This window comes from Bos javanicus, chromosome 29, assembly GCF_032452875.1.
Source record: "Bos javanicus breed banteng chromosome 29, ARS-OSU_banteng_1.0, whole genome shotgun sequence".
Taxonomy (NCBI): Eukaryota; Metazoa; Chordata; class Mammalia; order Artiodactyla; family Bovidae; genus Bos; species Bos javanicus.
In genome coordinates, this window is record NC_083896.1 from 41862400 (window position 1) to 41932521 (window position 70122).

The 70122-nt window shown below is 39.7% G+C and overlaps 2 protein-coding genes across 3 annotated transcripts; both read right to left on the bottom strand.

Annotated features, from left to right (window-relative positions):
• Positions 1 to 6301: 6301 nt before the first annotated feature.
• On the bottom strand, positions 6302 to 10792 carry LOC133241725 (solute carrier family 22 member 10-like). Its single transcript, XM_061407648.1, has 4 exons — positions 10675 to 10792; positions 7823 to 7916; positions 7263 to 7620; positions 6302 to 6409 (listed from the first exon to the last, which is right to left on the bottom strand). The coding sequence occupies exons 1-4, from the start codon at positions 10790 to 10792 to the stop codon at positions 6302 to 6304; spliced, it is 678 nt and encodes a 225-aa protein (XP_061263632.1).
• A 13532-nt stretch (positions 10793 to 24324) lies between these two features.
• Positions 24325 to 60688, bottom strand: LOC133241351 (solute carrier family 22 member 10-like). Of its 2 annotated transcripts, XM_061406722.1 has the most exons (10): positions 60124 to 60688; positions 41079 to 41182; positions 35119 to 35273; positions 34849 to 35017; positions 33033 to 33156; positions 32349 to 32464; positions 30076 to 30290; positions 27759 to 27867; positions 27096 to 27299; positions 24325 to 25664 (listed from the first exon to the last, which is right to left on the bottom strand). In XM_061406722.1, the coding sequence occupies exons 1-10, from the start codon at positions 60523 to 60525 to the stop codon at positions 25604 to 25606; spliced, it is 1659 nt and encodes a 552-aa protein (XP_061262706.1). In that variant the 5' UTR covers positions 60526 to 60688; the 3' UTR covers positions 24325 to 25603. The 2 variants fall into 2 exon arrangements, with proteins under 2 accessions (XP_061262706.1, XP_061262705.1); XM_061406721.1 differs by lacking the exons at positions 34849 to 35017; positions 35119 to 35273 and having other exon boundaries at positions 24326 to 25664.
• Positions 60689 to 70122: the final 9434 nt, after the last annotated feature.

A 70122-nucleotide genomic window follows, 5' to 3' on the forward strand; every position in this document is an offset into this window, starting at 1 on the left:
TGTCTTATAGAACAGCAGATAAGGGAACAATGGCTCACAAACCCCTTTGCTTGTAACCTGCCCTTACTGATTAAACCTACTTAAGCCTGGTGGGCTGCAGTCCATGGGGTCGCGACTGAGTGACTTCACTTTCACTTTTCACTTTCATGCATTGGAGAAGGAAATGGCAACCCACTCCAGTGTTCTTGCCTGGAGAATCCCAGGGACGGGGGAGCCTGGTGGGCTGCTGTCTATGGGGTCGCACAGAGTCAGACACGACTGAAGCGTCTTAGCAGCAGCAGCAGCAGCATGAAGTTTGGAGAATATGAATTAGAGAAAAGGGGAAAAAATCAGCAGCCGGTGCTGCTGCTGCTAAGTTGCTTCAGTTGTGTCTGACTCCTAGCGACCTCATGGACTGCAGCCAGCAGGCTCCTCCATCCATGGGATTTTCCAGGCAAGAGTACTGGAGTGGGGTGCCATTGCCTTCTCCAAACTACATGAACCCTAGGTAATTTATCATCAGATTTCTAACCACCCCTATAGACCATGCTTCTGATGCATGAGTCACTGTAGTAATGGGGGCTTAAGTTGTTTTCCAAAAGTTTGGAGTCAACTCTTGCCCAATACACCTGGCTAAAACTAACTGAGTCCACTAACCCTAAACCTGGGCCTGCAGAGAAATGAATGACTTCACCTCACCTCCAATCTCCTCTCCAAATGCCTGTGACCACCCTGCTTCTTTATATCATAAATATCTCAAGCCTTTGGCCTTTGGGGATGCAGTTCTGAGATCTGTTCTGTGTTCTCAGTTGACTGCCTCATGAAAAAATCTTTCTCTGTTGCAAACCTCAGTGTTTGTCTTGCTGTGATAACAAGCAAACAAGCCTGGTTTGTTTACAGACTTGGTCAACAAGCTAGGAGATAAGTCCAGATTGGCCTGTGGTTCCTTAACCCCTTGCCAGTATTGACAGCCTGTTAGTGAGTCCAAACGGCTGCCTTATATGCAGTCTCCTGGACTTTCTGAGACCCCAAAAAATCAGTGTTTCCAAGTATCTTAGGTGTATCTCAAAGAAATTTTCAGGAGTAGAAAAATATTTAGCACCCAAGAAATTGAAAGTCACAATGCTTGGCTTCTGTCAAAAATTACCAAGTAAAGAAAATGGAATCTATGATGAGGAGAGAAACTATTCATAAAGACATAAACTAAATAGTCTATATCTATTCCCAGTGGCTCAGTGCTAAAGAATCCTGCCTGCCAATGCAGGAGACACAACAGACACAGTTTCGATCCCTGGATCTGAAAGATCCCTTAGAGAAGGAAACGGCAACTGGCTCCAGTATTCTTGCCTGGAAAATTCTGTGGACAGAGGAGCCTGGCAGGCTACAGTCCATAGGGTCTCAAAGAGTTGGACTTGATTGAGTGACTAAGCACACACACATGGCAAAAAATTGTTTAAATTTATAGTTAAACGTTCTCCCACAAGGGAAACTACAAGCATCTTCACTGAAAATTTCCACCAAATACTTGAGGAAGACAATTCTAATTTCGCATACTCCTTCAGGAACAGAGGAGGAGAAAATGTTTCTTAACTTTCTATGTGGGTAACGTTACTGGGATAAAGATAAACTGAGAAGTAATCTAGAGAACAGTAACTCTCATTAACATAGATTCAAAGCTTCTCACTAAAATTTTTAGCAAATCAAATCAAATAATGTGTTAAAAAAGGTTACTATATCTTGAACGTGTAGGCTTACCATAGTGGCAAATCAGTTTAACCCTGTAAAATATATTAATGTAATTCACCATTTCAACAGAGTAAACAAGAAAAACTATCCATTAATCTCAATATATTAGACAAAATCTATTGGGAGAAGCAAAGAATTGTAGAGCTGCAAAGTGGATAGGAACGAAGGATGCTCTTCAGGAGACCTAGTAATCTTTTTGAGCAGAAAAATGAAAGCCCCTTCTTTTATATCTCACCTCTAACTCTGGCTTTGTATAAAGAATTTTGATACCTCAGATGGAGAGATTTTGAGATATATGCACTCAAAATAATTCTGGAATCCTGCCAACTTAGAGAGACTTGAGCTTCTATGTTAAAATCACAGACTTGAAGAAAATCATAACGTCACACCTTAACTGCATTTGTGAACTCTCTGATAGTCTGATTTTATGCTTTTTGTCTCATCAAACCTATCCACAGGAACAAGCCAAGTTCTTTGTATGTTATATATGTGCAACAAGGGCTTGCTGAACAAAAAGTGAAATAAAACTCTTAATATAATGTCAGCTGTTTTAGGCAGCTTCACAGCATGTTTGATTTTTTAAATTATACCATGTTTTCATGTATATGAATGCCCATTGCAGTGTACCCTCACCCACAATGAGAATTATTAGTACTTTTGAACCTGTTGTTTTTAAAATGAAAACTTAACGTTTCAAACTGGGTTTGTCTTAAATTATTATTATTTATTTATTTATTTATTAAAATTTAAATTTATTTATTTTAATTGGAGGCTAATTACTTTACAATATTGTATTGGTTTTGCCACTTATTCTGTTTGAATTAGCTATGACACTTGGAATATAGTTTTTTCCCCCACTGAATCATAGTTTATTATTAAAATTTTTTTATTGGAGTATGGTTGATTTACAACGTTGTGTTACTTTCTGCTGCACAGCAACGTGAATCAGATATATGGAAAAATATATTCACTCTTTTTTTGAATCTTTTCCTATCTAGTTCATTACAGAGTAATGAGTAGATTTCGCTGTGCTGCTATACAATAGGTCTTTGTTAGTTATCTATTTATACATAGTATATATATATGAACTTATTTACAAAACAGAAATTGAGTCAAAGATGTAGAAAATAATTTTATGGTTACTAGGCAGGAAAAGGGAGAAGGAATATATTGGGAGCTTGGGAGTACAGTTTTTGATTTGTAGTGATTTTACAAAATGTACACACATTTTGAAGTTGTGTATCTTTTAATTCTGACATCTTAAAAATGTTAAAGTTATATATGGTAATTGTTGAAAATATGAAAAGAGAAAATTGCAAAGTAACAATCACTTAAAAACACACCATTAAAAGGTCACCATTGCTATCATTTCAATGAATGTGTTTCCAAAGATTATATAATCTTTGTATTTGCATATGATGTATGATGTCAAGAACTTCCCAGTTGGCTTGGTGGGAAAGAATCTGCCTGACAAAGCAGAAGCTACAGGAGATGTGGATTCTATCCCTGGGTCGGAGGGTCCCCTGGAGTAGGAAATGGTAGCCCACTGCAGTGTTCTTGCTTGAAAAATTCCATAGGCAGAGGAACCTGATGGGCTACAGTCCATGGGGTCGCAAAGAGTCAGACAGGACTGACTGCGCCCATGCACGGGGGTATGGTGTCAAAAGTATCATGTTCAGTTCAGTTCAGTCTCTCAGTCATGTCGGACTTTTTGCGACCCCATGCACTGCAGCACGCCAGGTTTCTCTGTCCAACATCAACTCCCAAAGCGTGCTCAAACTCATGTCCATTGAGTTGGTGATGCCATCTAACCATCTCATCCTCTGTCCTCCGTCTCCTCCTGCCTTCAATCTTTCCCAGCATCAGGGTCTTTTTGAAGGAGTCAGTTTTTACATTAGGTGGCCAAAGTATTAAAGTTTCAGCTTCAACATCAGTCCTTGTATCTAAGCATATACATATTGGGCTTTTGCTTCCGGATTTCTTTCAACGTCCAGTTGATATGCTATGCTGTTAAACTTCTTTTCATGTGTTTGTTAGCCATCTGTATGTCTTCTTACATACAGAGAAATATATGTTTAGGTCTATTGCCCACTTTTTGATTGGGTTGTTAATTTTTCTGGAATTGAGCTGCATGAGCTGCTTGTATATTTTGGAGATTAATTCTTTGTCAATTGTCTCATGTACTATTGTTTTCTCCCATTCTGAGGGTTGTCGTTTCACCTGGCTTATAGTTTCCTGTGTTGTACAAAAGCTTTTAAGTTTACTTAGGTCCCATTTGTTTATTTGTGTTTTTATTTCCATTACTCTGGGAGGTGGGTCCTAGAAGATCTTGCTGTTATTTATGTTAGAGATGCGATTAACTTTCTGTTACTGCAGTTTTCATTTCCCAGGCAGTGGGACTGTATTTTTCCTTGCTTCTTCTGTCTGCCCTCTGGTGGATGAGGCTAAGAGGCTTCCTTTTTATTCTGTTGATTATTTTATTTGCTGTGCAGAAGACTTTTGGTTTTACATAGTCCCCTTTGCCTATTTTTGCTTTTGATGTCAATTCTCATAAGCTTTTGGCCTATTTTTAGTTTAAAATACTTAGCTTAGCTTCAAGGTTCTCTCTTTATCGAATTTTCCACCCTCATCTCCTATCCTAACTCACATGGACACACAGACACACACATCTGTTACCCTATGCTCATCTAAACTCATCAATTAGCATTTTATTGTGAATCATCATAAAGGGCTCAGATTGGTCAATACGAGCACTCTGAGCATGAAATCTTTTATGAATTACCTTCAGGTGATATATTCAGAGTTCATAATTTTCAACTTAATGTTAAATGATATTAGACTTATAGATGACAAGGAATATTTTTAAGCTTCTCATTTCCCCTGTGAGAGACTTGAGTGTGTGGCTATCTTGTTTGTTCTCTTACTTTGAGGATTACCACTGCCAGGCACAGGACAACCCAAACTTCTCACAACACAAATTAAAACCCATGAGGCCTATAGATTAATTACCGTATATGGTTGCAAGTATTACCCCTAATTAGGTGTTTTTTTTTTTTTTTAAGACAAAACCAGAGACCAGATTATAGGTGCAATTATTTCTTAAACTGAACTTCAGTACCATCTTACAAATCACACAGGTTTCATAGAAATGAATACTGCAGTGAGGTTAACCATGACGTGAGGACCAAGGTGGGAACCTGAAACTATTTAGCTAGCTGAATCTGTGAGGGACTTAACATAGAATTTATGACAAAGGGCTATAGTGCTGTTTCTTCAAACAGGCTGAATCGCCTATCTTGAGGCACTTTTTTCTTATTCAGATCAGATCAGATCAGTCGCTCAGTCATGTCCGACTCTTTGCGACCCCATGAATCGCAGCACGCCAGACCTCCCTGTCCATCACCAACTCCCGGAGTTCACTCAGACTCACGTCCATCGAGTCAGTGATGCCATTCAGCCATCTCATCCTCTGTCGTCCCCTTCTCCTCCTGCCCCCAGTCCCTCCCAGCATCAGAGTCTTTTCCAATGAGTCAACTCTTCGAATCAGGTGGCCAAAGTACTGGAGTTTCAGCTTTAGCATCATTCCTTCCAAAGAAATCCCAGGGCTGATCTCCTTCAGAATGGACTGGTTGGATCTCCTTGCAGTCCAAGGGACTCTCAAGAGTCTTCTCCAACACCACAGTTCAAAAGCATCAATTCTTCAGTGCTCAGCCTTCTTCACAGTTCAACTCTCACATCCATACATGACCACAGGAAAAACCATAGCCTTGACTAGACGAATCTTTGTTGGCAAAGTAATGTCTCTGCTTTTGAACATGCTATCTAGGTTGGTCATAACTTTCCTTCCAAGGAGTAAGCGTCTTTTAATTTCATGGCTGCAGTCACCATCTGCAGTGATTTTGGAGCCCAGAAAAATAAAGTCTGACACTGTTTCCACTGTTTCCCCATCTATTTCCCATGAAGTGGTGGGACCGGATGCCATGATCTTCGTTTTCTGAATGTTGAGCTTTAAGCCAACTTTTTCACTCTCCACTTTCACTTTCATCAAGAGGTTTTGAGTTTCTCTTCACTTTCTGCCATAAGGGTGGTGTCATCTGCATATCTGAGGTTATTGATATTTCTCCCAGCAATCTTGATTCCAGCTTGTGTTTCTTGCAGTCCAGGGTTTCTCATGATGTACTCTGCATATAAGTTAAATAAGCAGGGTGACAAAATACAGCTTTGATGAACTCCTTTTCCTATTTGGAACCAGTCTGTTGTTCCATGTCCAATTACCCAATGGCAACTCTCAACTTTATAAATTATTTTTTCTGGTAACTTGCCTCTAAAAACTTCTCTGCAATACCCCCAGATCTAAGGTCATTTCTATAACCAGTACAGAGAACTCTGTGGAAACAAAATCACATTCATCAAAATGAGTCTAATTCTGCATTTCCATCTATAGCTCCCTGGGAATCAAGGCAACCCCCAACAGTATAAATTACATACTGGAACTCAGTAAAGACTTCTTCATGAAATAATTAAGTACAAACTGTGAAAATACTACAGAAGAAGGGTAACAGTGATGTGGAGACACTCACCTGTCTGAGAGATGGCTATATATGAGGCCTCCCACCAGCATTCCAGCTATGAATAGGGACTGAAACACTGATTTCTGTAATTGATAATGACATACAAGGTCCCACTGGAAGAGAAGGAAGTCAGAACAGAGCAGCTTCACAGCATCTGATAGCCCTCAGTGTTCACTCACTTCAATAGCCCTCAGTGAGCACACTCTCTGGTTTTCTTTACCACATTTACTCATCTATATCATTCAAGTCTCAGCTTAAATAGCTTTCTCTAGAAGCCCTCAGCTAACTCCTTTAGGTTATATCAGGGCCAATCTTCATATTCACTTAGCACTGCATTCCTTGGTGGTTCTAAATCTTTGCCACACATGAAAAACATTAAGGACTTTTTTCATCAATGAGGTCTGGATTTTACACTTAGAGTGAAATGCACTCTTATATGTTTCTCTGAGAAGTAGCCAGGACATGGGAATTTTAAAAAATTAATACCACTATTTCCAAGTAGGAATTATTTCCTAATTTGCAAGTAGGCTAAGAACATTTGACCAAGGATAATTTTTCACTCATTATATCTTGTCTAACTGTATACCTTAAAACAATTTAAAGTTTTGTGATACTAAGATTTGTTTCCAGTTTGTTTTTCTACTATGCTGCTGCTGCTGCTAAGTTGCTTCAGTCGTGTCCGACTCTGTGCAACCCCATAGACGGCAGCCCACCAGGCTCCCCCGTCCCTGGGATTCTCCAGGCAAGAACACTGGAGTGGGTTGCAATTTCCTTCTCCAAATTTCTACTAGACTCAATTGTAATAAAAAACAAAGTCCTTGGTAATTAAAAAGATAACCAGTACTTACTAAAAGAATAAAAGGCAGCTGGCTATACTATCTACTCAGTAATTGAAAACCTGAACCCTGTTTATGTTATTCTAAACATAGAGATCATATAGTTACAAGAGGTAAATGAGGCCTTTACCTCAGTCACAATGGTGGAAGAGAACAAGCTGAGGTCATACACCCAGCTGTCCACACAGGGTTCCGTGTTCTGCTCACTCATGTTGGGGAAGGTCCCATTCAGGTGAAGGAGCTGCCACTGGGGGTGGAGGAAAAGGTGAAGTTTCTCTGGCTTCAAGTTAGAATCCAAGGGGATGGATATTCTCAGGAGGACATCAGGGCTGAGGATCCCAGTGTCATTATCTGAGATAGTGGCATTATCAAGAATATGGACCCAGCAGTGATGACCAGGAATAGCTGCAGTGAAATTCTCCAACAGCATATGACAGACTACTATCATGAGAGAAGGGAGAATTAAAACCATTTGAAAAAGTGAAAGTGAAAGTTGCTCAGTCGTTTCTGACTCTTCGGGAGTCTATACAATCCATAGACTTCTCCAGGCCAGGATACTGGAGTGCATAGCTTTTCCCTTCTCCAGCAGATCTTCCCAATCTAGGAACTGAACCAGAGTCTCCTGCATTGCAGGTGGTTTCTTTACCAACTGAGCTATCAGGGAAACCATTTAAAGTATCTGGAATTTCCTTCCCTAGGCCACCAATTTCATCCAGGAATTCCTCAAAGGCTATTGGGAACAGGTGGTATTCAAGAGGAGTCAAAATGACTTTGTGGAGAGAAGCTTAAAGGAAGGAAAATATTTTCTTTCATTAACCCACAGTACATCTATGTGACCTCATGACAGTTTCTCATCCATGGGTCTAACCTGCTTCACTACTGCAATAGATCAAAGAATCAGTTTCCCTAGTTCCTTTGGGAGCATTGGGTGTTTGATTTTTTGTAAAGTCAGAGAGAAAATTATTTACCAAAAATACTTGTATCCGATGAACATTAAATCTGTTTAAAGATTTACTGTCTGAATATGTTTGTCCTCAGTGATTTTATGAAACCAGCATAGGACTTTGCCAGGTACTTGACCTTTGAGTAATCTATAATAAGTCTGCTACACAGTCTTCAGTCATTTACAGAAAATGGAATTTGAGAGGCGAAAGAGTAGATGCCCTGTGATTTTTCTGAGAAAAGAACAGAAAGCAAGTGTTTCATTGTTGGTACTCTAACAACAAATAATTAACAAAATACAATCCTTTGCTTTTAATTAAAGCAAAGTGGAATGTGGTGCAATTTCTGTTTCCAAACTGGGAAAGGAGACAAGGCTGTATATCAAACCTTATTTAACTTACATGTAGAGTATATCAGGTGAAATGCTAAGCTGGGTGAATCACAAGCTGGAATCAATTGCTGGGAGAAATATCAACAACTTCAATATACAAATAATACGACTCTAATGGCAGAAAGTGGAGAGAAACTAAAGAGCCTCTTGAAGATGAAAGAGGTGACTGGAAAAGCTGGCTTGAAACTCAACATTCAAAAAACTAAGATCATGGCATCTGGTCCCATCACTTCGTGGCAAATAGATGGGGAAACAATGGAAACAGTGACAGATTTTATTTTCTTGGGCTCCAAAATCACTGCAGATGGTGACTGCAGCCATGAAATTAAAAGATGTTTGCTTCTTGGAAGGTAAGCTATGACAAACCTACACAAGGTATTAAAAAACAGAGACATTACTTTGCCAACGAAGGTCTATATAGTCAAATCTATGGTTTTTCCAGTAGTTGTGTATGGATGTGACAGGTGGACCATAAAGAAGGCTGAGCACCAAAGAACTGATGCTTTGGAATTGTGCTGGAGAAGACTCTTGAGAATCTCTTGGATGGAAAGGAGATCAAACCAGTCAATCCTAGAGGAAATCAAAACTGAATATTCATTGGAAGGACTGATGTTGAAGTTGAAGTTCCAATAGAGTGGCCACTTGATGTGGAGAGCTGAATCACTAGAAAAAATTCTGATGCTGGGAAAGATCGAAGGCAAAGGAGAAGGAGGCAGAAGACCATGTGATGGTTAGATAGCATCACCGACTCAGGGGAGATGAATTTGAGCAAACTCCTGGAGATAGTGGAGGACAGAAGAGCCTGGCATGCTGTAGTCCGTGGAGTCAGATATGACTTAGTGACTGGCCAGCAACAAGAACAACAACCCAAGGATGTATTACATAACATGAGAGAATATAGCCAATATTTGGATTATAATTCTCGGAATGTAAATTTTATGTTATTTGTATCTTTAGTTCAGTTTAGTTGCTCAGTCATGTCTGACTCTTTGTGACCCAGTCGACTACAGCACTCCAGGCTTCCCTGTCCATCACCAGCTCCTGGAGTTTGCTTAAATTCATGTCCATCAAGTCGGTGATGCCATCCAACCATCTCATCCTCTGTTGTCCTCTTCTCCTCCTGCCTTCAATCTTTCCCAGCATCAGGGTCTTTTCCAATGAGTCAGTTCTTCCCATCAGGTGGCCAAAGTATTGGAGTTTCAGCTTCAGCACCAATCCTTCCAATGAATATTCAGGACTGATTTCCTTCAGGATGGACTGGTTTGATCTCCTTGCAGTCCAAGGGACTCTCAAGAGTCTTCTCCAACATCACAGTTCAAAAGCATCAATTCTTTGGTGCTCAGCTTTCTTTATAGTCCAACTCTCATGTCCATACATGACTACTGGAAAAACCATAGCCTTGACTAGATGGACCTTTGTCAGCAAAGTATTGTCTCTGCTCTTTAATATGCTGTCTAGGTTGGTCACAGCTCTTCCTCAAAGAAGCAAGTGTCTTTTAATTCCATGGCTGCAGTCACCATCTGCAGTGATTTTGGAGCCCAAGAAAATAAAGTCTGTCACTGTTTCCATTGTTTCCCCATCTATTTGCCACGAAGTGATGGGACCAGATGCCATGATCTTAGTTTTTTGAATGTTGAGTTTCAAGCCAGCTTTTTCACTCTTCTCTTTCACCTTCATCAAGAGGCTCTTTAGTTCCTCTTCACTTTCTGCCATAAGGGTGGTATCATCTGCATATCTGAGGTTATTGATATTGAATCTTATCACTGTAAAATGGAATCAGAAAAATGGGCAAAGGAACTGAATAAGCATTTCTCCAAGGAAGAGATACAAATGGCTAACAGGTATATGAAAAATTGCTCAACATCATCAATCATCAGAGAAATGTAAACCAAAACTACACTGGGGTAGGTCACACCTGATGGAATGGCTATGATGGAATAAAAAAAATTTTTTTTAAGGCTGGACTTGAAAACTGAAGCATAGCGTATTCCTGGCCCTTAATTGGTCCCTCCTTAATGTGCATCTATGTTAGACATTAACCAGACCTTCTCTGTGGTTTGCATGCTCAACCGAATTGGGGATGCAAGCTCAACGGAAATGAGTCATGGTGACCTATTCTCACTTGTTACATTCAGAACTGGACAAATGTCAGTGTGACATTTTGATGTATGATTCTCTGTCTTAAAACATTTATTTCTTTGGCTTCAACTTCTAACAAACAGAACAGACTTCAGAATTTTCTGGAAGTCTGTCTTCTGGATTATAACGCTCAGGTTGGCTTGAAAAGATGCTCTGTTTCTTTTGATTGGCTGTTGGTTTTCATCCATACCTATCATCAAGAAGATAATAGATAATAAGTACTGGTGATAATGTTGAGAGAAGGGAACACTTGTACACTTTCAGTGCTGATGTAGATTGATGCAGCCATTATGAAAACCAGCACGTGGGGGCTTTCTCTAGTGGTAGCGTGTGAAGGTACTCCTGGTTGTCATGTGTGGGCTCCTCAATGCAGTGGCTTTTCTTGTTGTGGAGCACAGGCTCTACGTACCCTCACTTTAGTAGTTTCAGTGCAGGGCTTTAGTTGCTGCTCATGGGCTCCTGAGAAGGGATAGTGCCGGGGACCAGCCCCAGCTGATCCAGGGTATTCGAAGGAGAGACGGCGTCGGCGAGGATCAGGATACGATAGCTTCAATTAGATATTAATTAGAGATGTAAGGAGTAATAGAATGAGCATAGCTCAGTAGGAAAATTCAGTGGAGAAAAGAGGCTGAGTAGCTTGGTTTACGCGGGGGACCAATAAAACTTCAAGACAAGAAGCTTGCACCACTTACGTAGGCCGCAGGCATCCTTCCATTCTCCCGAAGGAGAGGAGACACTGAGGCCTCCCCGGTCGGATCTTAGAAGCCCAGGCAAAATTAGTAAGCTTGGTGGGTTCCGCGCTCCAGATGGAGACTCAGCCAGAGTGAGAGAGAGACATGGGGAGACCAGTATTTCAAGGAACTGATCCCAATTCTTTATTTTCCATGGTCTACTTTTATACACTGAGATGTTATGCAAAAGTCACGCGGGGTCAGCAGTCCTGACTTTTATCAAAGTCAGGTGCTTCATACAAATGTATACAGAGGTCTTAGGGGTGTTACATCATCTTCTGGCCAGGGGGGCCTGCTGACAATTTACGACCCTCTCCTTGTGACAGCGGTCAGTCAATCAGGACACTTATTTCTCCAGGGCTGATTATTCTCAAAACAGACGCCACCCAAATAAAGTTACATTCCTACAGGGTGAGGGTGTAGTGGGTTTTAGTTAAGGAAAGAATTTACTTAGCCTAAGGTCTAATGTGATTAATATAAAAGGTTAATTCTATATATTCATTAATGTGTGTAAGGGCAGGGGATATGGAGACTTAGCAACAAACATTGGCTCAACAAATGAAAAACCCTTCACCAACACAATTTCTAATTAGCCCACTATACTTATAGTTTTCTAACTTCTCTAAAGAACCTGTTTTTAGAGGGTTTAAAGCATCTCGTGCCTCTCACGGTTGGGAGGCTGTGAGCAATCACATGTGGCCGGACGAGCCTGTCAGGCAGGCTAGAGAACCTTCAGAGGAGTTCGTAGGTTAAAACACTCTTGTCACACCCAAGAGTTTTTATTGACTGGGGCTCTAGGTTAACTCCTTCTCCGAAAGAGGTGGTGGGGGACAGCACCCCATAAAGTCAGAGGTGTAGGTAAGAGCACAAAGTAGTAAAGTAGGCAGGCTCTGGTTATGGGGGTAGACGCTCGAGGATTTCCAGGGGGACTCCTGAGGCTCGATCCCGCCTTTGCGTATGTCGAACCTCTTTCCTCATGACCTTTGCCATGGGCAGAGTACCTCACTCTGGCCCCCAACAGGATAGGCTACCCATTCCAGTATTTTTGGGCTTCCCATTGTGGCTCAGCTGATAAAGAATCCACCTGCAATGTGGGAGACCTGGGTTCGATCCCTGGGTGGAGAAGACCGCCTGGAGAAGGGAATGGCTACCAACGCCAGTATTCTGGCCTAGAGAATTCCATGGACTGTATAGTCCATGGGGTTGTAAAGAGTCAGACACGGCAGAGTGACTTTCACTTTGACTCTGACATGGGCTCTGGAACACAGACTCAGTAGTTGTGGTCACAGGTTTAGTTGCTCCACGGCATACGGGATTTCCCTGACCAGGGATCAAACCAGTGTCCCCTGCATTGCAAGGAAAATTCTTAACCACTGGACCACCAGGGAAGCACCCCAGCCTTGAGTTTTTATATAGCAATCTATATATGTACAAGGTTCTTTTTTTTTTTTTTTTACTTTACAATATTGTATTGGTTTTGCCATACATCAACATGAATCTGCCAAGGGTGTACACGTGTTCCCCATTCTGAACCCCCCTCCCATTTCCCTCCCCATACCATCCCTCTGAGTCATCCCAGTGCACCAGCCCCGAGCATCCTGTATCATGCATCGAACCTGGACTGGCAATTCATTTCACATATGATATTATACATGTTTCAATGCCATTCTCCCAAATCATCCCATCCTCGCTCTCTCCCACAGAGTCCAAAAGACTGTTCTAGACATCTGTGTCTCTTTTGCTGTCTCCCTTACAGGGTTGTTGTTACCATCTTTCTAAATTCCATATATATGCGTTAGTATACTGTATTGGTGGTTTTTTTTGTTTTTTTTCTGTCTTGCTTCACTGTGTATAATAGGCTCCAGTTTCATCCACCTCATTAGAACTGATTCAAATGTATTCTTTCTAATGGCTGAATAATACTCCATTGTGTATATGTACCACAGCTTTCTTATCCATTTGTCTGCTGATGGAAATCTAGGTTGCTTCCATGTCCTGGCTATTGTAAACAGTGCTGTGATGAACATTGGGGTATACGTGTCTCTTTCAATTCTGGTTTCCTCAGTGTGTATGCCCAGCAGTGGGATTGCTGGATCATAAGGCAGTTCTATTTCCAGTTTTTAAAGGAATCTGCACACTGTTCTCCATAGTGGCTGTACTAGTTTGCATTCTCACCAACAGTGTAAGAGGGTTCCCTTTTCTCCACACCCTCTCCAGCACTTATTGCTTGTAGACTTTTGGATCACAGCTATTCTGACTGGCGTGAAATGGTACCTCATTGTGGTTTTGATATGCATTTCTCTGATAATGAGTGATGTTGAGCATCTTTTCATGTGTTTGTTAGCCATCTGTATGTGTTCTTTGGAGAAATGTCTATTTAGTTCTTTGGCCCATTTTTTGATTGGGTCATTTATTTTTCTGGAATTGAGCTGTGGGAGTTGCTTGTATATTTTTTAGATTAGTTGTTTATCAGTTGCTTCATTTGCTATTATTTTCTCCCATTCTGAAGGCTGTCTTTTCACCTTGCTTATAGTTTCCTTTGGGTCATTTATTTGCCTGGAATTGAGCTGCAGGAGTTGCTTGTATATTTTTGAGATTAATTCTGTCAGTTGCTTTATTTGCTATTATTTTCTCCCATTCTGAAGGCTGTCTTTTCACCTTGATTATAGTTTTCTTTGTTGTGCAGAAGCTTTTAATTTTAATTAGGTCCCATTTGTTTATTTTTGCTTTTATTTCCAATATTCTGGGAGGTGGGTCATAGAGGATCCTGCTGTGATTTATGTCAGAGAGTGTTTTGCCTATGTTCTCCTCTAGGAGTTTTATAGTTTCTGGTCTTACATTTAGATCTTTAATCCATTTTGAGTTTATTTTTGTGTATGGTGTTAGAAAGTGTTCTAGTTTCATTCTTTTACAAGTGGTTGACCAGTTTTCTCTGCACCACTTGTTAAAGAGATTGTCTTTTCTCCACTGTATATTCTTGCCTCCTTTGTTGAAGATAAGGTGTCCATAGGTGCGTGGATTTATCTCTGGGCTTTCTATTTTGTTTCATTGATTTATATTTCTGTCTCTTTGTGCCAGTACCATACTGTCTTGATGACTGTGGCTTTGTAGTAGAGCCTGAAGTCAGGCAGGTTGATTCCTCCATTTCCGTTCTTCTTTCTCAAGGTTGCTTTGGCTATTCGAGTTTTTTTGTATTTCCATACAAATTGTGAAATTATTTGTTCTAGCTCCATGAAAAATACCTTTGGGAGCTTGATAGGGATTCCATTGAATCTATAGATTGCTTTGGGTAGCATACTCATTTTCACTATATTGATTCTTCCAATCCATGAACTAGTATATTTCTCCATCTATTAATGTCCTCTTTGATTTCTTTCACCAGTGTCTTATAGTTTTCTATATATAGGTCTTTTGTTTCTTTAGGTAGATATATTCCTAAGTATTTTATTCTTTTCATTGCAATGGTGAATGGAATTGTTTCCTTAATTTCTCTATTTTCTCATTATTAGTGTATAGGAATGCAAGGGATTTTTGTGTTTTGATTTTGTATCCTGAACCTTTACTATATTCATTGATTAGCTCTAGTAATTTTCTGGTGGAGTCTTTAGGGTTTTCTATGTAGAGGATCATGTCATCTGCAAACAGTGAGAGTTTTACTTCTTCTTTTCCAATTTGGATTCCTTTTATTTCTTTTTCTTCTCTGATTGCTGTGGCCAATACTTCAAAAATTATGTTGAATAGTAGTGGTGAAAGTGGGCACCCTTGTCTTGTTCCTGACTTTAGGGAAAATGCTTTCCATTTTCCACCATTGAGGATAATGTTTGCTGTGGGTTTGTCATATATAGCTTTTATTATGTTGAGGTATGTTTCTTCTATTCCTGCTTTCTGGAGAGTTTTTATCATAAATGGCTGTTGGATTTTGTCAAAGGCTTTCTCTGCATCTATTGAGATGATCATACAGCTTTTATTTTCAATTTGTTAGTGTGTATTACATTGATTGATTTGCGGATATTGAAGAATCCTTGCATCCCTGGAATAAAGCCCACTTGGTCATGGTGTATGATCTTTTTAATGTGTTGTTGGATTCTGATTGCTAGAATTTTGTTAAGGATTTTTGCATCCATCTATATTCATCAGTGATATTGGCCTGTCGTTTCCTTTTTTTGTGGGATCTTTGCCAGGTTTTGGTATTAGGGTGATGGTGGCCTCATAGAATGAGTTTGGAAGTTTACCTTCCTCTGCAATTTTCTGGAAGAGTTTGAGTAGGATAGGTGTTAGCTCTTCTCTAAATTTTTGGTAGAATTCAGCTGTGAAGCCGTCTGGACCTGGGCTTTTGTTTGCTGGAAGATTTCTGATTACAGTTTGAATTTCCGTGCTTGTGATGGGTCTGTTAAGATTTTCTATTTCTTCCTGGTTTAGTTTTGGAAAGTTGTGCTTTTCTAAGAATTTGTCCATTTCTTCCACGTTGTCCATTTTATTGGCATATAATTGCTGATAGTAGTCTCTTATGATCCTCTGTATTTCTGTGTTGTCTGTTGTGATCTCTCCATTTTCATTTCTAATTCTATTGATTTGGTTTTTCTCCCTTTGTTTCTTGATGAGTCTGGCTAATGGTTTGTCAATTTTATTTATGCTCTCAAAGAACCAGCTTTTGGCTTTGTTGATTTTTGTTATGGTCTCTTTTGTTTCTTTTGCATTTATTTCTGCCCTAATTTTTAAGATTTCTTTCTTTCTACTAACCCTGGGGTTCATAATTTCTTCCTTTTCTAGTTGCTTTAGGTGTAGAGTTAGGTTATTTATTTGACTCTTTTCTTGTTTCTTGAGGTATTCCTGTATTGCTATGAACCTTCCCCTTAGCACTGCTTTTACAGTGTCCCACAGGTTTTGGGTTGTTGTGTTTTCATTTTCATTCATTTCTATGCATATTTTGATTTCTTTTTTGAATTCTTCTGTGATTTGTTCGTTATTCAGCAGCGTGTTGTTCAGCCTCCATATGTTGGAATTTTTATTAGTTTTATATATATGTACAAGGTTCTTTTAAGTTGCTGGTTTCTTAATTTCAAGTGTAGTTCCCATTTCCTGCAGCTGTGTTCTTCCCTTCTAATAATTATTACCGGTTTTGATATCATCTTTGTGTGTGGATGATATCTTACAATGACTTTATGGTTGCCTTTACCTGTGTGGTTTCCCATTAAGATTTTCTTATATACAGTTGTGGCCTCTTTTCTGCCTCCCTTACCTACAGAAGTTCCATTATCATTTTTGTATGACTGATTTGATGGTTTTGAATTCTCTAAGTTTTTGCTTGCCTGTGAAGCTTTTTATTTCTCTGTCCAATCTGAATGAGAGTGATGCTGGGTAGAGTATCTTGGTTGTAGATTTCCCCCTTTAATCAATATTGTGCCACTCTTTCTTATTTAATTTTTAAAATGTGGACCATTTAAAACAAGACTTTATTGAATTTGTTGCAGTATTGTTTCTGTTTGTTTTGTTTTTTTGGCTGCCAGGCATGTGGGACCTTAGTTCCCCAACCAGAGGTTGATCCACACTTGCTGTGTTTGGAGGAAAAGCCTTAACCACTGGACTGCCAGGAAAGTTCCTTTCCTTACTTTATTGATGAGAGAACTGAGTGAGATATATTGGGTTAGCCAAAAAAATTGGTTTTTCTGTAAGATGTTACTGAAAACTCTGAACAAACTTTTTGACTAACCCAGTAAATAAGTGACTCATTTGTGTAGACAGTTACCAATAACGCTGGTAGTGGAGTAGTAAGCAGCAGGTGTACTTACAATACTTGTTGGTGTTGGAGCTTACATAATTTAAGGGCTTCTTCTTTTAAGAATATGTGTTATGAAAATACACTATGTGCACAAAATTGCTAGATTACATGCCAAACTTCGGGAGGAAATTATGCTTGTGAGTGACTTTAAGTTTAAACTTTAAAGTTTCTTTAAAAATCCCCTGGTAAATAAACAGAGGGACAGTTTGACTCCAAAGTCTGTGATCATTTGTATGTAGTACAAAGAAACTCATATTTGAGTTAATATTTATTTACAATATATATTACTATATATTTATAATATTTAGGAGCTCATATTTTCCTAGAATTTGTTTAACAGAACATGAATTTCTATGTGAAGTGATGGATTTTAGATGGAAGGCAAAAAGCATCTGTTATCAATAATAATGTGACAAATAATGGAGAGATAACTGGCTGAACTTGTGTGCCCATCATTCAGCAGGTGGCTGGTAGAATCTGCTTGGCAGCTGATTATCATCAATAAACCTCACGAGTACTTTGTTGCTGATGTTGAGTTGCTAAGCTGTGTCTGACTCTTTGCAATCCCATGAACTATAGCATGACAGACTTCTCTGTGCTTCACTATTCTTGGAGTTTGCTCAAACTCATGTTCATTGAATTGGTGATGCCATACAATCATCTCATCCTCTGCCACCCCTTTCTCTTTTTGCCTTCAATCTTATTTAGCATCACGGTTTTTTCCAATGAGGCAACATTTGCATCAGGAGGCCAAAGAATGGAGCTTCAGCATCAGTCCCTTCCAGTGAATATTCAGATTTGATTTCCTTTAGGATTGACTAGTTTGTTCTCCTTGCAGCCCCAGGGACTCTCAAGAGTCTTCCACAGCGCCACACTTTGAAAGCATCAGTTCTTTGGGGCTCATGGAGAAGAAAATGGCAACCCACTCCAGTATTCTTGCCTGGAGGATCCCATGGATGGAGGACTCTTGTAGGCTGCAGTCCATGGGGTCACAAAGAGTCAGACACGACTGAGCGACTTCACTTTTTTTTTTTTTCCCCCAGCCTTCTTTATTGTCAAGCTCTCACAACTGTACATGACTACTGGAAAAATCATAGCTTTGACAATACAGATTTTTTTTGGCAAAATGATGTCTTTGCCTTTTAAAACACTGTCTAGGTTTGTCAATGCTTTTCTTCCTAGAAGCAATCATCTTTTAATTTCATGGCTGCAATGATCATTTGTAGTGCTTTTGGAGCCCAAGAAAGTTAAATCTGTCACTGTTTCCACTTTCTCCCCATCTCTTTGCATGAAGTGATGGGACTGGATGCCATGATCTTAGTTTTTGAATGTTGAGTTTTAAGCCAGCTTTTTCACTCTCTTCTCTCATCCTCATCAAGAGATTCTTTATTTCTTTAGACTTTTAGTTCCTCACTTTCTGTTACTAGAGTGGTACCTTCTGCATGTATGAGGTTGTTGATATTTCTTCCGGCAATCTTGCTTTCAGCTTGTGATTCATCCAGCCTGACATTTTGCCTGCTGCACTCCTGCTGTAAGTGAAATAAACAGGGTGACAGTATACAGCCATGACGTACTCCTTTCCCAACTTCAAACCAGTCTGTTGTTTCATTTCCATTTCTAACTGTTGCTTCTTGACCTGCATACAGGTTTCTTAGAAGGCAGGTAAGGTGGTCTGGTATTCCATCTTGTTAAGAATTTTCCACAGTTTGTTGTGACCCACACAGTCAAAGGCTTTAGCATAGTCAATGAAGCAGAAGTAGATGTTTTTCTGGAATTCCCTGTTTTTTTCTATGATAAAATGGATGTTGGTAATTTTATCTCTGATTCCTCTGTCTTTTCTAAATCCCATTTGTACATCTGGAAGTCCTTCATGCAGGTACTGTTGAAGCCCAGCTAATTTTGAGCATTACTTTGCTAACAATGAACTTAAAAAGCTGCATACAGACATGGAATAATTAACGGTGAAGCAACCCTGACCACAGAAGAGAGGAGGAAAGGGAAGGTGGTTAATGGATTGGAAGGTAGACAAAATGAAACCTGCCTTCTCCTTACTGAGACAGAAAAACTGCTTTTCTATTAATAACAAGAGAAATTAGTTGAGAATATAAGCTCAGTTCCCTTCTCTGTCATGTCTAGCTCATAGAAGAGAAGTCTTGCCCTTTGTGCAACTATTGCTTCATTTAGCTCACTTCCTGATGTGAGTCTCCAGTACACATGCTCTCTGGGATGCCCTGGACTCCTCTTTGTTCTCATTTTCAAAATATCAGTGTGGCTATATAAATTCCTGGTGTCTCCCTTAGCTCCCTACACCATCCTTCATATCACCTCCACACTTGTGATTGCATGTATACTATGTTATAGAGAAAGAAAGGGAACACATCTCTCTTGTGTATTGTGTGCCAGTGCTCATCACAAGACCTGGCACTATGTTGGCAAACGATATGTGTTTTTTGTTGAAGGGTTTGAGAAGAGGAACTGGAAGCAGCACAGATGAAAACTACCCTATTTGACTTGTTCTGCACACCCAACCTAGGTAAGAGGATTTGCTCCTGTTCTTTGTGAGGTGAGCGTCATACGGTACATGACAATATTCAAAGAGTGGGGACATGTATCTAATCTATGTATTTCAAAGTTCATAACAGTGTTGTGAGAAGACATTGATTTGGAGATAAAGGTGAGGAAAACACATCATATAAGACTCACATGGAACTGATTACATTGTGTAGAATTCCTTATTCATATTACACTGTCAGTCTCGTCACTGGAGACTGATGTAGAGAACTTCCCTCACAGTACAGATTTTGTCATTTAATATTCTTCATTTTTCTTTGAATTTTAGTTGAAGCAAATCTCGTGCATGAAGTCATGAATAGAGAATATGTACATGTCAATGACTATTTCAATAATTAAAATGTAACCAAAGTCCTGATCAAGATAGAAAAATTTGAAACCCTCAGAAGATCCTCTCATTTATATCCTGTATCACACTAATAGCCACCACCACCACAGCCTCACTCTCATTTCCTTCTCAGTGTCATGTTCTGTGTACTGTCCTGATCTCCATTGCTGTATCACAGTTTAGTCTGATCTTAACCTTCACATAATGTAAATGGTAAGAAGATTCTGTGAAAACCTCCTTTCCTCATGCTCATTCATGAAGATCCATCCATTCTGTTGATGTAGCAGTAGGATGTTCTCCTTGCTAGTGATTTAGTTTTCATAAGATGAATACTTATGGGAACATAAGATGAATAAGATAAATACTAATGGAAACTTAAGGAGTTCAGACCATGGACTCCTTATTGCAAAATTCAGACTTAAATTGAAGAAAGTAGGGAAAACCACTAGACCATTCAGGTATGACCTAAATCAAATCCTTTATGATTATACAGTGGAAGTGAGAAATAGATTATAGGGATTAGATCTGATAGACAGAGCACCTGAAGAACTATGGACAGAAGTTCATGACATTGTACAGGAGGCAGTGATCAAGACCATCCTGCACCCCTCCACCCGCCCCCCCCCCCCAAAAAAAATAGAAATGCAAAAAGGCAAAATGGCTGCCTGAGGAGGCCTTACAAATAGCTGAGAAAAGAAGAGAAGTGAAAGGCAAAGGAGAAAAGGAAAGATAAACCCATTTGAATGCAGAGTTCCAAAGAATAGCAAGGAGAGATAAGAAAGCCTTCCTCAGTGATCAATGTAAAGAAATAGAGGAAAACAATAGGATGAGAAAGACTAGAGATCTCTTCAAGAAAATTAGAGATAACAAGGGAGCATTTCAGGCAAAGATGGGCACAATAAAGGGCAGAAATGGTATGGACCTAACAGAAGCAGAAGATATTAAGAAGAGGTGGCAAGAATACACAGAAGAACTATACAAAAAAGATCTTCACGACCAAGATAATCATGATGGTGTGATCACTCACATCCTGGAATGTGAAGTCAGATGGGCCTTAGGAAGCATCACTACAAACAAAACTAGGGGAGGTATTGGAATTCCAGTTGAGCTATTTCAAATGCTAAAAGATGATGCTGTGAAATTGCTGCAGTTAATATGGCAGCAAATTTGGAAAACTCAGCAGTGGCCACAGGACTGGAAAAGATCAGTTTTCATTCCAATCCCAAAGAAAGGCAATGCTAAAGAATGCTCAAACTACCACACAATTGTACTCATCTCACATGCTAGCAAAATAATGCTCAAAATTCTCCAAGCCAGGCTTCAGCAATACATGAACCTCGAACTTCCAGATGTTCAAGCTGGATTTAGCAGAGGAAGAGGAACCAGAGATTAAATTGCCAATATCCGTTGGATCATTGAAAAAGCAAGAGAGTTCCAGAAAAACATGTACTTCTGCTTTATTGACTATGCCAAAGCCTTTCTGTGGATCACAAAAACTGTGGAAAATTCTTCAAGAAATGGGAATACCAGGCTACCTGATCTGCTTCCTGAGAAATCTGTATGCAGGTCAGGAAGCAACAGTTAGAACTGGACATGGAACAACAGACTGGTTCCAAATTGGGAAAGGAGTACATCAAGGTTGTATATTATCACCCTGCTTATTTAACTTTCACGCAGAGTACATCATGCAAAATGCCAGACTGGATGAAGCAAAAGTTGGAATCAAGTTTGCTGGGAGAAATATCAATAACCTTAGATATGCAGATGACACCACCCTTCTGGCAGAAAGGGAAGAAGAACTAAAGAACCTCTTGATGAAAGTGAAATAGGAGAGTAAAAAACTTGGCTTAAAACTCAACATTCAAAAAACTAAGATCATGGCATCCAGTCCCATCACTTCATGACAAATAGATGTGGAAACAATGGAAACAATGACAGAGTTTATTTCTGGGGGCTCCAAAATCACTGCAGATGGTGACTGCAGCCATGAAATTAAAAGACACTTGCTTCTTGGAAGAAAAACTATGACGAAACTAGACAGCATATTAAAAAGCAGACATTCCTTTGCTGACAAAGATCCAGCTTGTCAAAGCTGTGGTTTTTCCAGTACTCATGTATGGATGTGAGAGTTGGACTATAACGAAAGCTGAGTCCCAAAGAATTGATGCTTTTGAACTGTGGTGTTAGAGAAGACTCTTGAGAGTCCCTTGGACTGCAAGAAGCTCCAACCAGTCCATCCTAAAGGAAATCAGTCCTGAATATTCATTGGAAGGACTGGTGCTGAAGCTGAAACTCCAATACTTTGGTCACCTGATGCAAAGAACTGACTCATTGGAAAAGACCCTGATACTGGGAAAGATTGAAGGCAGGAGGAGAAGGGGACGACAGAGCATAAGATGGTTGGATGACATCACTGACTCAATGGACATGAGTTTGAGTAAACTCTGGGAGTTGGTGATGGACAGGGAGGCCTGGCCTGCTGCAGTCCATGGGGTCGCAAATAGTCGGACTTGACTGATTGACTGAACTGAGGGCATATCCTAGTGGACCCCGTTTGCATTTAATTGCATTGTGCTTTTTCACCTTTTCAGTATTCACTCAGACAGAGACTTATGTTTCTGAATCATAGACAAAGTACAAGGAAAAAGCTGAGATAATGTTCAAGAGTGGCCTTGCTTGCAATTGCTCTGATCTGTGGTGTTTCGTCTGTTGCAATATCTAAGTGTAGCTCTCTCTGGGTGTAGTAGATCATTAAAGTGGACCTCTTCCCTTAGATGCTTTCTGGGTAAAATGTAGACCACCCATTGGAAAGCTTTGATTCCATTTCTGATGGTGCAAGTTTGCTTTCCCGTATCCTTACACTTTCTCTTAGTCCTAAGAAATCAGAAATGAAGTTTAAGTTTCCCAGAATTGTGTTAGATTCTAGGAAACTGTGCTCCTAGATCAAGGTGACACAGATGTCTCTTTCCAGCTTCAATCACTATTTGAGAAAAGAGAAATTCTTCTCTCTGTTGTGATTGAGATGCAAGAAGTCAACAGAATAATGAAACCCACCCTTTCATCTGAAACTCATAATTTTGGCTTTGTATAAAGATACCACAGTGGAGAGATTTTGAGAATATACATGCAACATAATTCTGGAATCCTTCCAAATTGGAGAGACTTGAGCCTCCAAGTTATAATCACAGACTTATAGAAAATCAAAATATGACACCCAAGTTGCACTGTGGCCTACATGAGAGTTCTGATATTATGTTTTTTGTCTCATCAAATCTCTGTATCCACAGGAACAAGTTAAGTCCTTTGTATGTTACATATACATGACAAGGGGCTCCCCTGATAGCTCAGTTGGTAAAGAGTCCACCTGCAATGCAGGAGACCCCAGTTCGATTCCTGGGTCAGGAAGCTCCATTGGAGAAGGGATAGGCTACCCATTGCAGTATGCTTGGGCTTCCTTTGTGGCTCAGCTGGTAAAGAATCTGCCTGCAATGTGGGAGACCTGGGTTCAATCCCTGGGTTATGAAGATCCCCTGGAGAAGGGAATGGATACCCATTCCAGTATTCTGGCTTGGAGAATTCCATTGACTGTATAGTCCAGGGGTCATGAAGAGTCGGACATGACTGAGTGATTTTCACTTTCACTTTTCATACACAAGTGTTTGAGGAACTACAAATTGAGTAGAACTCTTAACATAATGTCAACTGTTTTTGGCAGCATTAGAGCATATTGGCTTTTTTAAACTATACCACGTTGTCTTGTATATGAATGCCTATTGCAGTGTACCCCCAACCACAATGAGAATTGTTATTACTTTTGAGTCTGTTCTTTTAAAATGAAATATTATTTTTCAGATTTGTTGTGTCTTAAATTGCTATTAACTTTTCCTATATGGATTAGCCATCACACTTGAAACACAGTTTTTTCCCATTGAATCATATATTTTGTTATTTAAAAATTTTTATATTGGAGTATTGTTGATACAGCCTTCCCTTTTGGCTCAGACGGTAAAGCGTCTGCCTACAATGTGGGAGACATGGGTTCGATCCCTGGGTTGGAAAGTTCCCTTGGAGAAGGAAATGGCAACCCACTCCAGTATTCTTGCTTGGAAAATCCCTTGGATGAGGAGCCCAGTAGGCTACAGTCCATGGGGTCGCAAAGAGTCAGACACGACTGAGCGACTTCACTTCACTTCATAGTTGATTTATAGTGTTGTATTATTTTCTGCTTCACAGCAGAGCGAATTAGTTATACATACAGATATATCCAATCTTTTTAAGATTCTTTACCCTTCTAGATCATTACAGATTATTGAGTAGAGTTCCCTGTGGTATAGAGTAAGTCCTTATTAGTTACCTGTTTTATATTTTGTAGTATGTATATGGGGCTTCCCTGGTAGTTCAGCTGGTAAAGAATTCTCCTGCAATGCAAGAGACCCCGGTTCAATTCCTGGATTGGGAAGATCCCTTGGAGAAGGGATAGACCACCCACTCCAGCATTCCTACATGCAGAATCTCCATGGACAGAGGAGCCTGGGTGGCTACAGTCCATGGGGTCATCTAGCTGGACACAACTGAGCAACTAAGTACAGCACAACACAGTGTGTATACGAACCTATTTACAAAACAGAAATTGAGTCGCAGACGTAGAAACCAGTCTTATGGTTACTGGGGTAAAAAGGGGAGGGGTAAATTGAGAGATTGGGAGTATAGTTTTTAACTTGTAGTGATTTTATTAAATGCATACACATTTGAAGTTGCTTATACTTCAATTTTGATGTCTTAAAATACTAAAATTATATATGCTAATTGTTGAAAATATGAAAAGAGAAAATCCAAAGAGAAAGTAATAGTCATTTAAATCCCGCCATTAAAAAAGTCACTATTATCATTTCAATGATTGTATTTTCAAAGATTGCTTCCCAGGTGGCACTAGTGGTAAAGAACCAACCTGCGAATACAGGAGATGTAAGAGATGTGGGTTCGATCCCTGGGTCAGGAAGGTCCCTGGAGAAGGAAATGGCAACCTGCTCCAGTACTCTCGCCTGGAAAAGTCCATGGACAGAGGAGCCTGGTGGGCTACAGTCCATGGGATCGTAAAGAGTCAGGCACGACTGAGCTCACACACACAAGATATTCAAGGATTACATAAGCTTTCTTTTGAAGGAGATTTATGATGTCAAATGTATTATGTTAAGCATATACATATTGGGTATCTGTTTCCGGATTTCTTTCAATGGCCATTTACATATGATATAGTGCTCTGATTTTTGTAAATTTTTTTAAAGTTCACCATATGCTGTTCCATGTATCAACCAGTCAGATCCTAATTCCATGGTGTTTCTTTGTTTCTGAATCTGAATCATCCTGTCTATTAATAGTTTATTGATAAATTCAAAACTTTTAAACTACTTCCCACCAAATCGAACTGTTCATGAAATTACATGTTCCAACAAAGTATATGATAAAGTGCAAATTAATATAATGATTGTAAGTGAGATACATTTTCCAGTATATTTTCTTGCTAGTTTGTGAATAAAAAGGAAAATTCATATTTGTTCTTTGTATTTTTCTTTTCTTCACCAATAACTCCTTAAAACTTTGTCACTTTTATGTAGAAATCTTTTTCATTTACTTTCCTTGAAAATTTTTTCCTGGGAAAACAAGAAACAACCAGTCAACCAACCAATAAGTAAATGAAAAACAACCTTTAAAAAAGAAAATGTGAAAATAGGTTTGTGTGCCCTCCATACATAAGTACAAATTGATCCTCTCCATCATCTTTTTTAATTCAATAAAATTTATGGGATTGACACTCATGCTGGAATAGGCTCTGCTGACTGTGGAGATCCTAGAAAGTTGCTACTATCATTTGGTCTCTTTAGAGGTCTGGCCAGTGATGGAAGAAAGGCTGAAAGAGGTGAACTGAAAATCCTAAGGGAGTTCCCCGTTTGTTACGGGTTGAATCATGTCTCTCCTAAAATTCATGTGTTCAAGTTATAACTCTTAATACCTCAAATGTAAGATTGCCATATTCGGAAACAGGGAAGTTGCAGATAAAATGAATTAAGATGAGGTCATATTGGGCTAGGATGGGCCCCTAATCCAATTAGACTGGTGTCTTTACACAAAGGGAACATCAGGACACAGAAGTGTGCAGGGAGATGCCATGTGAAAATTGGAGTTATGCTGCCACAAGCAAAGAAACTATTGAAATGTAAGAGAGACCTGGAACAGACCCTTCCCTAGAGCCTAGAGTGGGGACATGGCCCTGCCAACAACTACAGCTCAGACTTCCAGCCTATATAATTGTGAGACAATAAATTTCTGTTATTTAAGGAGCTCAGTTTGAGTCACTTCATTATGGAAGCTGTAGGTCAGTAATGGTCTTCCTAGGTGGGGCAGTGGTAAAGAATCTACCTGCCAATGCAGAAGACACAAGAATTTGGAGTTCATTCCCTGGGTCAGAAAGATCTCCTGGAGTAGGAAATGGCAACCTATCACAGTATTCCTATGTGAAAAATTCCATTGACAGAGGAGTCTGGTGGGCTACAGTCCATGGGGTTGCAAAGAGTTGGACATGACTGAGTGACCGAACATTTTTCTTATTTACAAATATTTTTTACCAGTTTCTTATTTTCCTTATCCTCAATATTTCCATTATTTATGGCAGCAAAATTGCCTAGTCTTATAGGCACCAATATAATATTTATCTCTCTAGTATCTTTTTAAAGAGAAACTTTAATTTTTATGGACCTGAAGACCATGAAATATGATCGGAAATGTATGTCTCTCATGAGGGCAGGTAAAATGTGCCCTAAGATATTAGTAGAGCTAATATCTTCTCTTCAGCACTAAAACTACCAAAGAGAATAGGGCAGAAGGGATCTCTGCAGTCTAGATTGAAACTCACAGTGAATAGAAATGACCTCACCACTCATGAAGGCAATGGCCCGAGATGGGAGTATCCTGGCAAGGTTCAGCCTCCCCAGTGATCTGAGGGACCCACGTGGTGTGTTGCCTTTCTCACCCACAGATCCAAAGCACACAGTCCCTCCCAGGGGATGGTTAGAAGGTTTACTCACTTATTTTCCACATCCTGGATGGTGTCAGGCAGAGGCAGATTTCTAGTTTCAGGTAGGAGAAGGAGAACAGGAACAGCAATGATGGGACACACTCCATAGATGATCCAGGGCAGAGTGGGTAGATACACCACTAGGGTCATCAGCAGGGGAGCCAGTGCTGCCCCACACCTGTTAGCCAACAAATCTAATCCTGCAGCTTTTGCTCTGAAGGGTAAATGACAATATATAATAATCCAGTTAAATTCTGGACTTTAATTCATGATCTATTATTTTGACTTTATTTTGAACCAGAAAACCCCACAAGTATTAAATCATGAGCTTGATGAAAACGTCTTGCTTTTGTCATTTGCTCTGTGATTTGCTAGATGTCTTTGTCAAGGTCAATATGAATTACTCTTTAAACAGAGTGTTACATATTGTGACTAGTCTGACAAATCTTCTAAAAAGTTAAGAGAGGATGCATTGAAGTACTGCTTAGCATGGTACATGGCACAAAGTCAGCATTTGCAGTAATTTTGGTTATAATTATTTTTAAAGCACTATTACAAATACTGATAATTGCTTTATAGTAACAGATCTTATTATGTTTATTCTCTTGAATAAGCACCAGTTAGCTGGGAAAGTTCTCTTCTGGGCCCTGGCAGAGTATTCATAAACTCATACCTGACAATCGTGGGGAGGAGTTCACTTTGGTGAACAGAAAAACAGGTGTGAGAGGCAGCAGCACAGCCGATTCCCACACTTGCCAAAATCACACGCAGGGTCTGCATATCTGGAGACGAGAAGATCAGTGAGATTAAAAAATCTGGGCTGAAGGAATCAACATCCACAAAATTTAGACAGTAAAAAAACTCTATAGGCTGTTTGTATTTCTTAAATATATTGTAGATTTACCTCTGGGCTTTCTATCCTGTTCCAGTGATTTATATTTCTGTTTTGTGCCTGTACTATACTGTGTTGTTTACCATAGCTTTGTAGTGTAGTCTTAATTCAGGGATCCTGATTCCTTGAGCTCCACTTTTCTTACTCCAGATTGCTTTGGCTATTGGGAGTTCTTTGTGGTTCCATACAGATTTTTTTGTTCTAGTTCTTTGAAAATGCCATTGGCAATTTAATGGGAATTGTATTGAATCTGTAGATTGCTTTGGGTAGGATAGAAAGTACAGACATAAACTCAAGAACTATGGTTACCTAAACTTTGACAAAGGAGGAAGGAAAATATAATGGAGAAAAGACAACCTCTTCAATATTTGGTGCTGGGAAACCTGGACAGCTACACAAAAAAGAATGGAATGTAAACATTTCTTAACCCTATTAAAAAAATAAACTCAAAATGGATAAAAGTCCTAACTGTAAGGCCAGACACTATAAAACTCTTAGAGGAAAACACAGGCAGAACACTCTTTGACATAAATGGCAGCAAGATCCCCTAGCTGCACCTTATAGAGTAATGAAAATAAAAATGAAAACAAATAAATGGGACCTAATTAAACTTAAAAGTTTTGCACAGCAAAGGAAACCACAGACAAGATGAAAAGACAACTTTCAGAATCTGAGAAAATAATTGCAAATGAAGCAACTGACAAGGGATTAATCTCCAAAATATACAAACAGCTCATGCAGCTCAATATAAAAGAAACCCAAACAACACAATAAAAAACGAGTGGAAGACCTAAATAGATATTTCTCCAAAGAAGACATAAACATAGAGATGGCCAACAAACACATGAAAAGACGCTCAACATTGCTCATTATTAGAGAAATGCAAATCAAAACTACGATGGAATATCACCTCACACCAGTCATAATGGCCATCAACAAAAAAATCTACAAGCAATAAATGCTGGAGGATGTGTGGAGAAAAGGAAATCCTCTTGCACTGTTGATGGGAATGTAAATTGATACAACCACTATAGAGAACTGTATGGAGGTTCTGTAAAGAACTAAAAATAGAACTACCAAGTGCATGCACGCGCAGTTCCTTCAGTTGTGTCCGACTCTTTGCAACCCTATGGACTGTAGTCCACTGGGCTCCTCTGTCCCTGGGATTTTCCTGGCAAGAATACTGGAGTGGGTTGCCATGTCCTCCTCTGGGGGATCTTCCTGACCCAGGAATTAAACCAGAGTCTCCTGCATTGCAGGTGGGTTCTTTACCAGCTGAACTACCAGGGTAGCCCCATCATATCTGGTACTGAGCCAAAACAGAGGGAGTGACCATACTCTGTTTTCACCTGGGATATAATTGCAAGATCTCACCCCTCCATCCTTGTTATTAAAAGTGTGAATGGCGACTGAATAAGTCCTGTCCTAGAGGAACTGTCAGGACTAATGGTACCAGTTTATAGACAACTTTCACTATGTAAGATGATAAATAGATGTCTGAACTGCCACTTGCTGATCTCTGGTTCTTTTTCTAAAATCTTATTAGAATTTCTCATAAACTCTTTGGTTTGGGTAGGGCTTAGCCTTTAATTGGGCTTCCCTGGTGCCTCACTTGGTGAAGAATCCACCTACAATGCAGGAGAGCCTTGTTCTATCCCTGGGTCGGGAAAATCCCCTGGAGAAGGAAATGGTAACCCACTCCAGTATTCTTGCTGGAAAGTTCCATGGACAGAGGACAGGGGAGCCTTATGGACCACAACATGGGGTTGCAAGAGTCAGACATGATTTAACAACTAAACGACCACCTGCTCCATAGACAGAGTGTGGGCTGTCTCTGAAGGCAAGAGTTTCAGTCTCAGGGTTTGGGGTCATGGTCTCTGATAGGGCACTGCACTGGGAGAAATACGTTCCATAGACAGAATGCTGTCTGATCTACCTTAAAAGGCCCTGAGGTGTGGGGGTGGTTCGTTTTTTTTTTTTTTTTTCTTTCTCTTTAATTGAGACCATTCTTCACTGCTGGCTCCAGACAGTATGACCCAACACAATCCATGGTGGTTTGAAAGACACTTCCTTTCCCCAAATTCCAATCTTCTCTCACCTTGAGGCACAAACATGTTGATCAAAATGGAAAGTCCCACCAGGAACATGAAAAACATCTGGGTTGGTCGACGGCCCACATTGTTCAGTGGGTAAAGTGCAAGACATCGGACTGAGATAGTGAGAGCTCCAAAGATTACCTGGAACAGGAAAATATTGCTTCCAAAGTGCTGTAGATTGACGATAATGCCAAAAAAGGGTATTGTGCCTGCAAATCTGTAGTGAACAAAAGAAGACCCAAGCCATAGATTAGAGCCCATTGCTGTCATTGATGATTATGTTGACCCAGGCAGCCAATGGTCAAGGTTAAAGAATAAAGGCCCAGTCTGATTTCTGTAATACTTCCTTTTAAGGTGATAAAGATACAATAAAAGATTATGTGTCTGTATATGAAAGTGACACTCCCTCTTGTCATTTTTTTTCTGAGTCCCTAAGCATAGAGTTGACAATGACAGGAATACATAATCTGGCCCAGTCCACCAAAGTGAATGGTTTAGAGAAATTGAATACAGAATGATTAAAACTTATAAATTGGAGAAGGATTTCTTTTTGTGTGTTGTCTGCATAAATGTACGTATGTGTGTATGGATTCTGTGAGTCCTCCCTCTCATCCCCCAACACCAGTACTGGGAAGAATTCCCTTTTTCTCAACTATGATTGCAGTTGCAAAGAGACTACCAGCATCTCCTTGACCTGGGAGCAGTGTCCTGGGGTCTAACAGAATTCTGGGGAATTTAAACTTTGTATCTGATTTCTTCGCACCAAGGGAAAATGGAAGAATTCAGAAAACAAATGTGCACCAACTGTACCATCAGAAATGTAGTGAAATATTGCCACAGGGGATCTACATCTTACACAGAAAGCATCTAGACATGAGCCCACTTTAAAGATCTACTACAACCAGAGAGAGCTACACTTAGAACTTACAACAAGAAATACCACAGATCACAGCAATTTTAAGCAAGGTCTTTCTTGATCATTATCTATACTTTTTTCTTCCATTCTGATTGTGTAGGATTCCAGAACATAAATCTGTGTTTCCTAGTGAGTAAAGAAATGTTGAAACAGCACAATGCATTTAAATGCAGACATCTACTAAGATATGTCTGGAAAGAAGTAAATTGTTCAGCTTAGTAGTTACTTCTTAAGATTGGCAGTGGGTATGTATTTTCCAGTGGCTGATGTGTGTGTAAGTCTTCAAAAATTAAAGTTTCTCCTCCTGACTCTATCAAAGTTAGTAGTTACATCTCGTCAAGAAATAATGAACAAGATTTGCTACAGAAGCAAATCTTGTTCTAGCACACAAACTGTATCCAAAAAGGAAACAAATAAAGTCCACCAAGTTTGAAGTACATACAGACATTGCAGTGTATTCATGTAATAGAAACTAGAACGCTGGGGAGAACAGTTTACCAGGTTTACAGGTACAAGCAACAGAGTGGGTGAATCTTCATGAATGAGCCTGAAGAAAGGAGACCTGTCACAGAATACTTCTGTCATTTATTATGTGAAGGTTAAGATCAGGCACCACTCATCTGTAGTGATGGAGATCGGAACAGTGCACAGTTCAGGGCAGTGAGGAGGAGATGAGAGTGGGGTCGTGGTGGAGGTGGTGGTGGTTATATGGGTTACATGAGCAGAACTCCTGGGAAATTAGGACTGTTCTATCTTGATTTGTATGTTGGGTACATTATTAGACATTGAAATATTCATTGATCTGTATTTATTTGTGATCTCTTCACATTACAGTGTGCCAGATTTGCTTCAATTAAAATTCAAAGAATAAATGAAGAAAATTAAGTGCCAAAATCTGTACTGTGAGGGAAGTTCTCAACCTCAATCTCCAATGAAGAGACTGACAGTGTGAGATGACTGAACTGTCATTGTAAAATCAGTTCCACATGAGTCTTACTTGGCCTATTTCCTTCATCTTTTAAATGCAAATATGTATATTGCTATATGTGAAATAGGTCACCAGTCCAGGTTCAATGCATGAGACAGTGCGCTCAGGGCCGGTGCACTGCGTGACCCTGAGGGATGGGTTGGGGAGGGATGTGGGAGGGGGGTTCAGGATGGGGGACACATGTACACCCATGGCTGATTCATGTCAATGTATGGCAAAAACCACTACAATATTGTAAAGTAATTAGCCTCCAATTAAAATAAATAAATTAATTTAAAAAATGCAAGTATGCCCTTTCTCTCATGATACTGTTATAACATTTGAAATAAACAGATTCATGTTTCTTCTCACATGCGCTATGTGTAGCCTACCTCACAAAGGACAGGAGATAGATCCTTTTTCGCAGGTTGGGTGTGCGGAACAAGTCAAACATAGTTGTTTTAGTCTGTGCTGTCTCCAGCTCCTCCTGCATGGTCGCTCTCAAACCCTTCAACAACAACAAACATGTAGCATTTGCTAACATAGTGCCAGGAATTGTGATGTGCGCTGGCACACAAGAGGACAAGACATATGTGTTCTCTTTCTTTCTAGTATATCGTATTGTATACACAATCACATGTGAACATGAAATGAAGGAAGTTGTAGGGAGTTAAGGGAGACTTCAGGAAATTAAATGCTAAAGTGCTATTTTGAAGAAGAGGCCATAGATGGAGGTAGGGTGACTCAAGAGTAGAAAAGTTTTAGATTCAGAGGAAGTGAGCTAAAGGATACTCCTATATGTATCCCTGAATCCCCATCAGTGTTCACCTAATCTGTCACAACATTGTTAATCAGCAATAGTCCAAGACAAAATAAAGTTTAAAAAAGAAAGAAGTAGCTGCACAGTGCTCAAAGCTTCTTTTATATTAGATTCCCATGAAAGATTAGGGAATTTTCATTCTCAACTAGCTGTCCTTGTTAGAAAAGCAGCTTGTCTATCTCAAGAAGGAGAAGGCAGGTCAGTTTATGATTTCCCTTCAACCAAGTAACCATATTCCCTTCCCTTTCCCACTCACCTCCAAGTTCAGGATTTCTTCAGCATTCTTCATTCCATTTCTGTGTGCAACTATTTTAAGTTCCTTTAAGCCCTTATCTGGTTTACTGGTGATAATCAGCCATCGAGAAGATTCCACCAGCCACCTGATGAAAAATGAGCACACAAGTGCAGTCAGTTGTGCTCAGCCGCTCAGTCCTGTCTGACTCCTTGAGACCCCAAAGACTGTAGCCTGCCAGGCTCCTCTGTTTATGGGATTTTCCTGAAAAGAAAACTGGAGTGGATTGCCATTTCCTTCTCTAGGGGATCTTCCTATCCCAGGGATCGAACCCACATCTCTTGCGTTGTCTTCTGCATTGGCAGGCAGAATCTTTACCACTAGCACCACCTGGGAGGCCATTGATTATTTGTCACGTGTCAATTGATGCGAGCTGTGTTTTGCTATCCATCTAAAATATAACACTTCACTTGTTGGATGAGTTAGTTAGTGTTAGCTGCTCCGTCGTGTACCACTCTTTGTGACCCCACTGACTGTAGCTCGCCAGGATCCACGGAATTCTCCAGGCAAGAATACTGGAGTGGGTTGCTATTCCCTTCTCCAGGTGATCTTCCTGATCCAGGGACTGAACCCAGTCTGCATTGTAGGTAGATTCTTTACTGTCTGAGCCACCAGGGAATATGAGAAAATCCAGATCTATTATACAAATACTAGGAGACTATGAGACTAACCACTCCATGACAGTGCACTTGAAAGTTGTACTACTAGTAAGGAGCACAGACTTTGGAGTCAAATTGCCTCTCTGCTTACTCACTAGGAGAATTTACAAGAAGCTTGACAAACTTAATCTTGAGAGTCCCTCACATGATAATTTCCTTTCACCGTGGCATGGGACAAACAACTTTTTGCACATGATATATATTTACAGTATCTATTTCTTTAAAAAAGAAGCCCCCATAATGTCAGCTTAAAGCCTAACAATGACTACAATTGCTCCTGCTACTACTAGTTATGTTGATAACTAATTATCCAGTTACTAATACCAATTAACAACAAATTGCTTCTTTACATCTGCCTCAGTTTTCTCACTAATAACATGGGTACAGTAGTGCTGGCTTCCTTGTAGTGTTGTTACAAATATAGAATGACTTAACAGATGAGTCTGACATGGATTATACTGTCCTCTCTCTCTGAACTCATCTCGTTCTATAAAACCTGCAGCCATCTCCTTGTCTTCTCCTAAATCTGATTTTTCCTAGATTGGTTTTAGTGTGGGAATGAAGTTATCCATTAATAATTATTTATTAAAGTTATTTAAGGGAAGAAGGAGTGCTGAATTCATAATGTAAATCATCTAATTTGCATGCAAATTTAACTAGTGGAAAATCTTGTTGCTAGTTTGTGAAACAGCTCTTTGAATAAATTTTCTGCATCTTTTTCATCCAATTCCATCTGCAACAGAGCAAATCACTGAAAGCTTTTCTGTGACCTGATTCATTCCAAAGCCAAATAGAATTAAAAGTATATCTTTTTTTATATAAAAAATTGAGTCTGTATTTTATATTAAGGAAAATAATATTGGAATAGCTCTATGACCTTTATATTGGGAAAGACTTAGGAACCAGATGGCAGAAAATACCCAGAACTCACAGGCAGAAAGATTATTGTTACTCCATGTTATGTTTCTCAAAACTCAAATTGCCCAGAATGAACAGGTGAGAGACATGGATTTCAGGTCCAAACAATAAGAATGTGCCGGGGAATAAGAAAATCAATATATCCAAATTCAATGTGCATTTTATCCCAGATTTCCTTAAGAGAGAGAGAGAACACTTCATACCTTGAGGAGAGAAAGAAGACAAAGAAAGGTACAGACAACACCAGCTGCAGGGTGCGCCATTCTCGAAAGACAAAAGCCAGTCCTCCCAGCATCATCTGTCCAATACTAAGGGCACAGTATATCAATGTTAATACCATGCCTTTCGACTGGGATCTTGTCCACTCTATAACTGAAAGATATTAAAACAGTGTTATCATGTCAAATAAGTGTGAAATTTCAAGCTCAAATTCAAGGCTAAGAAGATGGATTAGATCAGAATTGTTGACTTACTTAGAAAACAGTTGTTTGTTATTATGACTGCAATGGAACAGCCCGACAAGAAGCGTAGTAAGCAGTAAATGAAGATGTTGGGAGCGAAGGATGTACAGGTCCCAGAGATGGCAAGTTGGACTAAACACCACTTGAGAATCAGCTTTCGCCCAAACCTACAAAACAGTCAGCTTAGGTGATGTGAGTAATGATAATTTATGGTAACAAATTAAGAAAGCAAAAACATACTCTATAACTTTAACAAGAGAATCATGTACCTGAAAGCTTGAGTAAACAAGAGCTAAATCAACAATGCAAATCTCCAAAAAGCAACAATCTTTGACTATATGCTAATAATACAAAAACTTCATCATATAACCACCAGATGCCTCTGACACCATATAAAAGAAACTGTGCATCTGTGTCTTTATTTCTTCTTTGCAAATAGGTTCATCTCTACCATTTTTCTAGATTCCATATATGTGTTAATTTATGATATTTGTTTTTCTCTTTTTGACTTTCTTCCCTGGTGTTCCAGTGGTTAGGACTCCATGCTTTCACTGCTGAAAGGCATGAGTTCCTGCAAGCCATGTGGCATGGCCAAAAATAAAAATAACCTCACAGAAGAAACCATGGTGTTGGAAATTGTAACACTTTTGTAAGCAGTCATGTATTAGCCTGTGTTTAACCTGGTGTATAGTCTCTTAAGTGTCTGAAACATAAGAGAGCTAAAAGTGTACTTGGGTCTCAAGGACCACACAGGCAAGGCTAAACGGATGCAAAAGATCAGTGGAATAATGCATGAAAGTTGTTGAAGGGTTAGGTAACAGTCACTCTTTGTTGAATCTGATTTTATTGGCCTAAAGCAATATACTTTTCTAGAACAGAATGTAAGAGCACCATAATTCAGCCAGAGGCTGATATATAAATATCTCAGATGAAAGAATTACCTAAGATGGAGAATGAAGGAAAAAGAAGGTGAAAAACAAATAAGGAAAAGTGAATTCTCTGTTTTATTGGGCATCAAGAAAAGAGGGCCTTAAAATACATGCATCCCAATGTTCATTGCAACTCTATTTACAATAGCCAGAGCATGAAAGCAATCGAATTGTTCATTAATGAATGAATGGATAAAGAAGATGGGGTACATATCTACAATGGAATATAATTCAGCCATAAAACAGAATGAAATACTGAATAAAATGTCAGAGGAGGAAAGATGTCATATGGCATTCCTTATATGCAGAATCTAAAAAGAAATGATAGAAATGAACTTATTTACAAATCAGAAACAGACTCACAGACTTAAAGAACAAACTTATAGTTGTCAGGAAGGAAGGGATAGTTTGGGCATACCAAATGAGGATCTCAAAACATTGAAAAGCCTTTTGACATAATACAATACCCTTTCATGATAAAAAATACTCAATTCGGTGGTATAGAAGGAATATAACTCAACACAATAAATGTGATATAGACAAACCTTCAGAGAACATCATACTCAGCAGAGACAGTTTGAAAGATTTTCCTTTAAGTTCAGGGAAGAAAAAGTGCCCACTCACACCAGTTCTATCAATACAATTCTGGAAGTGCTAGTTAGGGATATCAGGCAAGATAAAGAAGAAAAATGAAACCATACTGGAAAGGAAGAATTTTATTTTCCTTGATACAGATAATATGAACTTATATATATTAATAGAAAATCCTAAAGATTCAACCAAACAACTTGCTAGAACCAATCTACAAATTCAGTAAACTGCAAGATACAAAAATCAACATATGAAGTTAAATGCATTTATATACACCAAGAATGCAATGTCTGAGAAATTTAAAAGGTAGCAATTCCATTTACTAGCATCAAAATTATAAAATAAGTATCAGTTTCATGAAGGAGATGAAATACATAGACACTACAGCAAGACTTTGATGAAAGAACTTGGAGAAGACACAAATAAATGGAAAGATAACCCATGTACATGGATTGGAAGAATTAGTATTGTTTAAATGGCTATATTATCCAAAGCCATCTATAGATTCAATGCGATCTCTATCAAAATTCCAATGGTAATCTTCCCCACTATCAGCATCAAGGGTATATGAGAAATCTCTGTACTTTCTGTTCAATTTTGCTATGAACATAAAACTACTCTAAGAAATAAAGTTTACTAAATAAAAAGTCTTGGGGTTTGAGTTTGGACTCTGCAGCTTACTAATTTAAATGTCCAGGGCTAATTAACTTATTAGACATTGTAAACTGCTGATACAAGTGGTATTTACTTCCCATGCTTGCCAAAAGATTGCAATGAAAAAAATTCCAATGGCATTTTTCACAGAAATAGCAAAAGCTATTCTAAAATTTATGTGAAATCATACATGTTCCCAAATAGCCAAAGCAATTATGACAAAGAAGATACAAGCTTAGAAGCATTACACTTTTGATTTCAAAGTATACCATAAAGCTACAGTAATAAAAAGATTATGGTACTGGCATAAAGATGGACACATATAATAATGCTCTTATCATGATTCCAGAAATTAATTCTTCAGATATCACATTTGATAAAGGAGCCAGTAATATTCTTTTCAATAATGATGCTGAGAAACTGGGTAATCACATGCAGAAGGATGAACTTTGATCCCTATTCATACCATTCAAAAATTCATTTAAGATGGATTAATGACTTAAACTCCAGTACTTTGGCCACCTCATGAGAAGAGTTGACTCATTGGAAAAGATTCTGATGCTGGGAGGGATTGGGGGCAGGAGGAGAAGGGGATGACAGAGGATGAGATGGCTGGATGGCATCACTGACTCGATGGACGTGAGTCTGAGTGAACTCTGAGAGTTGGTGATGGACAGGAAGGCCTGGAGTGCTGCAATTCATGGGGTCACAAAGAGTCGGACACAACTGAGCGACTGAACTGAACTGAACTGAATGACTTAAACATTACCCGGAAACAGTAAACTCCTGGGAGAAAGCATGAGGAAAAAGCTCTTTGACTCCGGGATTGACAGCAGTGTTTTGGATACAATGTCCATCCAAATGGTGTGAGGCTCTATCTCATTGTTGTTTTGGTTTTTCTAGCAAAGTAATGCTCAAAATTCTCCAAGCTAGGTTTCAACAGTACATGAACCGTGAACTTCCAGATGTTCAAGCTGGATTTAGCAGAGGAAGAAGAACAGAGATCAAATTGCCAACATCCATTGGATCATAGAAAAAGCAAGAGAGTTCCAGAAAAACATTTATTTCTGCTTTATTGATTATGTCAAACCCTTTGACATGTGTGGATCACTAGAAACTGTGGAAAATTCTTAAAGAGATGGGCATACCAGACCACCTTACCTGCCTCTTGAGAAATCTGTATGCAGGTCAAGAAGCAACAGTTAGAACCAAACATGGAACAACGGACTGATTCCAAATTGGGAAAAGAGTACGTCAAGGCTGTATATTGTCACCCTGGTTATTTAACTTATATGCAGAGTACATCATGCGAAATGCCAGGCTGGAAGAAGCACAAGCTGGAATCAAGATTGCCAGGAGAAATATCAATAACCTCAGATACGCAGGTGACACCAGCCTTACGGTAGAAAGCAAAGATGAACTAAAGAGCTTCTTGATTAAAGTGAAAGTGGAGAGTGAAAAAGCTGGCTTAAAACTCAACATTTAAAAAACTAAGACCATGGCATCCAGTCCCATTGCTTCATGGCAAGTAGATGGGGAAAAAATAAAAACAGTGACAGACTTTATTTTTGGGGGCTCCAAAATCACTGCAGATGGTGACTGTAGCCATGAAATTAAAAGACACTTGCCCCTTGGAAGAAAAGCTATGACCAACCTAGACAGCATATTAAAAAGCAGAGACATTACTTTGCCAACAAATTCCCATTTAGTGAAAGCTATGGTTCTTCCAGTAGTCGTGTATGGACGTGAGAGTTGGACTATAAAGAAAGCTGAGTGCTGAAGAATTGATGCTTTTAAACTGTGGTGTTGGAGGAGACTCTTGAGAGTCCCTTGGACTGCAAGGAGATCAAACCAGTCGATCCTAAAGGCAATCAGTCTTGAATATTCATTGGAAGGCCACCTGCTGTGAAGAACTGATTCATTGTAAAAGACTGATGCTGGGAAAGATTGAAGGCAGGAGAAGGGGACGACAGAGGATGAGATGGTTGGATGACATCACTGACTCGATGGACATCAGTTTGAGCAAGCTTCGGGAGTTGGTGATGGACAGGGAAGCCTGGTGTGCTGCAGTCCACCAGGTCACAAAAAGTTGGACACGACTGAGTGACTGAACTGAACTGATGATCAGTGATGTTAAGTATCTCTTCATATACCTGTTGACTATTTCTTTGTCTTTTTTTGAAGAACTATCTACTGAGCTCCTTTGCCCAATTTTAGCAACAGATTATTTATGTTTTTTTCAAATGGTTGTAGTAATTCCCTGTACATTTTGGGTATAACTCTTTATCTGATACATGGCTTTCAAATATTTTTCTCTCATTCTACATATTTCCTTTTTATTTTGTCAATCATTTCTTTTGCTATGCAGCAGACTTGTTTTGACATAGTCTCCCTTTCCTATTTGTGCTTTTGATGCCAGTGCTCATAAACTTTTTACCTATGTCAGTTTAAAATCCTTAGCTTAGCTACAATGTTATCTCTTCACCTAATTTTCCACTCTCAGCTCCTATCATAACTCACACAGACACACAAACCTAGACACCTATGACTCTATGTCCATCTAAACTCTCAATCAGCATTTTATTATGAATAGTCATAAAAGGCTCAGTCAGTAGGCTGGTCCAAATGAGCACTCTGATGCAGAAATCTTTGACTAATTACACTGAGGTGATACAGTCAGAGTCCTCAATTTTCAGCTATAAGATTAAATAATATTAGGTTTACGAATGAGAAGGGATACTTATTCTAAGCCTCCCATTTCCCCTTTAGGACACTTAAACGTGTAGCTGTCATGTTTGTCCTATTGCTTTAAGAATGTACTTTAAGAATGACCACTGTCAGGTACAGGATAACCCAAACTTCTCACACCACATATTGTGACACATGAGGTCTATGGATTAGTTAATTGCCTTGTATGGTGGCAAATATTACCTGTAAGTAGGCTTTTTCTTTCTTTTTTTTTTTTAACATAATCACACAACCAGATTATAGACACAATAATTTCTACTCCAACTTCAGTACCATCCCAGAAACACAGAAGTTTCATAGAGCACTAATTACTGTAGGGTAACCATGATATGGGCTTCCTAGGTGGCTCCATGGTAAAGAATCTGCCTGCCAATGCAGGAATGCAGGAGACATGGTTGATCACTGGGTTGGGAAGATCTCCTGGAGGAGCAAATGGCAACCAAGTCCAGTATTCTTGCCTGGAAAATCCTGTGGATAGAGGAGCCTGGAGGGATACAGTCCATAGGGCTGTAATAAGTCGGACACCCTGAGTGACTGAACACCCCCTCCCCCTCCCCCCCCCCCCCTACACACACATACAAGACCATGACATGAGGACCAAGGTAGGAACCTGCAAACATTTAGCTCAGTGATCTGTGAGGGACACAGAGACTTCATGGCAAAGGGCTACAACTCTGTTTCTTCAAACAGGCTGAACCACCCATCTTGAAAACACCTTCTCTTTTCTCAATGGTAACTCCTTCTCATCTTTATGAGGTCTCTCTAATTTTATGGTAACTTGCCTCTAAAAATTGTTCCGAAATGCCCCCTGCCCTTAATCTTATGGAAAGGTTATTTCTGTGTTAAAACAGAGAGACCTGTGGCAACAAATCGCATTCATCACAATGAGTCTAATTCTGAATTTCCATCCATAGCTCCCTGGAAACCAAGGCAACTCACAACAGCATAAATTATATCCTTGAACTAAAGAAACATTTCCTTATGAAACAAGTAATCATAAACTGTGAACACACCACAGAGGAGGGGCAGCAGTGATGTGGAGATACTCACCTGTCTGAGAGATGGCCATAGATGAGGCCCCCCACCAGTGTTCCAACCATGACTAGGGATTGAATCAACGGTTTCTGTGACTGTTGATCACATACGAGGTCCCACTGGAAGAGAAAGAAATCAGCACAGAGGAGCTTCACAGTATGTTACATCCTTAAATATTTGCTCAATCTAGTAGTCCTTTAATGAACTACTCTCTGGTTTCCTTTATAACCTTTACTTCTCCATGTCATTCTAGTCACAGTTTCAGTTCAGTTCATTTCAGTCGATCAGTCATGTCCGACTCTTTGCGACCCCATGAATCCCAGCACGCCAGGCCTCCCTGTCCATCACCAACTCCCAGAGTTCACCCAAACTCATGTCCATCGAGTTAGTGATGCCATCCAGCTGTCTCATCCTCTGTCATCCCCTTCTCCTCCTGCCCCCAATCCCTCCCAGCATCAGAGTCTTTTCCAATGAGTCAACTCTTCCCATGAGGTGGCCAAAGAATTGGAGTTTCAGCTTTAGCATCAGTCCTTCCAATGAACACCCAGGACTGATCTCCTTTAGAATGGACTGGTTGGATCTGCTTGAAGTCCAAGGGACTCTCAAGAGTCTTCTCCAACACCACAGTTCAAAAGCATCAATTCTTCGGTGCTCAGCTTTTTTCACAGTCCAACTCTCACATCCATACATGACCACTGGAAAAACCATTGCCTTGACTAGACGGACCTTTGGTGGCAAAGTAATGTCTCTGCTTTTGAATAGGCTATCTAGGTTGGTCATAACTTTTCTTTCAAGGAGTAAGCATCTTTAAATTTCATGGCTGCAGTCACCATCTGCAGTGATTTGGGAGCCCCAAAAATAAAGTCTGAAACTGTTTCCACTGTTTCCTCATCTATTTCCCATGAAGTGGTGGGACCGGATGCCATGATCTTTGTTTTCTGAATGTTGAGCCTTAAGCCAACTTTTTCACTCTCCTCTTTCACTTTCATCAAGAGGCTTTTTAGTTCCTCTTCACTTTCTGCCATAAGGGTGGTGTCATCTGCTATCTGAGGTTATTGATATTTCTCCCGGCAATCTTGATTCCAGCTTGTGCTTCTTCTAGTCCAGCATTTCTCATGATGTACTCTGCATATAAGTTAAAAAAGCAGGGTGATAATATACAGCCCTGATGTACTCCTTTTCCTATTTGGAACCAGTCTGTTGTTCCATGTCCAGTTCTAACTATGTCAGGTGGTCTGGTATTCCCATCTCTTTCAGAATTTTCCACAGTTTATTGTGATCCAGATAGACAAAGGCTTTGGCATAGTCAGTAAAACAGAAATAGATGTTTTTCTGGAACTCTCTTGCTTTTTCCATGATCTAGCGGATGTTGCCAATTTGATCTCTGGTTCCTCTGCCTTTTCTAAAACCAGCTTGAACATCTGGAAGTTCACGGTTCACGTATTGCTGAAGCCTGGCTTGGAGAATTTTGAGCATTACTTTACTAGCGTGTGAGATGAGTTTAATTGTGCAGTAGTTTGAGCATTCTTTGGTATTGCCTTTCTTTAGGATTAGGCATGACTTTTTCAGATCCTCAGCTAAATCCTGTAGGTTATGTCAGGGCCAATCTTCATATTCACTTAGCACTGCATATATCAATGTTTCTGTCTTTTGTTTTGTTGTTCAGTTGCTAAGTCAAGTGTGACTCTTTGTGATCCCATGGACTGCAGAACACCAGGATCCTCTGTCTTACGCTATCTCCGGGAGTTTGCTCAAATTCTTGTCCATTGAGTCAGTGATGCTATCTAACTATTTCATCCTCTGCCACTGCCTTCTGCTTTTGAGTTCAATCTTTCCCAGCATCAAGGTCTTTCCTAATGAATCAGATCTTCCCTCTGGTGGCCAAAGTACTGGAGCTTCAGGTTCAGCATCAGTCCTTCCAATGAGTATTCAGGGTTGATTTCCATTAGGATTGACTGGTTTGATTTCCTTGCAGTCCAAAGAACTCTCCAGAGTCCTATTTAGCACCAAAATTTGAAAGCATCAATTCTTGGGCATGGACTACTTGATGATCCAATGCCCACATCCATACATGACTACTGAAAAAATCATAGCTTTGATTATATAGACCTTTGTCGGCAAGTGATGTATCTGCTCTTTAACATGTTGTCATGATTTGTCATAGCTTTCCTTCCAAGGAGCAAGTGTCTTTTAATTTCATGGCTGCAGTCACTGTCTGCAGTGATTTTGGACACACTAAATACATTTTTAAAAAATTTATGATGCCTGGATTTTACATTTAGGGTGAAATGCACTCTGATTTCATTTTTTGACAAGTAGCCAGGATATGGAAATTAAAAAAATTGATACACGTATTTCCAATTTGCAAGTAAGGCAAGAATATTCTACCAAGGGTAGTTTTCACATATTATGTCTTTTCTAACTGTACACCTTCACACAATTTAAAGCTTTGTGATACTAAAATTCACTTCTAGTTTGTTTTGTCACTACACTTAATATTGAAAAATAAAGTGCCTTTTTCAATTCTGGTTTCCTCAGAGTATATGACAAGCAGTGGGATTGCTGAGTCTTATGGTAGTTTTATTCTTAGTTTTTTTTTTTTTTTAATGTTTTCCATAATGGTTGTATCAGTTTGCATTCCCACCAACAATATAAAAGGGTTCCCTTTTCTTCACACCCTGGCCAGCATTTATTGTTTGCAGACTTTTTGATGATGGCTATTCTGACTGGATTGGGAAGATCCCCTGGAGAAGGGAAAGGCTACCCACTCCAGTATTCTGGCCTAGAGATTTCCATGGACTGTTTAGTCCATGGGGTTGCAAAGGGTCAGACACAACTGAATGCCTTTCACTTTCATATTCTGACTGGTAAGAGAATACCTTGTTGGGATTTTGATTTGCATTTCTCTAATAATGAGCAATGTGGAGTATCTTTTCATGTATTAGCCATCTCTATGTCTTTGGAAAATATCTGTTTAGGTCTTCTGCCCACTTAAAAAATTATTATCTTTTATTGGAGGATAATTGCTTTATAGAATTTTGCTGTTTTCTGTCAAACCTCAACATGAATCAGCCATAGGTATACATATATACCCTTCCCTTTGAAACTCCTTCCCATCTCCCTCCCCATCCCACCCCTCTAGGCTGATACAGAGCCCCTATTTGAATTTCCTGAGTCATACAGCAAATTCCTGCTGGCTATCTATTTTTCATTTGGTAATGTAAGAAGATATTAAGAAGAGGTGGCAAGAATACACAGAAGAACTGTGCAAAAAAGAGCATCATGATCAAGATAATCATGATGGTGTGATCACTCACCTAGAGCCAGACATCCTGGAATGTGAAGTCAAGTGGGCCTTAGAAAGCATCACTACGAACAAAGCTAGTGGAGGTGATGGAATTCCAGTTGAGCTATTCCAAATCCTGAAAGATGATGCTGTGAAAGTGCTGCACTCAATATGGCAGCAAATTTGGAAAACTCAGCAGCGGCCACAGGACTGGAGAAGGTCAGTTTTCATTCCAATCCCAAAGAAAGGCAATGCCAAAGAATGCTCAAACTACTGCACAATTGCACGCATCTCACATGCTAGTAAAATAATGCTCAAAATTCTCCAAGCCAGGCTTCAGCAATACGTGAACCGTGAACTTCCAGATGTTCAAGCTGGCTTTAGAAAAGGCAGAGGAACCAGGGATCAAATTGTCAACATCTGCTGGATCATGGAAAAAGCAAGAGAGTTCCAGAAAAACATCTATTTCTGCTTTATTGACTATGCCAAAGCCTTTGACTGTGTGGATCACAATAAACTGTGGAAAATTCTGAAAGAGATGGGAATACCAGACCACCTGACCTGCCTCTTGAGAAACCTATATGCAGGTTAGGAAGCAACAGTTAGAACTGGACATGGAACAACAGACTGGTTTCAAATAGGAAAAGGAGTACATCAAGGCTGTATATTGTCACCCTGCTTATTTAACTTATATGTAGAGTGCATCATGAGAAATGCTGGACTGGAAGAAACACAAGCTGGAATCAAGATTGCCAGGAGAAATATCAATCACCTCAGATATGCAGATGACACCACCCTTATGGCAGAAAGTGAAGAGGAACTAAAAAGCCTGTTGATGAAAGTGAAAGAGGATAGTGAAAAAGTTGGCTTAAGGCTCAACATTCAGAAACCTAAGATCATGGCATCTGGTCCCATCACTTCATGGAAAATAGATGGGGAAACAGTGGAAACAGTGGATGACTTTATTTTTTTGGGCTCCCAAATCACTGCAGATGGTGATTGCAGCCATGAAATTAAAAGGCGCTTACTCCTTGGAAGGAAAGTTATGACCAACCTAGATAGCATATTCAAAAGCAGAGATATTACTTTGCCAAAAAAGGTCCATCTAGTCAAGGCTATGGTTTTTCCAGTGGTCATGTATGGATGTGAGAGTTGGACTGTGAAGAAAGCTGAGCACCGAAGAATTGATACTTTTCAACTGTGATGTTGGAGAAGACTCTTGAGAGTCCCTTGGACTGCAAGGAGATCCAACCAGTCCATTCTAAAGGAGATCAGTCCTGGGTGTTCATTGGAAGGACTGATGCTGAAGGTGAAAGTCCAGTACTTTGGCCACCTGATTCGAAGAGTTGACTCATTGGAAAAGACTCTGATGCTGGGAGGGATTGAGGGCAGGAGGAGAAGGGGACGACAGAGGATGAGATGGCTGGATGTCATCACCGACTCGATGGACATGAGGTTGAAGGAACTCCGAGAGTTGGCGATCGACCGGGAGGCCTGGCGTTCTGTGATTCATGACACGACTAAGCGACTAAACTGAACTGAACTGAACGTAAGTTTCCAAGTTATTCTTTCCATACATTTTACCCTCTCCTCCCTTCTCCCTATGGCCATAAGTCTATTCTCTATGTCTGTTTCTCCATTGTTGTCCTGTAAATAAACTCTTCAGTACCATTTTTATAGATTCGTATATATGAGTTAGAATATGGTATTTGTTTATCTTTCTCTTTCTGACTCACTTCATTCTGTATAATAGGTTCTAGGTTCATCCGCCTCATTAGAACTGACTCAGATGGGTTCCCTTTTATGGCTGAGTAATATTCTATTGTGTATATGTACCACAACTTTTTTATCCATTCATCTGTTGATGGACGTCTAGGTTGCTTCCATGTTCTGAAAGTGAAAGTGAAGTCACTCAGTTGTGTGCAATTCTTTGCAGCCCCATGGACTACAGCCTATCAGATTCCTCTGTCCATGGGATTTTCCAGGCAAGAGTGCTGGAGTGGATTGCCATTTCCTTCTCCAGGGGATCTTCCCGACCCTAAAATCGAACCTGGGTCTCCCACATTGCAGGCAGATGCTTTACCGTCTGAGCCACCAGGGAAGCCCTTCAGTTCAGTTCAGTTCAGTCACTCAGTTGTGTCTGACTCTTTGTGACCCCATGAATCGCAGCATGCCAGGCCTCCCTGTCCATCACCAACTCCTGGAGTTCACTCAGACTCATGTCCATCGAGTCAGTTTTGCCATCCAGCCATCTCATCCTCTGTCATCCCCTTCTCCTCCTGCTCCCAATGCCTCCCAGCATCAGAGTCTTTTCCAATGAGTCAACTCTTCCCATGAGGTGGCCAAAGTACTGGAGTTTCAGCTTTAGCATCATTCCTTCCAAAGAAATCCCAGGGCTGATCTCCTTCAGAATGGACTGGTTGGATCTCCTTGAAGTCCAAGGGACTCTCAAGAGTCTTCTACAACATCACAGTTCAAAAACATCAATTCTTGGTGCTCAGCCTTCTTCACAGTCCAACTCTCACATCCATACATGACCACTGGAAAAACCATAGCCTTGACTAGATGGACCTTTGCTGGCAAAGTAATGTCTCTGCTTTTGAATATATTATCAAGGTTGGTCATAACTTTCCTTTCAAGGAGTAAGCGTCTTTTAATTTCATGGCTGCAATCACCATCTGCAGTGCTTTTGGAGCCCCCCAAAATGAAGTCTGACACGATTTCCACTGTTTCCCCATCTATTTCCCATGAAGTGATGGGACCAGATGCCATGATCTTCGTTTTCTGAATGTCGAGTTTTAAGCCAACTTTTTCACTCTCCTCTTTCACTTTCATCAACAGGCTTTTTAGTTCCTCTTCACTTTCTGCCATAAGGGTGGTGTCATCTGCATATCTGAGGTTATTGATATTTCTCCTGGCAATCTTGATTCCAGCTTGTGTTTCTTCCAGTCCAGTGTTTCTCATGGTGTACTCTGCATATAAATTAAATAAGCAGGGTGACAATATACAGCCTTGATGTACTCCTTTTCCTATTTGGAACCAGTCTGTTGTTCCATACCCAGTTCTAACTGTTGCCTCCTGACCTGCATATAGGTTTCTCAAGAGGCAGGTCAGGTGGTCTGGTATTCCCATCTCTTTCAGAATTTTCCACAGTTTATTGTGATCCACACAGACAAAGGCTTTGGCATAGTCAATAAAGCAGAAATAGATGTTTTTCTGGAACTCTCTTGCTTTTTCCATGATCCAGCGGATGTTGGCAATTTGATCTCTGGTTCCTCTGCCTTTTCTAAAACCAGCTTGAACATCTGGAAGTTCACGGTTCACATACTGCTTGGAGAATTTTGAGCATTACTTTACTAGCATGTGAGATGAGTGCAATTGTGCAGTAGTTTGAGCATTCTTTGGCATTGCCTTTCTTTGGGATTGGAATGAAAACTGATATTTTCCAGTCTTGTGGCCACTGCTGAGTTTTCCAAATTTGCGGCCATATTGAGTGCAGCACTTTCACAGCATCATCTTTCAGGATTTGAAATAGCTCAACTGGAATTCCATCACCTCCACTAGCTTTGTTCGTAGTGATGCTTTCTAAGGCCCACTTGACTTCACATTCCAGTATGTCTGGCTCCGGATGAGTAATCACACCATCGTGATTATCTGGGTTGTGAAGATCTTTTTTGTACAGTTCTTCTGTGTATTCTTGCCATCTCTTCTTAATATCTTCTGCTTCTGTTAGGTCCATACATTTCTGTCCTTTATCGAGCCCATCTTTGCATGAAATGTTCCCTTGGTATCTCTGATTTTCTTGAAGATATCTCTAGTCTTTCCCATTCTGTTGTTTTCCTCTATTTCTTTGCATTGATCGCTGAGGAAGGCTTTCTTATCTCTTTTTGCTCTTCTTTGGAACTCTGCATTCAGATGCTTATATTTTTCCTTTTCTCCTTTGCTTTTTGCTTCTCTTTTCACAGCTATTTGTAAGGCCTCCCCAGACAGCCATTTTGCCTTTTTGCATTTCTTTTCCATGGGGATGGTTTTGATCCCTGTCTCTTGTACAATGTCACGAACTTCATTCCATAGTTCATCAGGCACTCTATCTATCAGATCTAGGCCCTTAAATCTATTTCTCACTTTCACTGTATAATCATAAGGGATTTCACCTAGGTACTGTAAATAGTGCTGCAGTGAACAATGAGATACATGTGTCTCTTTCAATTTTGGTTTCCTCAGGGTGTATGTGTAGGAGTGGGATTTCTGGGTCATATGGTGGTTTCATTCCTAGTTTTTTAAGGGATCTCCATACCATCTTCCTGGAGAAGGCAATGGCAGCCCACTCCAGTACTCTTGCCCGGAAAATCCCATGGATGGAGGTGCCTGGTAGGCTGCAGTCCATGGGGTCCCTAAGAGTCGGACACGACTGAGCAACTTCACTTTCTCTTTTCACTTTCATGCATTGGAGAAGGAAATGGCAACCCACTCCAGTTCTTGCCTGGAGAATCCCAGGGATGGGGAAGCCTGGTGGGCTGCCATCTCTGGGATTGCACAGAGTTGGACACGACTGAAACAACTTAGCAGCAGCAGCAGCAGCAGCAGAAGCATACCGTCTTCCATAGTGGCTGTATCAATTTACATTTCCACCAACAGTGCAAGGGCATTCCCTTTTCTCCACACCATCTCCAGCATTTATTACTTGTAATCTTTTTGATTTTGGCCATTCTGACTGGTGTGAGGTGATATCTCATTGTCGTTTTGATTTACATTTCTCTAATAATGAGTGATGCTGAGCATCTTGTCATGTGTTTGTTTGCCATCTGTATGTGTTCTTTGGAGAAATGTCTGCTTAGGTCTTTCTCCCACTCTTTGATTGGGTTGTCTGTTTTTCTTGTATTGAGTTGTATGAGCTGCTTTTTTTTTTTTTTAATGAGGAAAATGTTTTTATTTTTTTATTTTTTAATTTTTTTTAATTTTATTTTTAAACTTTACATAATTGTATTAGTTTTGCCAAACATCAAAATGAATCCATCACAGGTATACATGCTCCCTGCTTTTATATTTTGGAAATTAATCCTTTGCCACTTATTTCATTTGCTATTATTTCCCCCCATTCTAAGGGTTGTTTTCCACCTTGCTTATAGTTTCCTTTGCTGTGCAAAAGCTTTTAAGTTTAATCAGGTCTCACTTGTTTACTTTTGCTTGTTTTTTATTTTTAAATTTTATTTTATTTTTAAACTTTACATAATTGTATTAGTTTTGCCAAATATCAAAATGAATCCGCCACAGGTATACATGTGTTCCCCATCCTGAACCCTCCTCCCTCCTCCCTCCCCATACCATCCCTTGGGTCGTCCCAGTGCACTAGCCCCAAGCATCCAGTATCATGCATCGAACCTGGACTGGCAACTCGTTTCATACATGATATTTTACATGTTTCAATGCCATTCTCCCAAATCTTCCCACCCTCTCCCTCTCCCACAGAGTCCATAAGACTGTTCTATACATCAGTGTCTCTTTTGCTGTCTCGTACACAGGGTTATTGTTACCATCTTTCTAAATTCCATATATATGTGTTAGTATACTGTATTGGTGTTTTTCTTTCTGGCTTACTTCACTGTGTATAATAGGCTCCAGTTTCATCCACCTCATTAGAACTGATTCAAATGTATTCTTTTTAATGGCTGAGTAATACTCCATTGTGTATATGTACCATAGCTTTCTTATCCACTCATCTGCTGATGGACATCTAGGTTGCTTCCATGTCCTGGCTATTACAAACAGTGCTGCGATGAGCATTGGGGTACATGTGTCGTTTGTTTTTATTTCCATTACTCTAGGAGGTGGTTCATAGGGGATCTTGTTTTGATTTATGTCATCGAGTGTTCTGCCTATGTTTTCCTCCATGAGTTTTATAATTTCTGATCTTACATTTAGGTCTTTAATCCATTTTGAGTTTATCTTTGTGTATGGTGTTAGGAAGTGTTCTAATTTCATTCTTTTACATGTAGCTGTTCAGTTTTCCCAGCACCATTTATTCAAGAGGCTGTCTTTGTCCCATTTTATCTTCTTGCCTTCTTTTTAAAAAATAAGTTACCAAAAGGTGCATGGGTTTATTTCTGGGCTTTCTGTCCTGTTCCATTGGTCTATATTTCTGTTTCTATGCCAGTACCATACTGTCTTGATGACTGTAGCTTTGTAGTATAATCTGAAGTCAGGAAGATTGGTTCCTCCCGCTTCATTCTTCTTTCTCAAGACTGCTTTGGCTATTCAGGGTCTTAATGTTTCCATATGAATTGTGAAATTTTTTGTTCTGGTTCTGTGAAAAATGCCATTGGTAATTTGACAGGGATTGCATTGAATCTGTAAACTGCATTTGGTAGTAAGTCATTTTCACAATATTGATTCTTCCTACCCAGAACATGGAATATCTCTCCATCTGTTTATGTCATCTTTGATTCTTTCATTAGTGTCTTATAATTTCTGTGTGCAGTTCTTTTGTCTCCTTAGGTAAGTTTATTCTTAGATATTTAATTCTTTTTGTTATAATGGTGACTGGAATGGATTCCTTAATTTCTCTTTCTGATTTTTCATTGTTAGTATATAGAAATGCAAGTGATTTCTGTGCATTGATTTTGTACCCTGCAACTTTGCTAAATTCACTGATTAACTCTAGTAATTTTCTGATACCATCTTTAGGGTTTTCTATGTACAGTATCATGTCATCTGTCTATGTACAGTATCATGTCATAGGGTTTTCTATGTACAGTGAGAGCTTTACTTCTTTTCTGACCTGGATTCATTTTATTTCTTTTTCTTCTCTGATTGCTGTAGGTAGGTGGTCCAGAACTATGTTGAATAACAGTGGCAAAAGTGGACACCCTTCTCTTTTTCCTGATCTTAGGTGGAATGGTTTCAGTTTTTCACCACTGAGAATAATGTTTGCTGTAGGTTTATCATCTATGGCCTTTACTATGTTGAGGTAGCTTTCTTCTATGCCCACTCTTTGAAGAGTTTTAATCACAAATTGGTGCTGAATTCTGTCAAAGGCCTTTTCTGCATCTGTTGAGATTGTCGTATGGCTTTTGTCTTTCAGTTTGTTAATATGGTGTATCACATTGATTTGTGTATATTGAAGAATCCTTGCATTTCTGGAATATACCCAACTTGATCATGGTGTATGAGCTTTTTGATGTGTTGCTGAATTCTGTTTGCTAAAATTTTGTTGAGGACTTTTGCATCTATGTTCATCAGTGATATTGGCCTGTAGTTTTCTTTTTTTGTGTTGTCTTTGTCTGGTTTTGGTATCAGGGTGATGGTGGGCTTGTAGAATGACTTTGACAGTGTTCCTTCATATGCAATTTTTGGAAAGAGTTTTAGAAGGGTGGGTATTAGCTCTTCTCTAAATGCTTGATAGAATTCTTCTGTGAAACCATCTGGTCTTGGGCTTTTGTTTTTTGGGAGATTTTTGATCACAGCTTCAATTTCAGTGCTTGTAATTGTTCATAATTTGTTTCTTCCTGGTTCAGTCTTGGAAGATTGAACTTTTCTAAGAATCTGTCCATTTCTTCCAGGTTATCCATTTTATTGCCGTATAGTTGTTCATAATAGTCTCTTATAATCCTTTGTATTTCTGCATTGTCTGTTGCAACCTCTCCTTTTTCATTTCTAATTTTGTTGATTTGATTCTTCTGTTTTTTTCTTGATGAGTCAGCTAAAGGCTTGCAATTTTGTTTATCTTCTCAAAGAACCAGCTTTTAGTTTTAGAATTCTTTATTATTGTCTCCATCATTTATTTTTCATTTATTTATGCTCATATCTTTATGATTTCTTTCCTTCTACTAATTTTGGGGCTTTTTGTTCTTTTCCCAGTTGTTTTAGGTGTAAAGTTAGGTTGTCTATTCGATGTTTTTCTTGTTTTTTGAGGTAAGATTGTACTGCTATACATTTCTCTCTTAGAAGTGCTTTTGCTGCATCCCATAGGTTTTGAGTTGTCGTGTTTTCATTGTCATTTTTTTCCAGAAATTTTTTGATTTCCCTTTTGATTCTTCAGTCACCTGCTGGTTATTTAGAAATGTGTTGTTTAATCTCCATGTTTTTGTGTTTCTTACTGTTTTTTTTTCTTGTAATTGATATCTAGTCTCATAGCGTTGTCAATGGAGTAGACGCTTGATACGATTTCAATTTTCTTAAATTTACTGAGATTTGATTTGTGACCCAAGATGTTGTCTATCCTGGAGAATGTTCCATGTGCACTTGAGAAGATGTATTTTTCTGCATTCAGATGGAATGTCCTGAAGATATCAATGAGATCCATCTCATCTAATGCATTGTTTAAGATTTGTGTTTACTTATTAATTTTCTGTTTTGATGATCTTTCCATTGATGTGAGTGGGGTGTTAAAGTCTCCTACCATTATTGTGTTACTGTCAATTTCTCCTTTTATGCCTGTTAGTGTTTGTCTTATGTATTGAGTTGCTCCTATGTTGGGTGCATAGATATGTACAATTGTTATCTCTTCCTTTTGGATTGATCCCTTGATCATTATGAAGTGTCCTTCCTTATCTCTTGGAAGCCTCTTTATTTTAAGGTCTATTTTGTCTGATATGAGGATTGCTACTCCAGCTTTCTTTTGCTTCCCATTTGCATGGAATATGTTTTCCATCCTCTGAATTTCAGTCTATATGTGTCTTGAGGTCTGAAGTGGGTTTCTTGTAGACAGCATATATATGGGTCTTGTTTTGTATCCATTCAGCCAGTCTGTTTTTTGGTTGGAGCATTTAATCCATTTACAGTTAAAGTAATTATTGATATACATGTTCCTATTGCCTTTTTGAACAAAGCTAGTGGAGGTGATGGAATTCCAGTTGAGCTATTTCAAATCCTGAAAGATGATACTGTGAAAGTGCTGCACTCAATATGGCAGCAAATTTGGAAAACAGTGGCCACAGGACTGGAGAAGGTCAGTTTTCATTCCAATCCCAAAGAAAGGCAATGCCAAAGAATGCTCAAACTACCACACAATTGCACTCATCTCACATGGTAGTAAAGTAATGCTCAAAATTCTCCAAGCCAGACTTCAGCAATACGTGAACCGTGAACTTCCAGATGTTCAAGCTGGTTTTAGAAAAGGCAGAGGAACCAGAGATCAAATTGCCAACATCCACTGGATCATGGAAAAAGCAAGAGAGTTCCAGAAAAACATCTATTTCTGCCTTATTGACTATGCCAAAGCCTTTGACTGTGTGGATCACAATAAACTGTGGAAAATTCTGAAAGAGATGGGAATACCAGACCACCTGACCTGCCTCTTGAGAAACCTATATGCAGGTCGGGAAGCAACAGTTAGAACTGGACATGGAACAACAGACTGGTTCCAAATAGAAAAAGGAGTATGTCAAGGCTGTATATTGTCACCCTGCTTATTTAATTTATATGCAGAGTACATCATGAGAAACACTGGGCTGGAAGAAGAACACGCTGGAATCAAGATTGCCAGGAGAAATATCAATAACCTCAGAAATGCAGATGACACTACCCTCATGGCAGAGAGTGAAGAGGAACTAAAAAGCCTCTTGATGAAAGTGAAAGAGGAGAGTGAAAAAGTTGGCTTGAAACTCAACTTTCAGAAAACGAAAATCATGGCATCTGGTCCCATCACTTCATGGGAAATAGATGGGGGAACAGTGGAAATAGTGTTAGACTTTATTTTTTTGGGCTCCCAAATCACTGCAGATGGTGACTGCAGCCATGAAATTAAAAGACGCTTACTCCTTGAAAGGAAAGTTATGACCAACCTGGATAGCATATTCAAAAGCAGAGACATTACTTTGCCAGCAAAGGTCCATCTAGTCAAGGCTATGGTTTTTCCTGTGGTCATGTATGGATGTGAGAGTTGGACTGTGAAGAAGGCTGAGTGCCGAAGAATAGATTCTTGGACTGCAAGGAGATCCAATCAGCCCATTCTGAAGGAGATCAGCCCTGGGATTTCTTTGGAAGGAATGATGCTATAGCTGAAACTCCAGTACTTTGGCCACCTGATTTGAAGAGTTGACTCATTGGAAAAGACTCTGATGCTGGGAGGGATTGGGGGCAGGAGGAGAAGGGGATAACAGAGGATGAGAAGGCTGGATGGCATCACCGACTCGATGGACGTGAGTTTGAGTTAATTCTGGGAGATGGTGATGGACAGGGAGGCCTGGCATGCTGCGATTCATGGGGTCACAAAATGTCGGACACGACTGAGGGACGGAAGTGAACTGATTGCCCTTTTCTTAATTGTTTGAGGTTGATTTTGTAGATCTTTTTTCTTCTCCTGTATTGCCTGATTATATAAGTCCCTTTAACATTTGTTGTAAAGCTGCTTTGGTGGTACTGAATTCTCTTAACTTTTACTTATCTGAAAAGCCTTTTATTTCTCCATCAATTTTGAATGAGATCCTTACTGGGTATGTAATCCTGGCTGTAGATTTTTCCCATTCAGTACTGTAAATATATCCTGCTATTCCCTTCTGGCCTGTGGAGTTTTTGCTGAAAGATCAACTGTTAAGCATATGGGGTTTCCCTTGTATGTTACTTGTTGCTTCTCCCTTACTTCTTTTAATATTCTTTGTGTTTAGTCTTTGTTAGCTTGATTAGTATGTGTCTTGGCATGTTTCTCCTTGGGTTTATCCTGTATGGGACTCTTTGTGCCTCTTGGACTTGATTGACTATTTCCTTTTCCATGTTGGGGAATTTTCAACTATAATCTCTTCAAAAAACTTCTCATATCCTTTCTTTTCCTCTTCTTCTAGGACCCCTATAATTGGAATGCTGGTGCATTTGATGTGGTCCTAGAGGTCTCTGAGATTGTTCTCAGCTCTTTTCATTCTTTTAACTTTATTCTGCTCTTCAGAACTTATTTCCACTATTTTATCTTCCAGCTCACTAATTCATTCTTTTGCTTCACATATTCTGCTATTGATTGCTTTAGAGTATTTTTGACTTCAGTAATTGTGTTGCTTGTCTCTGTATGTTTATTCTTAATTCTTCTAGGTCTTTGTTAATTGATTCCTGCATTTTCTCCATTTTATTTTCAAGGTATTTGATCATCTTTACTATCATTATTCTGAATTATTTTTCAGGTATTTTTCCCATTTCCTCTTCATTTATTTGGACTTCTGTTTTTCTAGTTTGTTCCTTCATTTGTGCAGTATTTCTCTTCCTTTTCATTATTATTTTTTTTAAGTTATTGTGTTTGAGGTATCCTTTTCCAAGGCCTCAAGGAAAGTTGAATTCTTTCCTTGAAGAAGGTTGAATTCTGTTTTCCTTTTTGTTTCTGCCCTCCTAAGATTGGTCCAGTGGTTTGTGTGAGCTTCGTATAGGGTGAGATTTGTGCTGAGTTTTTGTTTGTTTGTCTTCCCTCTAATGGCAAGGCTGAGTGAGGTGATAATCCTGTCTGATGATGATTAGGTTTGTATTTTTGTCTTGTTTGTTGTTTAGATGAGGCATCTTTCACAGGGTTCTATTGGTGATTGGGTGATGCTGGTTCTTGTATTCAAGTGGTTTACTTTGAGTGAGTTCTCACTATTTGATACTCCCTAGGATTAGTTCTCTGGTAGTCTAAGGCCTTGGAGTCAGTGCTCCCATTCCAAAAGCTCAGGGCTTGATCTCTGGTCAGGAACAAAGATTCCACAAGTGGCTTGTTATGGCATTAAGTTAGATTAAAACAAATATCAAAAACCAAGAAACCAAAGATGAACCACAGACAAATGGAAATTACAAAATCAGGAAAATAATAATTAAAATAATGCAATATACACATATACATATATACCCATGAGCAAAGTGAAAACAGTCTAACAAAAATAAAGTATAGTAGATTGACCCAGTGAACAAAAGAAATAAAAAATTACATTTACCAGTTAAGAACAAAACTAACTTAAGCACAAACTGGAAAACAAAATTAAAGCAAGGTGCCAGCCAAGTGGGGAATAAAGCAATGATAACAAAACTAACAAATATATTGAGGGGAAAGGAAAGAAAGAAAAGAAAGAATAGATATGCAAAGTTAAATAGAGGTAGATGAGGAAGTTTTACATACATTAAAGATTAACTGCAAGGGGAAAAGAACAGTAGGAAAGGCAAACAAAGGAATAAATGTACAAAAAATATAATAGGCTTAAAAAATTAAAATTATAAAAAAGAGAAAACGAAAAAATGGAAGAAGAAAGAAAAAAGGAAAAGAAAGGATAACTTCACAGAGCTGCAAAAGCCCAACATAGAGGCAGAGGTTTATAACAATGATAGAAAATGTGACTGAATACACATATACATATACTCCCACAAGCAAAATCAAAACAGTCCAATAAAAATAAAGTACAGTAGATTGACCTGGTAAACTAAGGAAACAGAAAATTATATCTACTAGAACAAAAGTAATTAAAGCACAAACTGGAAAACAAAACTAAAGCAAGTTGCCAATTGGGAAATAAAGCAATGAAAATAAATCTAACAAATATGTTGAGAGGAAAGGAGAGAAAGAAAAGAAAAAATAGCTGTGCAAAGTTAAATAGAGGTAGACAAAGAAAATTTGTATACATTAAAGATTGATACAAGGGTAAAAGAACAGTAGGAATAGCAAATAGAGGAATCAATGCAGAAACATAATAATAGGTTTAAAAAATTAAAAAAGAGAAAAGAAAAAAGAAAAGAGGAAAACTCCACAGAACTTCAAAAGCCCAATGTAGAGGCAGAGGTTTATGACAACAATAAAAAATGTTACTGAGAAAAAAAAAAAGCTCAAAAACTTAATTGGATTTCTTAGTGCCGAAAAAAATCAACAACTACAACAAAGGGGAAGAAAAGAAAAAAAAAAAATCCAAAAGAATCTACAGAACAAGTAAAAAAATAAGAATGGTAAATGTTTTTCTTGAGTCACTGCTGTCAGTTTCTCTCCCTGGGAATCACAGTTCACCTTATCTCCCTAGGATGCCCTCCAACATGTGCTAATCTCTGGACCTGCTGTGGGGGCAGCTCAAATTCTAATCTGGTCCTACTCCTGTATGTTCTTGCCTTCAATGTCCACAGCTATCAGAACTAGTGTGTTTTCTTTTGTGGGAACTCTCAATGACCTTTGATATATTCCATAGACACAGAGTCTGCTTAGTTGATCATGTGGATTTACTTTGGAGCTTGTACAGCTGGTGAGAAAGTTTTGGGTCTTTTTCCCTAGCTACACTGTCCCTGGGTTTCAATTGTGGTTTTGAAATCCACAATCCACCTCTACATGTGGATTGTCCACTGGGGTTTAGCTCTGAGGCTGTCCTGGAGGGTTTGGGTTTGCTCCTGTGAGGGCCAGGTGTGGAGGTACTGCAGTTGCAGGGATTCTGGCAGCACCAAGTATTCAGGTGGGTTGGCGGCTAGGGCAGCAGGAAATATAGTGCTCTAGAAGGGTATGGCAACCAGTTTTGGCCAATACACTCCAATATTCTTGCCTGAAGAACATCCTCTCTGATAGAGAACCCTGGCAAGCCACAGTCTACAAGGTTGCAGAGTTGGACACAACAGAAGTGATCTTGCGTGCATAGACACAAGACTTTTTTGCCTGTGGCAGCTCTGCCCCAGTGAGAGCTGAGCGTGAAGGCAGCACAGCTTCTTGGCTTGTGGGGACCCTGCTGGTGCCACGTGTGCAGGGACACTGACTGCCTCTGTCACAGGAGTTATGGCCCTATCAGAGTCTTTCTTCAAGCTTCTTGTAGCTGGCGATCAGGTCTCTTTGGCCAGTCTTTCTCCATTGCTCTGCCTATGCAGGCACTTAGAGGGCTCCCTTGCCTGGGGTCCCTCTCTGTTGTTCAGTCAATCAGACACATAGAAGGGTCCCCCTGGCTGGGGTCCTACTCTGTAGTTTGGCATATCAGTCACCGAAAGGAGCACCCTGGATGGGGTCCTACTCTAGTTCAGTGCGTCAGGCATTTGATAGACCAGGCTGTCTATTGTTCAGCTGCCAATGCTGGTGTGTGGGGAGAGAGAGGCTATGGTAATGGCTTCACCCCCTACATGTGACTCAGCAGTATCACCTTGCTTCCATGGCTGCCGGGCTTTCCTCCACCGGCATTTCCCACCACAATCTCCTCCCTCACATCCCCTCAGTCTCTCCACAGTCAACAGCAGCCCTCGCCCTGGGAGTGCACCACAATCCCTAAACTCCAGCTCCCAGCTGCTGCGCCTTCCAGAAGACCAGTGTTACTGTCTGAGGTATGTATGGCTGCAGCAAGGACTGTCTGATTCTCATTCCATTTAGGCTGCCACAGATCAGCTGTTTCACTCTCAGCCTTAAATGTTTCTCCTCTGACTCGGACAACTGTCCCACTGTGGGGACTGGACCCCTGCTTCAGTTCCCCCTCCCACCAAGGGCAGGTCCAGTCCTACTAACACTCCTATTTTCCCCCCTAGTTCCTTCATCCTACCGAGTTTTGCATGGTTCTACATATTCTTTTCTGCTGGTCAGGTACTCCTGTCTGCTCTCAGCTGGTGTTCTGCATGCACTTCTGTGTTTGAAGGTGTATTCCTGATATATCCGTGGAGAGAGATGTATTCCACCTACTCCTCTCCCATCTTGTCCTCAGCCTCTGCCCACTTTTTGATTGGGTTATTTGTTTTTCTGGTATTGAGTGGCATGAACTGCTTGTGTATTTTGGAGATTAATTCTTTGTCAGTTGTTTCATTTGCTATTATTTTCTCCCATTCTGAGGGCTGTCTTTTCACCTTGCTTATAGTTTCCTTCTTTGTGCAAAAGCTTTTAAGTTTATTTAAGTCCCATTTGATTATTTCTGGGTTTTTAAAATTACCATATGTAAAATAGATAACCAGTGTGAGTTTGATGTATGACACAGGGCATGAAAAGCCAGTGCACTGTGACACCCTGGTGGGATAGGGTGGGGAGGGACATGGGAGGGGGCTTCAGAATGGAGGGGACACATGTATACCTATGGCCAATTCATACTGATATATGGCAAAAACCATCACAATATTGTAAAGTAATTATCCTCCAATTAAAGTAAATAAATAAAAAGAATAAAGTGCTTGGCAATTAAAAGGATAATCAATCACTCCTTACTAAAAGTATGAAAGGAAGCTGGCTACATTATCTACTCAGTGACTGAAGACTTGAACCCTGTTTCAGATCAGATCAGTCGCTCAGTCGTGTCCGACTCTTTGTGACCCCATGAATCGCAGCACGCCAGGCCTCCCTGTCCATCACCAACTCCCGGAGTTCACTCAGACTCACGTCCATCAAGTCAGTGATGCCATCCAGCCATCTCTTCCTCTGTCGTCCCCTTCTCCTTTTGCCCCCAATCCCTCCCAGCATCAGAGTCTTTTCCAATGAGTCAACTCTTCGCATGAGGTGGCCAAAGTACTGGAGTTTCAGCTTTAGCATCATTCCTTCCAAAGAAGTCCCAGGGCTGATCTCCTTCAGAATTCATTTATGTTATTCTAAACAGGATAGGAGCACTCCCTGGTGGCTCAGTTGGTAAAGGGTCTGCCTGCAATGAGGAAGAACTGAGTTCGATCCCTGGGTCAGGAAGATCGCTTGGAGAAGGTAATGGCAACCCACTCCAGTATTCTTGCCTGGAGAATTCCATGGACAGAGGAGCCTGGTGGGCTACAGTCTATGGGGTCACAACGAGTTGGACACGACTGAGTGACTAACTTTTACTTTCAAACAGGATATGACTCAGGACACGACTGTATGTTCAGGACATGACTGAGTATACACCTACACTTATAAGAAGTAAATTGGGCCTTTACCTCAGTCACGATGGTGGAGGAGACCAAGCTGTGGTCATACACCCAGCCGTCCACACAGGGCTCTGTGTCCAGGTCAGTCATGTTGGGGAAAGTCCCATTCAGGTGAAGGAGCTGCCACTGGGGGTGGAGGAAACGACGACACTTCTCTGGTTTCAAGTTTGAATCCAGTGGGATGGAGATTCTCAGGAGGACATCAGGGCTGAGGATCCCAGTGTCATTATCAGAGACAGTGGCATTATCGAGGATGTGGACCCAGCAGCGATGACCAGGAACGGCTGCAGTGAAGTTCTCCAACAGTGAGTGACAGACTACTATCATGAAAGAAGGGAAAATTAAAGCCATCTGAAGTATCTGGAATTTCCCCAGGCCACCAACTTTATCCAGGAGCTCCTCAAAGGCCATTGCAAACAGGTGATATTCAAGAGGAGTCAAAATGACTTTACAGAGAGAAGTTCAAGGGGAGAAAATGTTTTCTTTAATTCACACTAAGTCTATGCGACCTCATGCCAGTTTCTCATGCCTGGGTCTAACCCACCTCACTACTGTAACAGAGCAATGGAATCAGTTTCCCTAGTCCTTTTGAAAGCATGGGGTGGTTGCTTTTTAGCAAAGTTATAGAGAAAATTATTTACCAAAGATATCTGTATCTCATGAATATTAAATCTGTTTAAATATTTACTCTCTGAATGTGTTTGTCCTTTGTGATTTTGTGAAACTGGCATAGGACTTTGTCATGTACGTGACCTTTGAATAACCTTAAAGTAAGCTACACAGTCTTCAGTCATTTCTAAAAAACGGAACTGGAGAGACACAAAGACTATTCTAGGAAAGAGAAGAAAACAAATGGTTTTTTTCTTGTTTGTTCTGTAACAACACACTACTCAAGAAAATACAATCCTTTGCTTTTAATTAAAGTGGCGTATGATGCAATTTCTAACTGGTTCAAAGTTGGGAAAGGGGAACAACTAGGGTGTATGTTGTCACTCTGCTTATTTAACTGATATGCAAAGTACATAATGTGAAATGCCAATCTGGATTAATCATGAACTGGAATCATGACTTCTGGGAGAAATATCAATAACCTCAGATTCGCAGATGCCACTCTAATGGCAGATAGTGGAGAAGAACTAAAGAGCCTCTTGATGAGGGTAAAAGTTCAGTTCAGTTCAGTCCCTCAGTGGTGTCCGACTCTTTGTGACCCCATGGACTGCAGCATGCCAGGCCTCCCTGTCCATCACCAACTCCCAGAGTTTACTCAAACTCATGCCCATTGAGTCGGTGATGCCATCCAACGATCTTATCCTCTGTTGTCCCCTTCTCCTCCCACCTTCAATCTTTCCCAGCATCAGGGTCTTTTCCAATGAGCCAGTTCTTTGCATCAGGTGACAAAAGTATTGGAATTTCAGCTTCAGCATCAGTCCTTCCAATGAATATTCAGGGCTGATTTCCCTCAGGATGGACTGGTTGAATCTCTTTGCAGTCCAAGGGACTCTCAAGAGTTTTCTTCAACACCACAGTTCAAAAGCATCGATTCTTTGGCACTCAGCTTACTTTAAAGTCCAACTCTTACATCCATACATGACTACTGGAAAAACCATAGCCTTGACTAGATGCACTTTTGTTGGCAAAGTAATGTCTCTGCTTTTTAATATGCTATTTAGGTTGATCATAGCTTTTCTTCCAAGGAGTAAGCGCTTTTAATTCCATGGTTGCAGTCATCATCTGCAGTGATTTTGGAGCCACCAAAAATAAAGTCAGCCACTATTTCTCCATCTTTTTGCCATGAAGTGATGGGACTGGATTCCATGATCTTAGTTTTCTGAATGCTGAGCTTTAAGCCAACTTTTTCACTCTCCTCTTTCACTTTCATCAAGAGGCTCTTTAGTTCTTCTCCACTTTCTGCCATAATGGTGGTGTCACCTGCATATCTGAGGTTATTGATATTTCTCCCAGCAATCTTGATTCCAGGTTGTGCTTCCTCCAGCCCAGCGTTTCTCATGATGTTCTCTGCATGTAAGTTAAATAAGCAGGGTGACAATATAGTCTTGACTTACTCATTTTCCTATTTGTCTAACTCAATGAAACTAGGAGCCATGTCATGTAGGGCCACCCAAGATGGACAGGTCATCGTGGAGAATTCTGACAAAATGTGGTCTACTGGAGAAGGGAATGGCAAACCACTTCTGTATTCTTGCCCTGAGAACCCCATGAACAATATTAGGGTAAAAGAGGAGAGTGTAAAAGCTGGATTGAAACTCAACTTTAAAAAAACTAAGATCATGGCATCTGGTCCAATCACTTCATGCAGAGTGAAGGGGAAAAAAAATGGAAGCAGTGACAGATTTTCTGATTTTGGTCTCCAAAATCATTGTGGACAGTGACTGCAGCCATGACACTAAAAGATGCTTGCTACTTAGACAGAAAGTTATGAAAAACCTTTTGTTGTTTTTCAGTCGCTAAGTTATGTCCACTCTTTGTGACTCCATGGACTGAAGCCTTCCAGGCTCCTCTATCCATGGAGTTCTCCAGGAAAGAATCCTGGAGTGGGTAGCCATTTAATTTTCCAGGGGGTCTTCCTGACCAATGGATCAAACCTGTGTCTCCTGCATTGTAGGAGGATTCTTCACCAACTGAGCCACCAAGAAAGCCCATTATGTTGAAGTAGTTTCCCTCTATGCCCATCTTCTGAAGTGTCTTTAGTCATAAACCTGTGTTGAATTTTATGAAAAGCTTTTTCTGCATTGTTTGAGATTTAATCACTGCATATCAATCACTGCATATCACAGTGATTGATATGTGGATATTGAAAAATTCTGCATACCTTGTATAAATCCCACTTGATCATAGTGTATGATCCTTTTATATGTTGTTGGATTCAGTTTGCTACTATTTTGTTGTGGATTTTTGTATCTATGTTCATCAGTGATATTGGCCTGTAATTTTTTCTTTTGTGTGTGTGTGATGTTTGTCTGGTTTTGGTATCAGAGGGATGGTGGTATCGTAGTATGAGCTTAGGAGTGTTCCTTCCTCTATAATTTTTTTATTACTTTTTTTTTTTGGTCTACATTGTGTGGCATGTGGGATCTTAGTTCCCTGACCAGAGGTGAAACCCGATCCCTCTGCAGTGGAAGCACAGAGTCTTAACCACTAGACCACCAGGTAAGTTCCTTCCTCTACAATTTTTTGGAAGAGTTTCTAAAGGGTAAGTGTTAACTCTTCTCTAAATATTTGATAGAATTCATCTGTGAAGTTATCTCTCCTGGACTTTTGTTTGTTGGGGGATTGTTAATCACAGTTTCAATTTCAGTACTTGTAATTGTTCTGTTCATATATTCTGTTTCTCCTTGGTTTGTCTTGAAAAGCTGTACCTTTGTAAGAATTTGTCAGTTTCTTCTAGTTTGTCCATTTCATTGCCATACATTGTATTTCTGTGGTGTCCCTTGTAACTTCTATTTTATTGGTTTGAGTCCTCCCTCCCACCCCCATTTTTTTTTTCTTGAGGAGTCTTGCTAAAGATTTATCAATTTTGTTTATTTTCTCAAAGAACCAACTTTTAGTTTCATGGATCTTTGCTTTTATTTTCTTTGTCTCTATTTCATTTAATTCTTTTGTGATCTTTATGATTTCTTTCTTTCTACTAACGTTGGGGTTTGTTTGTTCTTCTTTCTCTAGTTGGTTTAGGTGTGAGTTTAGGTTGTTTATTTGATATTTTTCCTGTTTCTTGAGGTTAGAGTGCATTGCTATAAACTTCCCTCTTAGAACTGCATTTGCTATGTTTCATATCTTTTGGATCATCATGTTTTCATTGTCAATTGTCTAGGTGTTTTTTGATTTTCTTTTTGATTTTTTTTTTCACTGATCCTCTGGTTGCTTAATAACATTTTGTTTTACCTTTTAGTGTTTATGTTTTTTTTTTTCAGTTTTTTTCTAATCTCACAGCATTGTAGTTGGAAAAGATTCTTGATATGATTTCAATTTTGTTAAATTTATCAAGGCTTGATTTGTGGCCAAAACTGATCATTCCTGGAGAATATTCCATGTGGTCATTGGAAGAAATTGTGTTCTGTTTCCTTTGGATGTTCAGTTCAGTTCATTTCAGTCGCTCAGTCGTGTCCGACTCTTTGCCACCCCATGAACCACAGTACCAGGCCTCCCTGTCCATCACCAACTCCCGGAGTGTACCCAAACCCATGTCCATTGTGTCGGTGATGCCATCCAACAATCTCATCCTCTGTCGTCCCCTTCTCCTCCTGCCCTCAATCTTTCCCAGCATCAGGGTCTTTTCAAATGAGTCAGCTCTTTGTATCAGGTGACCAAAGTATTGGAGTTTCAGCTTCAACATCTGTCCCTCCAATGAACACCTAGGACTGATCTCCTTTAGGATGGACTTGTTGGATCTCCTTGAAGTCCAAGGGACTCTCAAGAGTCTTCTCCAACACCACAGTTCAAAAGCATCAATTCTTCTGTGCTCAGCTTTCTTTATAGTCCAACTCTCACATCCATACATGACCACTGGAAAAACCATAGCCTTGACTAGATGGTCTTTTGTTGGCAAAGTAATGTCTCTGCTTTTTAATATGCTGTCTAGGTTGGTCATAACTTTCCTTTCAAGGAGTAAGCGTCTTTTAATTTCATGGCTGCAGTCACCATCTGCAGTGCTTTTGGAGCCCAGAAAAATAAAGTCAGACACTGTTTCCACTGTTTCCCCATCTATTTCCCATGAAGTGATGGGACCAGATACCATGATCTTTGTTTTCTGAATGTTGAGCGTTAAGCCAACTTTTTCACTCTCTTCTTTCACTTTCATCAAGAGGCTTTTTAGTTCCTCTTCACTTTCTGCCATAAGGGTGGTGTCATCTGCATATCTGAGGTTATTGATATTTCTCCCAGCAATCTTGATTCCAGCTTGTGCTTCTTCCAGCCCAGTGTTTCTCATGATGTACTCTGCATATAAGTTAAATAAGCAGGGTGGCAATATACAGCCTTGACGTACTCCTTTTCCTATTTGGAACCAGTCTGTTGTTCCATGTCCAGTTCTAACTGTTGCTTCCTGACCTGCATATAGGTTTCTCAAGAGGCAGGTCAGGTGGCCTGGTATTCCCATCTCTTGAAGAATTTTCCAGTTTATTGTGATCCACACAGTCAAAGGCTTTGGCATAGTCAATAAAGCAGAAATAGATGTTTTTCTGGAACTCTCTTGCTTTTTCCATGATCCAGTGGATGTTGGCAATTTGATCTCTGGCTCCTCTGTCTTTTCTAAAACCAGCTTGAACACCTGGAAGTTCACGGTTCATGTACTGCTGAAGCCTGGCTTAGAGAATTTTGAGCATTACTTTACCAGCATGTGAGATGAGTGCAATTGTGTGGTAGTTTGAGCATTCTTTGGCATTGCCTTTCTTTGGGATTGGAATGAAAACTGACCTTTTCTAGTCCTGTGGCCACTGCTGAGTTTTCCAAATTTGCTGCCATATTGAGTGCAGCACTTTCACAGCATCATCTTTTATCCTTTGGATGAGTGCTTTATAAATATCACTGGTCTATTTGATCTAATGTATCATTTAAGGTCTATGATTCTTTATTAATTTTCTGTATGTATGATTATCTCCATTGGTGTAAGTGGGTGTTAAAATCTTCCATTTTTATTGTGTTACTGTTGATTTCTCTTCTTATGACTGTTAGCATCTGCCTATATGCTGAGGGGCTCCTATGTTGGGTGCATATATATTTATAATTGTTCTGTATTCTTCTTGGATGATCCCTTAATCATTATGTACTATCCGTCCTTGTCTCTTAATATTTATTATTTATTTATTTATTTGGTGGCCAGGTCTTATTTGCAGTATGCAGGGTCCTCAGTTGTGGCATGCAAACAGTTGTGGCATGCAGGATCTAGTTTCCTGAATCAAACCCAGGCCCCCTGCATTGGGAGCACAATCTTAGCTACTGGACCACCAAGTAATTATTTTTCCTTGTCTCTAGTAATAGTCTTTATTTTAATGTCTATAATGTCTGATATGAGTATTAGTATTCCAGCTTTTACTTGATTTCCATTTTCATGGAATATCATTTTTCATCTCCTCACTTTTAATCTGTATGTGTCCCTAGGTCTGAGATGGGTCTCTTGTAGACTATACAAACATATATACACACACACACACACACACACACACACACACACATATATATATATATATATATATATATATATATATATATCTTACTTTTATTTCCATTTATCCAGTCTACATCTTTTGGCTGGAGAGTTTTATCCCTTTACATTTAAGATAATCATCGATATGTATGTTCCTATTGCCATTATCTTAATTGCTTTGGAATCATTTTTGTCAGTATTTCTTCTATTCTTCTTTTGATCTGTCTTGTGGTTTGATTAATGTTGTGTTTGGTTGCTTTTTATTTTTTTCCATGTATCTATTTTTTGCTTTTGGTTTGCAATTCCCATGAGGTTTTTTAAATTTGTATTTATTTTATTTCTTTGGCTGTGGTGGATCTTCATTGCTGCATGTTGGCTTTCATTAGTTGTGATGACTGAGGGCTGCTCTTTATTGCTATATGCAGGCTTCTACTTGTGGTGGCTTTTTTTGTTGTAGAGCACAGGCTGTATGTGCCCAAGCTTCGGTAGTTTCAGCATGTAGGCTCAGTAGTTGTGGCTCATGGGCTCTGGAACACAAGTTCAGTAGTTGTGTGTGTCAACATCGCTCAGTCGTGTGTGACTCTTTGTGACCCATGGACTGTACAGTCCATGGGATTCTCCAGGCCAGAATACTGGAGTGGGTTGCCATTTCCTTCTCCAGAGGATCTTCCCAACCCTGGGATCAAACCCAGATTCCTTGCATTGTAGGCAGATTCTTTATCAGTTGAGCCACCAGGGAAGCCCTCAGTAGTTGTGGTCATGGGCTTTGTTGCTCCATGGCATCTGGGATCTTCCTTGACCAGGGATGGAACTGATGTCCTCTGCATCGCAAGGTGGATTCTTCTGGACCATTGGACCATCAGGGAAGTCCCACTGCCATGAGGTTTTTATATAGCAATCTATATATGTACAAGGTTATTTTAAATGGCTGGTTTCTTAATTTCAAATGCATATCCATTTCCTGTATTGTGTTCTCCTCTTCTCATAATTATTGCTGGTTTTGATATTATATTTGTATGATGATTTCTTGTAGTTACTTTATGTTTGCCTTTACTTGTGAGCTTTTCCATTTGTGATTTTCTTATATCTAGTTGCCTCTTCAAAACATCTCTTACCTAGAGAAGTTCCTTTAGAATTTTTGTATGGTAGTTTGACAGTGCTGAATTCACTTAATTTTTGCTTGTCTGCCAATTTTTATTTCTCTGCCTAATCTGAGTGAGAGTCTTGCTGGGTAGAGTATTCTTGGTTGTAGGTTTTCCCCTTTAATCATCTAAAAATTATTGTCCACTCTTATTTATTTATTTTTTTTCACTGTGGACCATTTTTTAAAAGTCTTTATTGAATTTGTTACAATATTGCTCCTGTGTTAGTTTTGGTTTTCTGGCTGCCAAGCGTCTGGGATCTTAGCTCCCTGACCAGGGATGGAATCTGCCTCCCCTTACTTTGGGAGTTGATATCTTAACCACTGGACTGCCAAAGAAGTCCCTTTCTGTACTTTACCAATGAGAAAATGAGGCAGTGTATTGTGTTGGACAAAAAGTTTGTTTTGTCTGTTAAATGTTACTGAAAATCCTGAACTAACTTTTTGACCAACACAATCAGTGACTTATTCCTGTATTCAGCTACCAAGAACCCTGGAAGTAGCAGAAGTACTTACAATACTTGTTGGTGTTTGAGCTTATAATATTTAAGGACTTCTTTCTATTTTTTTTAGAATATGTGCTATAAATATACACTATGTGCCCCAAATTGCCAGAGCACATGCCAAGCTTTGGGAGGAAATCATGCTTGTGAGTGACTCTCAGGTTTAAACTTTGATGTTTCTTGGAAATTTTCCTGGTGAATAAACAAAGAGCAGTTTGACTCCAAAGTCTGTGTTCCCTTGTTTATAGTACATGTTTTAAGTATTATATTTTCCTAGAATTTGTATAATAGAACATGAGTTTGTATTTTTTAACCCAACAAGTGAAGTTGTGGATTATAGATAAAAGGCAAAAAAAAAAAAAAATTGTTGTCAAGAATCATGTGACAAATAAGCAAGAGACAGTTGACTGCACTTATGTGTAATTCTTTCATCAGGTAATTAGTAGAATCTGCTTGGTCAGTACTGATAATTATTGATTATCAGCAACAAACCACTCAATGGCTTAAAGGAACATAAAAGTTTGCACAGAGACATGGAGTAAAGAATGCTTAAATAACCCAGAATATGGGGGTGAACAGGAAAAGGAAGTGGTTATTGGGTTGAAGGGAAGATAAACGGCAACCTGCTTTCTCCTTATTGAGACAGACAAACTGCTTTGCTATTAAAAACAGGGACATTCAGTTGAGAATATAAACTCAGTTTCTTCTCTGTCATGGCTGTCTCATAGAATGAGGTGGATGAAACTGGAGCCTATTATACAGAGTGAAGTAAGCCAGAAAGAAAAACACCAATACAGTATACTAACACATATATATGGAATTTAGAAAGATGGTAACAATAACCCTGTATATGAGACAGCAAAAGAGACACTGATGTATAGAACTGTCTTTTGGACTCTGTGGGAGAGGGAGAGGGTGGGATGATTTGGGAGAATGGCATTGAAATATGTATAATATCATATATGAAACGAGTCGCCAGTCCAGGTTCAATGCACGATACTGGATGCTTGGGGCTGGTGCACTGGGACGACCCAGAGGGATGGTATGGGGAGGGAGGAGGGAGGAGGGTTCAGGATGGGGAACACGTGTATACCTGTGGCAGATTCATTTTGATATATGGCGAAACCAATACAATATTGTAAAGTTAAATAAAATAAAATTTAAAAAAAAAGAAAAGAAGTTTTGCATATTGTGAAAATACTGCTTCATTTAGCTCAGTTCCTGATGTGAATCTCCAGTAAATGTGCTCTCCTGGATTCCCTGTACCCTGCTTTGGCTTCATTTTCAAAGTATTAGTGTTGCTATATAATTTCCTTGTGTCTCCCTAATTCCCTACACCATCTTTCATATCATACTCACACCTGTTCTTGCATGTATAATATGTTATACTAGAAAGAAAAGTAATGTATCTCTCTTGTCCTGTTGGGTGCCAGCGCTCATCACAATACCTGGCACTATGTTGGCAAATGATACATATTTCTTGTTGTTAAAGGGTTTGACAGTGACCATGCAGGAGTAACTAGAGATAGCCCAGACCAAAACTACTGTTTGACTTGTTCCGCACACCCAACCTTTGTAAAAGGATCTGTCTCCTGTCCTTTGTGAGGTGAGCTTCACAGAGTACATGACAGCTTTCAAAGAGTGGGGACATGAATCTATTTATTTCAAAGGTTGTAACAGTGTTGTGAGAGACAGGCACTGATTTTGAGATAAAAGATGAATAAATAAGACTCATATGGGACTGATTACATTGTGTAGAGTTGGTTTTGTCATATCACATTGTCAGTCTCTTCACTGGAGATTGATGTTGAGAATTTCCCTCAAAGTACAGATTTTGGGGCGGTCCTAAGATGGCGGAGGAATAGGATGGGGAGATCACTTTCTCCCCCACAAATTCATCAAAAGATCATTTGAATGCTGAGCAAATTCCACAAAACAACTTCTGAATGCTGGTGGAGGACACCAGGCACCCAGAAAGGCAACCCATTCTCATCGAAAGGAGGTAGGACAAAATATAAAAGACAAAAAGAGAGACAAAAGAGTTAGGGATGGAGACCCATCCCAGGGAGGGAGTTGTGAAGGAGGAGAAGTTTCCAAACACCAGGAAACCCTCACACCAGCGGGTCTGTGGGGAGTTTTGGAATTTCAGAGGGCAACATAACCAGGAGGTGGGGGGGAAACCCACAGATTATGCACCTAACTGC

What these genes read in the sequence shown, in the direction of transcription:
- LOC133241725 (XM_061407648.1), bottom strand. Translation starts at nt 10,792, where the DNA reads ATGGATGAAAACCAACAGCCAATCAAAAGAAACAGAGCATCTTTTCAA. An exon ending in GTCTGTTCTGTTTGTTAGAA is followed by an intron (nt 7,917 to 10,674) that starts GTTGAAGCCAAA and finishes CCTTCCTTTAAG; the next exon opens with CTTCTCTCCACAAAGTCATT. An exon ending in GAAATTGGTGGCCTAGGGAA is followed by an intron (nt 7,621 to 7,822) that starts GGAAATTCCAGA and finishes TGAGCAACTTTC; the next exon opens with ACTTTCACTTTTTCAAATGG.
- LOC133241351 (XM_061406722.1), bottom strand. Translation starts at nt 60,525, where the DNA reads ATGGCCTTTGAGGAGCTCCTGGATAAAGTTGGTGGCCTGGGGAAATTC. An exon ending in CTCCTCCCCACGATTGTCAG is followed by an intron (nt 27,300 to 27,758) that starts GTATGAGTTTAT and finishes TTTACCCTTCAG; the next exon opens with AGCAAAAGCTGCAGGATTAG. An exon ending in ATCCAGGATGTGGAAAATAA is followed by an intron (nt 25,665 to 27,095) that starts GTGAGTAAACCT and finishes TTGTTTTCCCAG; the next exon opens with GAAAAAATTTTCAAGGAAAG.